Source organism: Setaria viridis, chromosome 8 (assembly GCF_005286985.2).
Source record: "Setaria viridis chromosome 8, Setaria_viridis_v4.0, whole genome shotgun sequence".
NCBI lineage: Eukaryota > Viridiplantae > Streptophyta > Magnoliopsida > Poales > Poaceae > Setaria > Setaria viridis.
Window position 1 is genome coordinate 21,262,453 of NC_048270.2, and position 71,940 is coordinate 21,334,392.

Here is a 71,940-nt window from a genome sequence, read left to right on the forward strand (position 1 = left end):
TAAAAAGCGAAATCTACGAACTAAACAAGGTTCTAAGGACCAACGCGATTAACCGTAGATCGCAGGGGTTAGCAGAGAAGATTACCAAGACACAGAGAACAGAGCCCACGAAAAGCTGAAACCTCGGGGTTAGATCTGCAAAAGGTTAAGGATTGGATTAGATTGAGAGAAACTGAAGAGTTTTAGGGCTTTTCTGAGGCCTTCAGGGGTCAAACTGCAAAACAACCACCTTATCTTCTTCTTCCAGCTTCCTTCTTCCTGACTTCACCTGATTCATTCCGCCGGCGCTTGGGGGCTCGGGTCGACAACGGCAGCCAGGCCAACGGGCGGGGCTCGCGCTGCTGCGGCGGTGGCGGTGTGCCGGTGCAGCAGGCGGCATTGGGGGGCGGAGGCGGTGCTAGGGAAGCTGCGTGTGGCGACTAGAGCAAGTGGAGCAACTCGGCACGCGGCGGCGCAACAGGGAGGCAAACGGCGCAGCCGGGCAAGGCGAGCATCAGTGACATTCGGGGCTTGGGCACTCGATTTATAGGCGGAGGGAGGGAGCTGAGGCGGCGTTGGTGGGAGGGAAAGGAAGCGGCGGCGCCATTTAGGGCGGCGATGGTGGAGCGATCGTTTCTGGTGGGGAGAGGAAATGAGGAGGCGGGTGGCTCTTGTGTGCATGGGGGGCGGACAGGAACAGGGAGCCGAGGAGGCTCGGGAAGCCAGAGCGACGCAGGAGAGCTGAGGGGAGCGATGGCCGGTACAAACCGAGCGGGCGGAGCCAGAGGTAGAGGATGAGCCTGACTTGCGGGGCCCACCGATCAGCGAAGAAAGAGAGAGGGAGAGTTGATGGGCCGGCCTAGCGTGAGTGAGAGAGAAGGAGAGGTGAGGTTGGGCGGACTGAAAGCTTGGGCCAATGGAAAAGAAGACCGGCCAGGCAAGAGAAAAGGTCGGCGGTCTGCTGGAAGAGAGAGGGGAGGGAAACGGGCTGGAGAGGAAGAGGCCGAGGAGGATGGCCTGCTGGGCCGAGGTAGGTTGGGCCCAAGGTTCAGCCCAAGGAAAAGAAAATATTATTCTCAGAAGTTATTTCACGTGGGAATATAAATCCAGAAAATTCTAGATAAATACTTTAAACCATGAAAAATACTCTAAAAATACCAAAAATTCTAGGAGAAATCCTAGAGATAGTTTGGGACACGAGGAACCCAAATAAAATATCTGGAGCTTGTGAAAAAAAGGATTTTAGAACCATCCAAAAAAATTGGATTAAGCTCAAGGAAAACGAGAATAAATTCTAGAAAAACTAGAAATTCTCAAAAGAACTTGAACAACATCTAAACTCGTTTTAAAAACTTTTCACACATGAAACACCAAGATGCATCGGCATGAATGCACGGACACAGAACAACCTTATTTAATTCCGAAAAATAAGCAATTATTTCTCCTATGCTAAATTTCCTGTGAAGAAAAATAAATGTTGGAAAAATTTTATAGAAAATCATTGTTTAATTATTCCTTTAACCACATCCTGAAATTTGAAAATTTCAGGGTGTGACATCGAAGCGGGCTCATGAGGCGGAGTAGAGCGATGAAGGTGAAGTCATCAGCCGGTGATAGGGACCTGGGAAGTCTCTCACGATATCGACAACCAACGAAGTGGTGATGGTGACTTTGCCGCGCTAGCCCACACGAGCCCAGCTGTAAAGTGATGAGTTATAAAGAGTGTGGTAAAAAGTGGTGCAATGTTACTGTAATACCCCCGAATATGCTTCACATAAAGTGTTAAACGAGGGTGAAGGGTTGTAAAGTGTAAAAATTATAGCCCTATAAAATGGGACCGAGAGGAATGCAAACGGGCACGTTCTGGACGGAGGGGGAGTTCTATCAAGCTCTCCTAAAGTCATCCTTAGTTTCTTGTGTTTCTTGTTCTCCTTGTTTGGAGTCTCGTTGGCCCCACTTTGGGGATGGTTTTTACCCCAATAGTTTTGGCGCCCACCGTGCTTTGTTCCTTAACCGCAATGGCACCGAATAAGAAAGCAAAAAATACCAATACACAAAATGTTGTTGATGACCCGAAGGCAGTAGCAGCGAACCCCCTAGACATTGTACCAAGTTGAGGCAGGTGCTAAGTCAAAGTGAAGACGAAGTTGAGGCCGAAGATATCGCCGATGGCCAGTTCAAAGTTGGCTTGACTGATGCTGGAGTGGAAGACGAAGCTGTGGCAGCTCTCAAGCGAATCGAAGCAAGATTGATGAGGATGTCCCAAGCTCCTCACATTCTTCTACTATGGCTGCTGCACCGAATGATCAAGACAATAATTCCAATGCATACAAAGGGCCAATAACACGAGCACGTGCACGGGAAATACAAAATAAGGTGAATCTATTCCTTAGTAATGTACATATTTTTTATGAGGATAGTATACTACCTAATGCATGTACTTTGCTTGTTCTCAGGTTTGAAGGACTAGTATCATTGGAGGTCAAGACCAAGGAACAAAACAAGACGCTTGCTGAAATGAAGTTGTGCCTAACAACACAAGCATATGATGGTGGAATCATGAGGGAGGAGAGGGAGTATGGTTCCAGCACTAGAGGGAAAGTTCAAAGGCTGTGGGAGATGTCCTATTGTGGTCCTACATGGATTCAAGCCGAGCCAATCACGAAGACAAAAGGTTCGGACTCGGTTTGGACTCTCCAAACAGACACGGAGTAAAAATAGCATAACTCCTCCATATTAAGTCGGATTGGGGTGAGTAAATACTCCTTGGAAAGATTATTTCATAACCTTTCCAATGGATCTGGCCGTGCTGTCATATTCCTTCTGAGGCGGCCGCAATCGTCGAAGCAACGCGTCGGTTGTAACTTAGGTTTTCTGTTTTGTAACATAGTCGAGTCCAAGTCGGCCCAAAACTATTGTAGGGTTATATATAACCATGTACACGACTTGAGAGGTCAGACCATGTTTATTATTCATCAAAACTTGCAGCCTATGCTCTTGTTCTCATCTAGGGTTTAGCCTTTTGCAAACCGACAACTAGATAGAAAATTGGGAGTTCCTGCCATAAGATTGTTCTTGCTTTTCCGCTGGGAATTGAGAGAGCAATTCAATTCACTTATGCGTGGTCAAGTGGATTGCTTATCAACTGTGTGGTTTTGTGAATTTGAGGTGAAAGGTGTGTTGCACGGGCAGCGTGTTGTTCACCCAATTCGTTGGATTTCGTGGCATATCCAGATTCTACTTCGAGAAGGTCAGGCATCCCATATCAAAGATTGTTGAAGAAGTTCAGAGATTCACAGTCCATGTCCAACGTCCAAACAAGAGCACAAGCGGAGGCAACCGTAGTGAAGGCAAAAGCGCCGCAGCAAGGTAACTCAGAGGGAAAAAAGCTCAAATATCAAGCTATGTTGAAAGAAGTAGTGAAAAAGAGAAAAGTGCGAGAACAGTTGCAGAAAGAGAAAATGTAGGATACTGTAAGGCAAAGAATAGCGCAGCTACAAGAGCAAATGAATGTATTGCAAGAACAGATCAATTCTTTGAAGGCACAGAATGATAACAGCCCAATTCAAGTTGAAGAGAGTCAAGGTGATAGCGTCTTGAGGCGTTGGCGGAACGTACACCACAGTGGCAACAGAAGGGAATTGCATATCCTTACAAGTCGAAGCCAATTTCACCTCTGACAGTTGAAAGGGAGTTCGCAAGCTAGCCTCCAAGGTTTAGGATGCCAACGTCGATGCTAGAGTACGATGGGGAATCAGACCCAAGGCACTTCATTTTGAGGTACAATGCTGCAATTTCTTCGGGAGGTGGAAATGACTCCGTGAAAGCCAAAGCACTAGTGATGGCGCTCAAAGGCTCAGCTCAGCAATGGTACGCATCGCTGCCAAAAGGGAGTATTTCTTCGTGGGATCAACTTCAGGACAAGTTGTTCGACAATTTTCACAGATTTCGAACTCAAGAGTACACTTCGGGTGATCTCCATAACATTAAGCAAGGAGACAAGGAATCTTTACAAGAGTACATGAGACGGTTTGTAAAGGAGAGAGTGAAAGCACCTCAGGTACCAAAAAAACACATTGATTGATGCTGTTATTGGAGGGCAAAGGTTGGGGCCCTGCGGAGAGTACTTGGATAAACGAAGGCCTAAGTCCGAAACGCAACACTTTGACATAATGCAAGAGTACTGCAAGTCTGATAGAGGGAGATAGATGAGAATAGATGAATACAATGTGCGAAAGAGAAATGACAAACCGAAGCAAAATTGGCAGCTACAGCAGTCAATAGCCAAAAATTCCAAACATACCTAGCGAAGCCAAATTTTCAGCAGTGAGAAAACATTGTCAATAATATTTCTACGCAGCCCAACTTCCAAAATCTTTCGTATCAGTTCTCTGGAATGAGAAGGGAGCTAGGGGTTGGGAGGGTCGTACAAACTCAAGAGGGGATCACTCAGGAAGAGGATCCGAAGTAAACAAAACACTGTAGTGTTGGTTGCACAGGAAAAACAAAGGTCATTGGATAAATGAGTGCAAAGCAGCACTAGAGGCGAGGGAAAAAGAGGCCGCAAAGCAAAGAGAGCTAGAAGAACAGGCAAAGTCAGTGAACCACACTTCGTCCACCTTTCAGTCAGCTTCTTACAGCTCTACGCCAAATTGGCACGCATATCAACAACCAAATTACTTCGCACATGGTTTTTATCCACCTCCTCCACAGTACAATCAAATGAGACCACTTATCCCAGTGCAGCATCAAAATTACAATATGCCACAGCCACCTAAGATAGATCCACGCCAACAAATACCTTCGCAACAACACCCTATGAAGGAACAAGACCATTCAAGCCATAGAGTAAATGTGATTAACGCAATCGGAGGGGGCTGCAACTTCCCGGTGTTTGAAAGTAGAAGGCAGAAGAAAGATCACATACGCGAAGTCATTCACATCTCTTCAGGGCAGGCATTCAATTGAAGTGGTCTCACGTACCAATAATATTCACAAAAGCAAACATGAAGTTGAACAAGTTCCCTCACGAAGATCCACTGGTAATCAGAGCCATCATGGGCAAGAACACAAAACACTTATTGGGAAATGATGTGGGTGAAATCCTGGTAGATAAGGGAGCTCTGCCGATGTCATAACTTGTGACTAATTCAAAAGAATGGGATTTGAAGACAGCCAATTGAAAACAACTACAAAACCGTTATATGGCTTCGGAAACAAAAGAGTGGAAGCTCACGGAACGATCAAAATGAATGTGAGTTTGGGTGAAGGCGCACTAATGAGAATTGAAATGGTGAATTTTGATGTGATTGACATCCCATATTCTTATCTACCTATTTTTGGAAGAGGAGATAGCAATAAATTTGCAGCTGTAATTCACATGCCATTTTTGTGTATGAAAATTCCAATGCACAACGGAGTCCTTTCCGTATATGGAGATCTCTGGATGCTAGGGACAGAGAGTATAACATTGGGATGGATCAAAAACCAATACATCTAATAGATGAGGAAGAAGAGGAAGTTGAGTTCAAAGTACAAGATGAGAAGTCAAAAGATGAAGAAAGAATTCGACCAATTGAACATACCAAAAGAGTACAATTGTGTGAAAATATTTTGAACAAGACAGCCATCATAGCAAGAGACTTGTCCAAAGTAGAAGAACAATGCTTAATAACTTGCCTCAAAAATAACCAAGATGTGTTTGCATGGAGCAAAAAAGATTTGCAAGGTGTCCCACGAAGTGTCGTTGAGCACAAGTTAGAGACGGATCCAAAAATGCCACTGTGAAGATAGAAATTGAGGGTTTTATCCCTGGAAAAAACTCTAGCAGCGCAAAGCGAAGTCCAAAAGCTGTTAGAGGTTGGAGTGATGCGTGAAGTACATTACACTACCTAGCTCTCAAACATTGTCATGGTCCTGAAGAAGAATGGAGATTGGAGAATGTGCATAGATTTTACATTGTTGAACAAGGCGTGTCCTAAAGATGACTACCCCTTGCCAAGAATACATATACTAGTAGACTCTACAGCAGGCTGCAAAATGATGTCTTTACTTGATTGTTTCTCTGGGTATCATCATATTTGGATGAGAAAAATTGACGAAGAAAAAACAAGCTTCATTACACCATTCGGAGTATTCTATTTTGTGAGAATGCCAGAAGGATTTTGCAAGCTAAACCAACATTCAATAGAATGTTTCAAATATTGATGGGGCCTCAATTAAGAAGAAATGACTCTGCGTACGTTGATGATGTTGTTGTGCAAATTAAGAAGAAACAAGACAACATCGCAGACTTGTGTGAGACTTTTGCAAATTTGAGAAAGTATGTTCTCAAGATTAATCCGGAGAAATGTGTCTTCGGGGTAAAGAAAGGAAAGCTGCTGGACTGCATGGTGTCAAAGTTTGGCATACAAGCAAATCCCAAAAAATGGAAGCAATCAGAAAAATGAAGCAGCCAAGAACAAAAAGAGACATACAAAAATTGGCAGGGAAGATCACAGCTTTGGGATGTTTCATATCGAAGTTAGCTAAAAGAAGTTTGTCTCTCTTCAAGCTACTGGCAGCGAAGAACAAGTTTGTTTGGGGGGCCCAAGAGTAGAAAGCATTCGAGGAGTTGAAAGCGCACCTGGAAAATATGGCAGTCCTGACAAGGCCGGGAGATAGGGCAAAGTTGGTATTGTACATTGTAGCATCCAATCTAGCGTTGAGTGCGGTGTTAGTAGAAGAAAGAGAAGTTGATGGACACATGAAGCAGTTACCTGTGTACTTTGTTTCTGAGGCATTAGCAGGTGCGAAGAGGTTTTATTCCAAGATGGAGAAAATGGCTTATGCAGCCGTGATGGCTTCGAGGAAGCTAAAACATTACTTTCAGAGCTGCACAATAACTGTGCCAAGCTCTTTCCCTTTGAGAGACATTTTTGAGAACAAAGAGTCTTCGGGCAGAATTGGCAAGTGGGCAACGGAGTTGTCACAGTATGCAGTAAATTTCACTTCACGGTCTGCGATCAAGTCACAGGTCCTAACTGACTTCATGGCAGATTGGACTCCATACAATGAGTACGAAAAAAATGAGGAACCGCAAGAAAAACCTTGGGAAATGTATTGTGACGGGGCATATTGTGATGATGGAGCAGTGGCATCAACTGTGTTATTATCACCTTTGGTAATCAAATTGAGGTATGCAGTGCGGTTGAACTTCGTAGGACATACAAACAATGTTGTAGAATATGAGGGACTATTACTGGGTCTTCGCAAGGCAAGAGCATTGGGGGCTAGGAGATTGTTAATTAGAACAGACTCTGAGCTTATAGCAAATCAAATTGGCAAAGCATACAAAGCAAAAAACCCAAAGATGGCGAAGTATCTGAAAATAGTGAGATCAATGGAAAAATACTTTTTCGGTTTCACAGTCATAAGGATACCAAGAGAATGAATGGTGAAGCAGATGAGCTAGTGAAGAAGACAACAACAAAAGAGCCATTGCCACTGAACGTGTTCTACGAAGTGGTGAAGTACAAATTGATAGATTGCGATGAAGCCCCTGTAAAGTTTGTGAATGCTATCATGAGCGAAGATTGGCGAGCACCCATAATCACATTTTTGAAAGGCTACTATGAGCCAGAGAATGAATTGGGCAACAAAAGAATGGCCTTGAGGGCAAAAACTTATTTGACAAAGGAGGAAGGTTTATACAAGAGAGGAGTGTGCACACCGTTGTTAAAGTGCATATCCATAGAGGAGGGAAAGAACTTGTTGAAAGAAATACACTCAGGAATGTGTTCTTCGCACATTGGTACAAGAAAATTGGTGAGTAAAGCTTTTCGTCAAGGATTTTACTAGCCAACAGCGATTCTATATGCCGACGAGATAGTGAGAAAGTGTGACAATTGTTAGAAAGATGCCAATTATAGCAAGACTTTGCCATATGAAATACAATTGCTTCCGGCTATTTGGCCTTTTGCAAGATGGGGCATAGACATTGCAGGTCCACTACCTGTTGCGCCAGGAAAGTATAAATACGCAGTTGTTGTAGTAGAGTACTTCTCCAAGTGGATCGAAGCCAAGGAAGTGCAATCAATAACTTCGTGGATCAGAATATGCAGATGTATGCCACACGAAGTCACGGTTGACAATGGAAAGCAGTGTGACAGCTCAAAATTCAGACAATTCTGTTTTCAAGTGGGACCAAAGTTATGTTTTGCCTCTAACTATCACCCACAATCAAACGGTGCAGTAGAAAGAGCCAACGGAATAATATTCACTGGAATCAAGAAGAATATAACTGATATGCCAAGAGGAAAGTGGGCCGAAGAGTTACCAAGGGTAATATGGTCACATAATACAACAGTATCAAGAGCAACGAAGTTCTCTCCTTTCAGGCTGCTTTATGGAGAAGATGCAATGGTCCCGGAGGAAATAAAGCTAGGCTCACTTCACATAGAGTAGCCACCAGTAGGCGAAGAAATCACATCACAATTGACACAAGAGAAGAGGCAAGAGTGCAAGCACTGCATAACCAGTCTGCTTACCAAGATGAAATGAGGAGATGGAAGAACAAAAGAGTACATCCAAGAGAAATCACAACGGGAGATATCGTGTTGCAATCAGTGGGAAAATTGCAATCGAAGTGGGACGAACCGTTTTTGGTCGTAGAGACAAGGCCAGGGGCTTAGAAGCTTCAAACATTGGAAGGCGAAGAGGTGCCATATTCATGGAACAAAGACATGTTGCAAAAGTATTGGGTATGAAAGAGCTAGAGAAGAGTAGTGTAGTATTGTTTCTTATTTTCTTTTTTCTTTTTAAGCTTTTGTAATTTTCAATTTCGCAATCTTTGTAACAAAATCATCAAGCAAAGCCGTACTCTTTTCCTCATGGGGAGAGTCTTCATTAGAATGCAATATCTCAGCGAAGATGTGAGGTTTTTAAAGAGGCATACTTCTTGTATAATATCTCCTTGTGAAATATAAACAAGGGCTCCCAGGAAAAAACCAAAAAAGAGGAGCAAGAAAATTCCGAAGTGACAAACCTCTACAGTTCGAAGAGGAGTCACTTTCACTAAAATAGAGTCAAGGACTCATCATAAGTGAATTAGTGAACAACAGAGTAGATAGCCTTGAAGTCCACAAAACTCACTTAAGCGCACGGAAATGTGCTGCTGCAGCGCGTGAAAATGCAATGCTAGTTTTGCTGGAAATAGCGAAGATAAAAGTCTTTCGAGGAAATGCGAAAGCCCCTCATGAAATGTGAAGAGAGATAAAAGTCAACTCATGAAACGTGAAGTTGCACACACAACCGAAGTCAGGCTGATGAGCCACTTCGTGAATTCTCACATAGGTACAGCAGTACCCAAAAAACTTCTGTTGAAAAATTGAACAGAAAACTAGGGGGAGGCGCTTCGCGAAGTCAATTTTGTCTTCGATTCACAACATAAGATTTCTTTATTAAAAACCATCAAACATCAATCTTCGTTACAGACAACATTACAAGACTCTTCAATCAAACATTTTACAACAACATCAACAATCTCATTTGCAACTGCGCGAAGAAAATTCTCATCAATTACAACACCTGAAAATATAAAGTAAGAAAATTACAACTCGATACATTTACTCCTGGGAACACTTTTGAATAAATTCAAAGGTAGAGTCTTCAGCGAAGTCAATAGGTTCAGGTTTTGGATTAAGCAGGCTCTACTGTCCAACGAAGGGGAGACCCTAGCTAATGCCATCAAGACGGTGAAGTTCTCTTTCAACATAGAGATGGTGAAGAACATAGTCATGCTCATATTGGTTACGGGTGAACTATTGGAAAAAACGACTTCGCGGATGCATTGCGATCATCATATTTACGGGTTTTATAAGACCAAAAATCGTCAAACGATGCAGCTGGAAACTTAGAATGAAATTTGCGCCACAAAGAGCCAAACATAAAATAGTCACCACGGTTAATAGTCATAGGCTACACACCTTCGGTAACCTATGCAGGAACCAACTCTGGGACCTATGCAGGAACCACAACTGTTTTAGTACAAAAGAAGTGAAATTCAGCCATAATGTTTACAAACCATGAGCCAAATAATATCCCTCACACCCCTCCTCTATGACCTACATCAGTAGAAGGTTCCGTAGGAGCAGCGGCGGAGATGGCACCTGGGGCTTCTCGCCAAATAAAAGAAGAACAAGGAATCACAAAACAAAATGAAAGGCTAAAAGAAAAGAAAACCTAATGGAAGAGGCAGCATCCTTCTTCAACAGTGAGAGCATAACGAGCTCTTTGAAAAAAACCCCTCATAAAGTTCTTCGCGATGTACTTTGGGAGGGGAGGAATCTTGTTTGCAGAGACATCGGTAGGCAAAGCATAGTCATGATCGCGAAGATGATGCAAATCTAACTTTGTGACAACCTGGTCGCTGCTGACAGAGGGAGTAGTCATGAGCAAACCGATAGCATGAGCAAGGGTTCACGCAGATACAGCGGTGCCAAGCTCGCCAAAAGCTCGTCCTTGGAGGCCAAGAAAATGAATGCCTTTAGAAATCCACTTAAGAATATCGCCCACAAAGCAGTCATCAAGATTGAGTGGGGGCACGGCTGTCCCAAAGTCAGCAAGCAACTTTGAAAGTTCAGCATGCACATGATGGCAACCAATTTCAACTTCATCAGCATAGTCCCGCTCTTCTTTCTTGAGTTTCTCAAACTCAGACCGCACAGACATCAATTCTTCAACTTCCTTGGATTTAGCTTCAAGAGATAGCTGGAGTTGGTCAGCCCTAACTTTTTCATATTCAGATAGTTGGGTCAGGGTGCGAAGTCTCTGCACTTCAGCTTCAAGCTCAGAATTCTTCTTAGCAAGCGAGTCTCTTTCAGAGGACAGCGAAGAAGTTTTCTTCTTTTCATCAGCTAAAGCTGAAGTCAAATGTTCTTTCTCGCTCTACTGCCCATTAACAATTTCAATTTCCTTCGATAGAGCAGTTTCAGAAGACTTTTGAGACAAGCGAGTCTAGCGCAAATCCTCATGAACGCGTCTTTGAGCTACGCGACAAGCAACAAAAGCCTTCATTGATACGTCTTGCGCATGAGTTAAAATATCTTGATCGTTTTCTGCACCAAGATAGTGGCGGATCCACTTCGGATCTACTTGGTTAAACATGATTTAGCCGCATAATACGCGACACTCATGCCTAAACCGAGTAAACACGAAGTGCCGTCGGATTTCTTCCGATTTAACCACTTGAACAAGACCATTTAGCAAACCCACACGAAGGTGAGCGGTTCCAGCGAATACAACAAGTCCACCGAGTTAACAACTTAACCATTTAGTTAGGTTATGAAATAAACATCAGAGTTTTACAAGGTTTCAAGAAAAACAACAGAAGGTAAAACCACTAGCGGAAGTAAAACGTCGGGGTCGGACATCCCTGGTGAGGCCAGCCGGGACATCACTGATCCCTCTCCTCGCCATCCGAGGAGGGATCCCACTCGACCGTCCAACCCGGAGGGAGCTGGGGCGGCCAAGTGCCAGCGGAAGAAGGCTCGGGAGCAGCAACTTCACCTGAAAACAGGAGCCACAACAAGGCTGAGCTACTAAGCTCAACAAGACTTAACCGACAGGGAGTAAAGCTACTCCACAGAACTAGACATGCAAGACTTTTTGGCTGAGGGTTTCGTTTGCCAAAAGCACTAAATAAAACTCTATTTTCAAGTTTTAGCTCAGGTTCTAAGTTCATTATCCGGTCTAAGTTTGCAAACTATTCTAAACAATCATAGAATCAACCAAGGTATGTATATATCAACAAGACCATGTCATCATCATATATCTTTCTTACTCGGGGTAGCATAGCGATCAAGCAGTCTCAAACTGTGAGAGGCAGACGAATCGATTCGAGTTCTTTAACCATGCATGGTGAACCTAACCTCACGACATCCGCGCACCCGGAGGTCGCTTCCTGTGTCGGCCTTCCCCATCAATCCCCTAACCCGTGTCGGGCCCATTTCCTTTGGTGCAAGGTTCCACAGACCCGGCCTCTGCCGTTCTGTGACCACGCTTGCCACCACGTGCGACATCTAGCAGGGGAAACTCCGTTCCAAGAACAATGGGGCGACCGCTCACGTCTAGGTTCAATCCGGTACTAGGCTTCCTCATCCCATACTAAGTATGAGGTTAGTACTTTCAAACACTTGATCACGAACACCACCACTGTCGGGCCTTAGCAAGTTTCATAGACAGACGGGGCGATCCACCGACCACCAAATAGTTACCCAAAACCCTGCCCCGTCCATCGTCCTTATAGTTATGATAGGAGGAAGACAACCAACTCCTACAACTCGCGAGTGACAGGAAATCACTCGACTTTTACCGCTTCCTATTTGAGCAAGCAGCTACTCGGTCCAACAGCTAGTGTTCAGATCAGGGGAGCTACGTTATGCATCTAGGGTTCCAAACAATTCCTATACGTAAATGCACAAGCATGATAAGGAAGACATGCGCAAGTCTGGTAAACAAGCATAGGGTTTTTATGCAACCGGGGCTTGCCTTCGAGCAAGGAGGAAGAGAACTGCTCGACTTCTGGGGCGGCTTCGGCTTCAGAGGGTAGGAGCTCAGCTACACCGTCATCTTCTGGCGCCGGGTGCAGCTCGTAGAAGCCGTCGGCGAGGCGCAGCTCTACACGAATGCAATGCATTAGTTAGCATAGACGGTTATTTCAACAGCAACACTTGCAAGTCTGAGCCCAGAAACTTGAGACATGATACAGGAGGGTGGGAAAAGTTCAATAGAGTTGATGGAGATCAAGAGATAAGGGTCGGAGGAAAGGAACTTATGATCTGACCCTTAATCTAGAGGATTAGGTGTGCTAGGGGTCCTCAGACTCAACGCTGAAGGGTCCCCAAGTTTTACACATACACCCTCGGTTTGAAGAAAAAGGATATAGCCGAGTCCTCGGACGAGGCGGAGAAAGGGTCGGCGGAAGAGATAGGGTCGGGCTAGACGGAACCGGGGTCGGGCGGATAAGAGGGGTCGGGCGAAGCGGACAAGGGTCGGACGAGGCGGACAAGGGGTCGGCAGCTTACCTTCTTCTTACAAGGAAAGCTTGGGGTCGGGAAGTAGCAGACTTGGGCGGAGGGACTAAGGCTTTGAACAGCGGCCAGGTCCGGCAGTGCTCCGGCGGCGGCGGTGCTTCTTGTGGATCACAAGTAAGCTCTTACGTGGCACAGAGGAGCAAGCGGCTGGGTGGCTTGGGGAAAACGGAGTGGAGTGGAGAGAAGAGTTCCTCAGGGACTTAGTGTGGTGGCGGTGGGAGCTGGAATAGGGAGAAAGAGAAATGGCGGAAAGGCAGCGATGGCGAAGGGAACTCCGGCGGGGCTCGCGCATTCCCTTTTATAGCGGCGCGGGAGTGAGAAGGGGAGCGGCGCGAAGGCCGGGGAAGAAGCAATGGAGTGCTCTGCCTGGGCGGCGATTGAGCGACGAGGGCGGTGGAGCAGGACTTCGGGGATGACGCCAGCGGTCATTGGGCTCTGGCGTCAGGGCGGCGCAGGAGCGGGTATGCCGGTGGTTGAGATTTGGCGGAGGCGGGCGTCGTCGTGCGGTAGAGTTGATGGAAGTGACCGGGATAATGGCGCTAGGAACGAGGGCGCACAGGTGAGAAGACAGGCGGCCGCGGGCGCGCGCGCGAGCGCGGAGCAACAGATTGTCGGGCGGCTTCTGACAGGGCGGGGAAAGGAGCTGTCTCTGCCGTGGTCGGGGTTGGCGGAGGAGGAATCGTCGGGTAGCGAAGACCAGGAGGCGTGACTGTGTCGAAGTGACGGAAAAGACGGGCGACATCGGCTCTGCGGCCGGGATCTGGCGATGTGATGATGGGCGCGGGCAGCGAGGTGCTGCAGAAAGGTTGCAGAGGGGCTTCCGCTGCGATTGGGGAAGGTGGTGCGAGAATCCATTCGGTCGCGGGCCGAAGACGAGGCGGAGCAGCGGACGTCGGAGAGGTTGAGCCACGCGGCGGGGAAACTCTGAAGCGGGCATGCAACTCGAGTGCGCCTGTCGCGGGGGATCTGGGAGAAAAGATCTCGTGGGTTCACTGGTCAGACTGAAGGGAGGTGTTGGGGATAACTTGGAAAGATCCGGCGGTGAGTTGGGGTCGGCGGGGTCGGAACTGGAGGCCAGCGGAGAGGGGTCGGGTCTCAGGGGTCGGGACCGGACTGGAGGTTGATCACTTAGGCTTGGAAAGCTAAGACAGGTGATCAGAGGCTCGGATTAGGATTAACTCGGAAGATTTGGGGTCGGTCGTCACAAAGATCTTTCTCCATGATAAGAAAGCTAAAGTTGTCTTGTATTTTTTGTAAAACGTTTTGCTCAAAATACTCGAAGACCATGTTGCTTCGCGAGCCGTCAAGCCTTTTCACCAATTCATGATACTCCTTAGCGCCTTCAAGACCTAGAATAAGGTTAGCGCTCTCCTCCACATCTTTCACATCAACATCTATGAGCAGGGAACAACAAAGTAAGCAGAACGGCAAATAAAAGATAAAGGGGGCTCAGAATAAAAAATACAGCGTCAAAAGAAAAACCAACCTGTTTTAGACAAGTTAAAGCTCCGGCCCAAGTCCGGGATCTTGATCGAGCTGGAAAAGTCTTTCCAGGCAGCAATAGACCAGCCACCTTTTACAGGAAAAACTTTCACAGCACAGTATTCTTCGACAAGGTCACAGGTGCCGTAAGACTTCGCTAGTTCACGAAAAGCGACCATGAACAGTCGCGATGTGTCCTTGTCTTCAGTGTCGCAAGTCATATCTTTAGGTATGTCTTGAATTCCTTGCAAACAAGTGGGTGAGTACTAGTATCAGCATCCACTTCGATAGTGTGGTAGAACCAGAAACAATTCCAATCATCTTCCCATTTGGTAGAACCAGAAACAATTACAGTCATCTTCCCATTTGTTTTTGTACGAAGTCACTGGAGATGTGACTTCGATTCTGTATCGGAAATTAAGACATCCAAATTGGACTTCTTCCTTAATCAAGGATCCGTCTCTCCGTTCGACATGCTTTGGCTGGTGATGAATAATATGAGCGCGTACAAAGTTTTCGATGGTAGGAGTAACGCCCATACTTTTGCAAACCCACATAAAGAGGCTCAGGCGAAGTACGCCATTGGGAGTTAGCTGGTGCAAGTACATTCCATACTTGCGCAAAATCTCAATAACAACCGGATCCAACGAAAACGAAGTCCAGCCATAAAAATATCGCGGAAAACAACCACTTCGTTGTCGTCATTGGGAATGGGAGTAGTTTCGGAGCCAGGAACTCGACCTCAACCTTCCTCTATCAATCCACACGCAACGAAGTTGCGAATCATTTTCTCAGTCACGCGGCTGTGGCCGAACACCGTGCTGGGAGGAAACTTAGGAGTTTTAGGAGCCATGGTTTAGTCCTGAAAACCCAAAGATACAACAACAAACGAAGTACTTAAAAAACCAAAAATCAGATCCACACAATGATGTAGCGCACGAAGAAAACATAACAACACAAAGACTAGGAACTAAGCGAAGTAAAAAGGAATACAAGAAAGTATGAAACCGCTGAAGTAGCAAGCCGGTGGCGCCCAAGGAGAATGTGTTAAAGCCCTAAAGGGTGCCCGCATATATATAGAACAACGAGGGGGCGCGAAATTCGAAATGGCAGCAACGATTTGCATGAAAGGAGGAGACGTCTTGGCGATAAGGAATATAAAAAAACACACACGAGCCGGAATAGGGAGGCGCTTCGGGGAGTCCAGATGTCCCCTGCTCCAAAGAAGTTGAATCACTAGTTCAGCTCATCGCAGATGACCATTGCTAGCGAGGGGCTATTGTTAGGGAAAAGGACTCCGCTTGGTACCCCTTCCTTATTTCAGGGTGTTGCAGTTGGCTAACGTAATGGGTTTGTGGAGAAGTGTTGTGATCCGTCATTTGCAGGAATGAAGAGATCGTGAGGGAAAAGGACTCCGCATGGGATGAGGCGCTGGCGCGAAGTGATGACATCACGATCTCAATGACCGGTTGAGACGACGAAAGGACTTCGGGCTCGAAGTGGGCTCATGGGCCGGAGCGGACTTCGCCTTGGCCGGTGACGGGGACCTAGGAAGTCTCTCACGATATCGGCAACTAGCGAAGTGGTGATGGTGGCTTCGGCGCACTGGCTCACACGAGCCCAGTTGTAAAGTGATGAGTTGTAAAGAGTGTGGTAAAAAGTGGTGTAATGTTACTGTAATACCCCCGAATATGCTTCGCATAAAGTGTTAAAGGAGGATGAAGGGTTGTAAAGTGTAAAAATTACGATCCTATAAAATGGGACCGAGAGGAATGCAAACGGATACGTTCTGGACGAAGGGGGAGTTCTATCAAGCTCTCCTGAAGTCATCCTTAGTTTCTTGTCTTTCTTGTTCTCTTCGTTTGGAGATTCGTTGGCCCCATTTCGGGGGCGGTTTTCGCCCAACATTGTTCGCTGGATACTATTGGGTTCTGTAACTCATGCTCAGCATGGTACACGTGACATAAATCAAGATTTCAAAACCCGTAGGTAATGCTGATTTTGTCATTAGACGCGTGGCTTCGATCGTCCACAAAAAATAGCATAGTCAAGTCCAGTAGTAGACTTTTCAAAGCCAAATTTTGGCTGAGATCCATTGACAAAATTAAAATCATCGCCCGTTGGATCAGAGCATCTCTGTCTCTCGAGGTGCCATGGCAGCTAATTTTCCATGAGCTATCTCACTCTGAGCTTTTTCCAATGCTGGTCCAACGGCATTGACAGCAACGCAGAAGTAACTACCACACCGAAACCACAGAGCTAGCAGTGCTTGCTTGCAGCTGGACAGCTGATGGCCCATGTCAACGATATGGTTGCCTAGGAGTAATACCTAACAGGCTACCACCAACCATATATTTAATCTCTGGAACACGTTCACCATTGGAATTTTGGGACGACATGCTTGAGTAGTGGACTTGATTAATCAATGGTTTGGCTAATTGAGGGACCGAATACAATGCTGTCCTGATCAGCGTGCTTCGTGACCTTGACACACGTCAGCATAATTATGCGAAGAATTATATAATTCGGACTATCAAGGTAATCGAGGAATGTCTTGGAAGGAAAAAAAAAGAAGCAACCGAGGAATGTATTGTTTCAGTGCTATAGTATAGGTGTACAGGGCACTATATACAACTTGAGATGGATCAATTCCGCATGGTGCTAGAACTGTAGGTACAGTTGGTTCTTATTACAGTGGTATTCCCGCCGTCTCGAAATGTAGATCATTTCAGCTTATCTAAATACATAGTTTTTGTTATGTATATAGACGTAACTCTATATTTAGCTGCATTTTGAAACGGAGGGAGTAGCTTATTCGAAGATACCCGCTACGAGAACATGATGTTTGGGCTTTACTTAAAACCTCTTAAACAACTTAAATTGTAAAAATAGCTCAACATACATAGATTGGAATAAGAAGAATCTGTGCACACCGAAAAAAAATATTGAGTATTCTGGCACTGAGAAAAAAACATTTGTGCTATTCGAGCAAACTGCCAATCAGCTACAATTGGAGCACTCATCCATGAACCCCCAACGCACCCGAAAAACCAATGGACCGACCGGATATTTTTTTTGCTCCTGAAGCTTCCCGATTCGAAGGAAAGTAAGGGCTGTGCTGCTGCCCTGGCATCGCTCACCACGATCATCCCGTGGCATTTTCCTCCGTTCCAGCTTCTCCTACAGTCCCGGTAGCTGCCCTTCTTCCCCGTGGAGCAGCAGATGCACTCAGCCACCCACACGCCTGTCCCCGTCACCGTCTCACCGTCTGCCTCGTGGTTGGTGGTGCTCTGCTCCGTGCGTGTGGCCAGCCCAGTCACTGCTGTGGGCCCCACGTGGGGGTGCAGCACACCGCAGATCTGGCTTTGGCTTTTACCTACAACGGCGACACAAGCGCTGCTGCTGGTCCGCCACCTAATCGGGATAGATGGTGAAAGGGTAACCAATTTTCGGCCGGCCACGTCGCACGGCAATTTCAGTAAATGGGACGTGCCGAACATGCACGCTCCTTTATACTTTTTCTAAATAAAAAAATAAAAAAAGATCTTGCGGGTTAGTGGTTCGTTTTTGGTTTAAAGAGTTAGAGGATGGCATCACACTTCGGTCAGATTAAATTCCTTTTTCTTTTTTGTTTGTTGGAAGAGAGCTGAAAATATGAGCGATTCTTGTGTGGACAGGATGATTTGCTAGATCTGAGCTCGGCCCAACATGGTGCTGGGCCAGTTAGAATTAAGCTTGGCTGCTTAAACTTACCATTTAAGGGTGGGTTTAGTGGAGATTTTTTAAACTGTTTCTATCTATAAAATATAGAGTCCCAAAATGAAAGCCGACTCTAGAGAGAAAGGAAAAACAAGTGTATTTTTCATCTCTCAATATTGCAAACGTGTGACATTCATCCATCATATTTCATTTGGTGCAAATCAACCCCTTAACCAACTGAACTGGTGCATTTATCATCCTCACCTTAGTTTAACAATGATTTAGTACAATCTACTAGCAATTTATGTCACGTAATCATTTCATAAATCAGTAATCCCTGTTTAGTGATGTAATGTGTTGAGTCGAAAATATATAGCCCACAGAAAATTTTAGTAGATCCTTTAAATTGGATACTCCATAAATTCTTTTTGAAAAAATTAATGGAGTTGATTCACACTAAACTATTAATAGGGATTGACTCAACGTAAGATATTGCTAAGCAGCAAGATGATTGTATGGTCCAAACTATTATTATATGATACTAAATCATTCCTAAACTAGTATGGAGATGTTAAATGAACCAGATTAGATAGTTAAAGGGTTGATTTGCACCAAATGAAATATGAGGGGTGAATGTCACACTTTAGCAATATTTGAGGGATGAAAAATACAATTTTTTTTCTACAGAGAAATATAAGAATGTATGACAAACGATCAAGGGATTTAGAGCATTTTTGGATGGACTAAAACTAAAGTTTACTCCCGATAGTTGGCTAAAATTAGCCATGTCTTATTTGAAGCTAGAGGTAATTTTAGCTCATTTATTGGTAAAAGTCAATTCTATCCTTAGAGAGTGTAGGAGAAAAACTAATAAGATTTTAGTGGAAGGGTATTTTTGTCTAAAATTAGCTGGGTTTTTTTAGTGGGAGGGTATTTTTGTCTAAAATTAGTCGGGTTTGGAAGGCTAATGAACTAAAATTTACTTGAGGGATTGGCTAATTTTTAGCCACCTTTATCTTCACTGTTTGGATCACGGAGGCTAACTTTTAGCCGCCTAAAGTTTAGTCCTTGATCAAATATGCTCTTAGAGATAGAACTTGAAACAAAAACATGTTTCTCATAAGAATGATAATCAACTTATACATAGAAACATTTCTTCGAGGAAATCTATGCAGAAAGGGTCTTGTTATTGTTTCTTTCAATAGAAATGATTTATGCATTGTTGTTGAGTTCTTCACTGTTTTATTTGTGTAGATCGCATTAGAAACTTTTTAAAGAAGTCTTAGCAAGTCGACAATATACTTTTTTAATGTCAAATCTTTTCAATTTTAACTAACATAGAGACTTATAACACCAAGTTAGTAGATTTATTCTGAAACTAATTATTATAATATATAACCTTTTGTATATGGAATAAATTATTTTTAGAGATATTGTTGGTTAAAGTTAAAAAGATTTGACTGAAATCCTAAATTTAGCTATATTCTGGGATAGAGGAGTAAGGCCCTGTTTGTTTCCGGGGCAGATTATATAATCTAGATTATATGGGTTAGATTATATAATCCCGATTAAAATAAGCTGGATACAAATAAACTGTGGGATGTTTGGCAACCTAGATTATTGGAGGTCTAGATTATCGGTTTGGACTGTTTATTCTCTTGCTACTATGGTTGTAATGGCAATCAAGGGTAATTTTGTTCAAGTGGTATAGGTAGTATAGTAAAAGTTCAAAAAAAATCTGAAATAAGCATATGTTGAGTAGCTTATGGAATTATAATAATCTAGGGGTATAGATTATATAATCTGATGACTACAATCTGAAACAAACAGGGACCTAAAGCACTCACTTTGGAAATACCCAGGCTAGTTGCTTTCAATTCAGATAATTCATGTCCATGCAAAAGTAGAGCCTACATGGTTTGGATAGAAAAATTAGACTTTGGGAGTGTTTGGATCTTTAGTCCTAACTAAAATTTATGTCGCATTGAATATTTGAAGGCTAATTAGGAGGTGTTGATACGAAAAGACTGATCTGTTGTTTCTACTGCCGGCAAACACGATGGTGTTCTTTATATTTCAAGAGGAGTCGACGTGGCTTTGGATATTGCAATCAGACATTATTAGCTCTGAAGACAAGTATCAGACTTCTATAATTAGTTTCGGAACATGAAGCATTCTCCGAAACTAGAGGGCCTGTGTTGACACCGGATTTTGACCAATCCTATAAATTCGGAGTACGAGATAATTGGAGTCATGTACAACAATAAGAAGCTAGCATGCGCGCACATGGGCATGGAGTCCAAATCGGCTTCATTGGATTGATCGGCAAGGAGAGGCAAGGCTGATATAAAGGAAAGGCCAGCACGTATGGATAAAAATGATTAGAATATACAATATGGATTCTGGTACACTTTGCATGCCATTCATGGGAGGCTACCAGAATAATTATGCATGCGGCCGATCTTTGCATGCACGGGACGTTGTTTTATAGAATAAAATATTTTAGAGATAGAGTTTGGTGAGTTAGAGATAGAGTTTTTTATTAGAAAAGATTGTGTACGTGACTTGCCTTGTACGTAGTTAGATGCCAATTATGTAACGTCCGCCCTATAAATATAAAAGGATGTGGCCATTGTAATTATCATCACACGATCAATAATACAACATATTTACCTTTACCTTTCGGCTTCACACCATTGCCCTAGGAGTAGGAGTAATGTAGCTTCTCGATGAGTTCCTTCTAGCAAGCTGGGCTGCATCGACCTCGATCTCCGGCGAGCTGCAAGTTCCATCACCAGGTGTTCTAGGCTTTAACCACTGGGCGCATCGCTGTGGTTTCGTCTAGTTTCATCTGCCAGTTATCGAGTATCTTGGATCTTTGACATACGGCGCATCGCTTCTGTCTCGATCTACGGTATTCACTTGTTATCCCGCCTTGATTAAGTCTGCATCGGCTGATATTTATCTGTCCTATCATCTTGCCGTTCAATTTGCTTTAATTAGCTTTAGATCGGTTCATCATAGACGACAGGTCGCTTAATAGCCTGTTGCATCTTAATCTTGGTTACCCCTTCAAGTGCTGTTGGGAGTAAGCTCCGTTGTGATTGGATTCATCAGCTGACGGGTTCAGATTAACGTGCTACTAAATATTTCTAGACTGCAACTACCGGGCGCATCGCTGTGGTTTCACCTAAAAATATTGGTGGTGACGTTAGTTTAGATCTCATCAGCTTGTGGCTTTAGCTATGGTGGAGCAACAACTCAACAGCATCCTGTTTTCTATCGGCCGTCTGGCTGATGGTTATTGTAAATTATATTAAATTGGCTGGATGGCCGATGAATCACTCACATTCATCAAGGTACTGGAATCGGCTTCACAGCCGATATATTTGTCATGATTTATTTTGTTGCACCATTATCACTACTGTGCCTGGATTATATCGGCCTGATCGGCCGGTTGCCTCGGACTTCACAATGACTATGATCTCCTTGTCAGTTGAATGGTCAAACTGACTGGCACGCCCACGCACACCACGCGCTGATTTGGATTCTACACTGGAGTTAAGCAGATCTCTCAGGTCCTCATGTGCTGATGTAGGCTCCATCACCGCTAGGATTTTGCGTCAACAGGAGGACTAAACATGAGCTAATTATAAAACTAATTACACAGATTGAGGCTAATTCACGAGACAAATCTATTAAGCCTAATTAATCCATCATTAGCACATGTTTGCTGTAGCATCACATTGTCAAATCATGGACTAATTAGGTTTAATAGATTTGTCTCGCAAATTAGTCTCCATATGTGCAATTAATTTTGTAATTAGCCTATATTTAATACTCCTAATTAATATCTAAACATTCGACGTGACAGGAATTTTAGGAGCCGGTAAAGAAACAAACACCCTTTAATGATGCGTCCATTTCTCTATTTGCTTGAATAGTACTCCTGTTTAGCGTCAGTGGTATAAAAAACAAAACCACATACTACTTTGACAAGATGTTCTTGGAATCAGTAATCTCATTTAAGTAGTACAATCCAGGAGTAGATTTGCTGGGAGAGAATCTTTGCTGGATCTGGAGCTCCGAAGCTACCGTCGCATGGCATTGTTTACAAAGGATCCCTATGCGTCTAAAAAAAGAGAACCCTATGCGCCTAAAAAATATTCCTACGAAGCAATGCGTAGTTCGTTCCTCCATTATATTTTAGCAGCCTGCTGAGGTGTCGAATGAGATATTTCTTTGTGAATTTTTCTGGAGTTTATTTTAAATTAGAATAATGCCACACTTGAGCAGCCGCCTGAATGTGTGATGTGTCTAACGTGATATCTTCGTTTGTGATTTTTCTGAATTTATTTTAAATTAGAATAATACCACATTTGAGAAGCATGCTGCATGTTTGTAACGACTTCTTTCTTTTACAATTCCTCATTTTTTGAGTACATACATGTTTTTTTGCATTGGGTTTCAAATAGAGAAACTAATACTATGTTCGCTTCAGCTTATCAGCTACCGAACAGTATTTTTCTCTCACAACAAATCAGCCGTTTCAGCTTTTCAGCCGGTTTATAAGTCCAGCCGACCAGAGCATTAAGTATAGAGAAGATTATTCAAAGGATATTTGTAACTGTATGTCAGTGACATCAAAATGGAGTATGTTCATCGGTGTTGCTAAGAAGCTTTGACCGGAGATTAAGTCATCTGAAACCCAAAAGGAAATAGGGCACCGCCATTTGAGTAGGGGCACGCATGAGTTTGGATAGTGATCATATGGGGAAGAAAGTTCTAGTGCTCTACAAGAAGGGGGGAAAAAGAATGTCATGCGACTCCTTACACTTTAGATTGTGCAATTGCAGTGATTACACTATTTAGCTTGGTTCAAGGTGGCTGAGTTTAAATATCGACCACACAGGGCCCATATGCACATAACAGAGTACTACACTACTACGTGAAGTTTATAATGGCCTATGCATGCCAAATAATTGCCGTGCAAAGTTGTCACAATAGCACATGCATCTATGATGCAATTAACCGTAAAATAAAAGAACATCTTAAGCTTGAGATTCACCAACTCTTAGCCGGTCGCCCTAACCATAAACTACATGGGACAATATGAACTAACAACCATCTTGATATGAGATGTGGGGAGCATGTCCACGTGACGACATGGTTGCCTCAGGAGGCGAGCAAACCTCACCTACCTCCAATGATGTAAACTTTCTCAACTTCCAAGTCTCTTTCCCTCACCAACCTCAACAACCCTGCAGAGTCCCTTAAAGCGTAAAGTGCATTCTCTCGGCGTTTGGGGAAATGAAACTTCGCTGATCTTTAATTAAAGCTCACTAACTGGGATTATTAGTTGGCTCGATGAAAAGCACAACTGAGCTAACCTCTCCTTTTGCATTAGGAAAACGAGAATGATCGTTACTCCCTCCGTCCTAAATTACTATTCGTTTAGATTTTTTTAAGATACATAGCTTTTAATATGTATCTAGATATAAATTATATTTAACTACATAGCAAAAGTAATATATCTAGAATAGCCAAAATGAATTGTAATTTGGGATGAAGGGAATACTTGTTAGATGGGCTAATATGTTCTTTTGCATTAGGAAAACCGGGCCACTGATCTTTCTTGACACGTGAAAGATATATCACACTTTTTTTAAAACAAAAAGGTATAATGCGCAATACATGCTACTTGCACTCTTGTATACGTATGCTCTAAGCTGAACAGCAACGAAGCCCTGCTTTTCCAAATACTGTGATGTGAAAATAGCATAGCTGCAAAGGACAACTGCTTTGTGTGGTGCCGTTGTGCGCTACCGCATTACCTCGCCTTGGAAATGTTGCACTTGTCTTGGACTTTTTTCACATTTTTTCTGAGCACATACATGATCTAAATGAAGGGTGCTTGTGTGATCAAGATTATTTGTTATGTATTATTAGATATATGAAATGGTCAAATAATAGGGATAACATCATTAATGTGAATAGAAAGATATAACTTAAGATGAGTCGTCAAAACTAAATTATATGTGTAACACCTCATTCGAAAATGTTAGAATATATTAGAGGGCCATATACCCGGCTGGCCCTTTGGGCCGTGTCGTGTGCCACCAGCCTATGGCCACGCGCACACCCCTTGGGTTTCTTGTAGTTAGGCAAGGGTCCGATACTGTTTGTATAAATTAAACCCTAGGACACTTGCCTATATATGTGCATGTGCTATGCACCTCCATAATCAATCTATAATTTCCCTAGCCATATTTGCTTTCATGGTATCACGAGTCTAGGTTTCTACCCTAATCTCGCTTCCGCTCATCTAGCGCGCCTCCACGGCCGCGCAACCACCCCGTGGCGATCTCCTCCTCCGGCGCCACCGCCATGGTAGGTGTCAGTGTTTTAGACCGGCAACCCGCCTAGGGGTACCTTAGGTGGTCTTTTGTGCGGCAAGGGCTGTCGAGAATCAAGGAGTCGATGGTGACGCAAGGGACACGATTTAGACAGGTTCGGGTCGCTAGATCGCGTAATACCCTATGTCCTGTGAGTTGATTGTTTTGAACTTGAGTGTGTTGAAGGAGTTGTCTTTGAGGGGGTCCCTGCCCGCCCTTATATACTCAGGAGGGCAGGGTTACATGTTTGAATCCTAGTCGGGTACGATTACAGAGTTCTACTCGGTGTAGACCGAGTAGTTGCCATATGCACACCTAACTAGTCCGAGTGGGATACGCTTCTTGCCGCGTAGCCCCCTAGTCTTGATTCTATCCGAGTACGCCCCTTAGTGGGTCGCACAGGGCCTACTCGTGGGCCTGGGATGTATGCCCGACAGTCGGGACTCCACCGCCTTCTCCCTCCGCCACCGCCTCCGCAAGGCAGGTGAGCACCCGGCTGCTGAGACCTCCGACGTGTAGCGTAAGGCTGCTGAGGAGCAGCGCCAGGCTGAGGAGGCCAAACGCAAGGTGGATCGCGAGGCTGCCCTCGCGCACGCTGTCGAGGTCGAGAACCAGGCGGCCGCTGCGGCCAAGGACCGCGACGCTGCCGACGCTCGCCTCCGCGACGCCCTAGCCCTCGCCACCAAGGAGCACGCCACCACTGAGGACGCCGATCCGCCTGACGCTCATAGCGACGACAACGACCACAAGACCCATACTGACAGCGACGACCACAAGACCCATGCCGCCCAACCTGACGTCAACGATGCCATGCTGCTGCACGAGGGCGCCGCCATCCTGAACCTGCACGCCCAGATTGTTGCGGTCCAGAACATCTCTAGCCTCATCCCCATCGTCCTCGACGTTGCCTCCACCAAGTATGCCCGGTGGTGTGAGCAGTTCCTGCTCACCGTCGACAAGTTCTCCCTTGACGATCATGTGATTCGTGATCGTCCAGCCCTCGGCTAACCTGATTGGGTGCGGATGGACTGCATGGTCAGGTCTTGGATCTACAACACACTATCAGATAACCTCGTTGACACGGTGATGGCTCACGACGCCTCCGCTTGCTCCGTCTGGCTTGCTGTCGAGTCTCAATTCCTCGGCAACCGCGAGACCGTGCCCTCCTCCTCGATGCTCAGTTCCATACCTTTGTTCAAGGTGATCTCTCCATCACCGATTACTGCAGGCATCTCAAGACCATGGCAGACACTCACGGTGACCTAGGCGAGCACGTCACTGACCGGTCCCTCGTCCTCAGCATCATCCGCAGCCTCAACACCATGCACAATGCAATTGGCCTCCATCTTCGGTGCGGCCACCCATTCTCGACGTTCCTGGAGGCCTGGAATGACCTGTTGCTCGAGGAGCTGACCTCGGGGCAGAAGTCCTCGAAGCTCTAACCACCGCAACATACCTCCTTAATATCCTGCCAACAAAGACCATTGCTCTCTCCACACCGCACGAGGCCCTATACGTCACGTCGCCATCCTACAACCATCTTCGCATCTTCGGTTATAGATGTTGTTATCCTAACATGTCAGCCACAAACTAGCATCCCGGTCCGCCTCGTGCATCATCCTTGGGTACTCTGCTAATCACAAAGGGTACCGCTGTTTTGATCCTCGTTCAAAATGAATCATCATCTCCCAGCACGACACCTTTGACAAGTCTGCCTTCCCTTTTGTTGAGCTTCCACCCCCAACCCCCTCGGCGACTTATGATTTTTTTGGATGATATCACTAATCCTGTGCCAGTTCCCATTGGGCCATCATAGACCATGTTGCCTACAGGTTCTCCGTGTGCCCCGCTAGCTGGGCCGACGCCCAGCTCTTCACCTGGCGCGCCCCTGTCGGAGCCCCTGGAGTCCCTAGGCACCCTATCCCCTGCACTGCAGCACGTGACGTGGCCGGCCTCCTCTACCACATTTCCACGTGTGGCCCCCGATGCTTCGTTCCCCGCGGCACACAACCCTGCGCTGCAGGTTCCTCCAAGCTTCGGCGCGGCGGGTGGGCCTGCTACACCGGAGCTCCGCACCGACACCCCTTGCCTCCGTTCACCAGTACACACACTAGTGTGCACCCTTGCTCCAGGCATTGCTGGTGTTCCGGCCGCTAGCGCCCCTGCTTTAGGTGCCCCTCGTGACATCGCCGGTGCCCCGGGCACCTCTCGTGCTCCTGGTGCCTCTCTAGGTTCCCCTGGTGCTCATGGTGCCCAAAGTGGTGTTGTTCGCGCCCCTGTGCTGCCCAAAGGGGTAGTGGCCGTCCCGCCTGTCATCAACCAGCAACGCATGACGACACGCGCCAAGCTTGTGTTTCGACTACCCACCCTATTCCACATCGTGCCACTATCACCTATCCTGAAGTCCTTTCATAGCGCCCTTGCCGACCCCAATTGGCGAGCGTCTATGAAAGATGAGCATACGGTGCTACTAAGGAACAACACCTGGGATCTCATTCCTTGTCTGTCGCGCGCCAACATTGTCATCAGCAAGTGGATCTTCAAGCATAAGTTTCAGTCAGATGGTTCTCTAGATCAGTACAAGGCACGGTGGGTTCTTTGTGGTTTCACCTGGTGGCCCGGTGTGGAATTTGACGAGACCTTCAGTCCTACCGTGAAGTCGGCCACCATCCGCTTCATGCTGTCCTTGGCTCTCTCTCGTCGCTGGCCGGTCCATCAACTCGACATTAAGGATGCATTCCTTCATGGCACTCTTTCAGAGACAGTCTACTGCGCACAGTCTGCTGGTTTTGAGGACTCCACCCACCCAGATTTTGTCTACCGCCTCAACAAGTCTCTCTATGGTATGGAACAGGCACCCCTTGCTTGGTACAATCGCTTTGCTGCCTATATTCAGTTTGTTAGTTTTGTGGAGGAAAATCCGATCCTTCTCTGTTTGTTTGTCACCGGAAAGCTGAGACAGCTTATCTCTTGCTCTATGTTGATTATATTGTGCTCACGGCCGCCTCGCCTGCTTTGCTTCGTCAAATCATTCAGGCCTTGCAGTAGGAGTTTTCCATGACGGATCTTGGGCTTCTCCATCACTTCCTGGGTATGCATGTTCAGCAGGTTGATGGTGGTGGCTTTCTCGTGTCCCAGCGCTAGTACATGGTGGATATCTTGGATCGTGCTGGTATGGCTGAGTGCAAACCCTACTCTACTCCAGTCGCCACTGATCCAAAGGTTTTAGCGTCCTCCGGTGCTCCAGTCACGAATACTTCAGATTTTCTCAGTCTTGCTGGGGTCTTGCAGTATCTGACTTTCACCAAACCTGATATTGCCTACGCTGTTGAGACCGTGCTGCATTGAAGCGTATCCTTCACTACATCCGAGGCACTCTCCATCTTGGCCTGCTGTTGAGACTGTGCTCTACTCAGGGTTCTCTAGTTGTCTACTCATATGCAGATTGGGAAGGTTGTCCAAACACACGCAAGTCCACCTCCGGATATGTTGTCTTTCTTGGTGACAACCTTGTCTCTTGGTCCTTCAAGGGTCAGCCGATAATCTCCAGGTCCAATGCCGAAGCGGAGTATCGTGCTCTGGCCAATGGCGTCGTCGAAGCCACTTGGCTATGTCAGCTACTCCAGGAGCTCCATGCCTCTCTTCGCCGCACCTCATTGGTTTATTGTGACAACATAAGTGCGGTCTACATGTCCTCCAACCCAGTTCAACATCAACACACCAAACATATTGAGATTGACCTATACTTTGTTCAGGAGCGCGTCGCCATGGGTGATGTTCGTGTGTTGCATGTTCCTACATCCTCATAGTACGCCGACGTCTTCACCAAAGGGTTGCCTTCCGCTGTGTTCATAGAGTTTCAGTCCAGTCTAAATGATTGTGGCACCGACGATTAAACTACGGGGGCGTGTTAGAATATATTAAAGGGCTATATGCCCGGCTGGCCCTTTGGGCCGTGTGGTGTGCCGCCGGCCTATCGCTAGGCGCATATCCCTTGAGTTTCTTGTAGTTTAGGCAAGGGTCTCCTTGATTGGTGATGTTTCTATAAACCAAATCCTAGGACCCTTGCCTATATATGTGTATGTGCTATGCATCTCCATAATCAATTTACAATTTCCCTAACCATATTTGCTTTCAGAAAAACAAACTAAACAATCTTGTTATATGCATTTCTCAAACCCATTATCCTAGTATGGCTAATAACCCTTCGCCGAAATAGGTCGCCCCACTAAAGCATAGGCCAAGTGGATCAACAAAGATGTAAAACTTATCCTGAGCAAAAGAAAGTTTGTCTTACACGAAATTTTTCATTAAAAATGTTCTAAAGAAAGTAAAATATAAAAATGGTCTTACAAGAATTTTTTATTTTTAAAAAAATCTAGAACAAATAAAATATCCGAAGGAAAAAATTGTTTCAAAATAAGAAATAAAAATGTTCCATAAAAATAGAAATTGCTCAAAAAAAAAAAAAATTTTCAAGAATAAAACAAATATTTTGGAAAGAAATTGTTCCAACAAAAATGTTCTAAATAAGAATGTTCCATAATTAATATAAATAGCTATGAGGAAAAAAATCAAGAAGAAAACAAAGTATTTTAGATGTTGACCGCTTTCCGCAAAAAAAGGCGCACAAGCTCCTCCATCTGACAAGTATGCGCAGCAGCCGTGCTAGTGCTGCTCGAGACCATCCAGTCGTTCATGGGAGCGACAAAAAGGAGGACGACGACGGTGACAATTTTTGAGATGGAGCACGAGCTGAGCTTTGGGCAACACGGCATACACGGGCCTCTAATTCATCATCCCACCTCGAATTCATCATCCTCCACTACAAAGGCCTTATTACTCACCACCGCGGTCGCATCTGCATGCCTCACCGCTAGCCGCCTCATCTACATGCCTCGCCGCTCACCCATTCTCTGTTTGTGGCCCTGTGCTTCACCGCGCACTACTGTTGTGCTACGCTCGCACCTTGATGAAGATGCTGAACCTAGATAAGGCTGCGCCTCATGTGTTTGCACTCACCCTAGCACGTAGCAGGTATGAGCGCCTCGAGAAGGTCGGAGGCCTTGGCCGTCGAGGCAAGCGCTGCCGCGCGTGTGGGGGAGCTCGAGCCATTGGAACTACTCATGAGGGGAGAGAGAGATGACGAAGAGAGAGAAGGAAGAAAGCCACCTGGCATGTGGGTCCCACCACCACCAGTTGCCTATGAAAGTGCACCTAGGCCCCTAAGTTGGTTTTGGTGAATTGAATGACAAAATGATTAAAGGACTAACTTGTTTGCTTAAGATTGTAAGCAGGATTTTATTCTCATATTTATGATGTGATATTATCATATAAGTTGAATATGTATTATATGGCTTACAATAAAGAAAAGCAAATGAGTATGTGATCCAGTGATGCAATTATATGATCAATGACAAGTAAGGGTGAACTAAAACTTGGGGATATATTTTATGGCTAATCTGTAAGTCTCCAAATCATGCGATAGCTTGATTGACAAGTAAAGGAATCATTACGAAAAGAATAGTGATATTCACAAATGGATATTGCAAGACTTTATGTGCATATGATAAAATGACATGAACTTATGTGTTATGTGTTACATATTGGTCTTGTTATTTAAAGTTTGCAATTCATGAGATATTTTTTTATCAATCAAGAACAAGCATTTGAAGAGGATTTTAAATGGGATTTCATTATTGGTGTCAAAAGCAAAGCTAAACTCAAAGTGGTAAGAATAGGTGAAGAAATCAAGCGAGGTACTAGCGCGAGAGACTAAGCAATCTTTAGTCAAGCGACGACTTGGACTATGTGCATTTTGCTAAGGTGAAGTGGCTAGTATCCAGGGGGTTTCGAAGTATCATATCTAAGCCTTACCGAGGGAAGCAATGCAATGCATCTAATCTATTCTAATTGATAAAATGGAGTCACTTAAGGATTCAAGTATATCTTATCATGAACAAGGGAAAATATTAAGTCACTAGCTCAGGATGGATGTGCTCAAGATGATAGCTATGTTGATTGCCCTCAAGTGACTATTGATCAAAGTACGGCATGGATGAAGACTTACAAGCTTAAGTGGATGATACAATGTTTATATTTATTCTTGAGTATAGGTATGCCGTACTATCAAGAGGAATGCAACATTAGCTAATTGACAACACCAAAAGTGCTCTTAGTTGACCTATGTGAGATTGGCTTTGGAAAAACCCTTGAGTGAGCTAATTGTCTTGGCTCAACTAACTTAAGTCGGTTCAGCCAATAGGTGGACCGAGTAAGTGTCTCTGGAGGTTTTTGGGACTAAAAACTAGCCGTTAGTGCCCTAATCCCCCAGACTGATCTGCCAAACCAGTCTGACCGGTTTGAGCAACTCTAACGGCTAGTTTCTGTTGTGTGGGGGTATTTATACCTCTTAGTCCCGTCCTTAAGGGGCTGCTGGTTACACACGCATTTGACATCATCTAGTTACTAGAAAAGCTCTCCCCAACCTCTTTTTGTGAGACTTGAGTGATTCTTGAAAAATCTTTGAGTTGGGTTGAGAGTGTGATCTTGTGTGAGCTTTAGTGAGCTAAAAAGAGCAATTTATAGCTTGAGCACTTGTGGTTTGCATCAAAAAAGGCTTTGAAGCATTTGTTACTCTTGGAGGTGTGCCTCCTAGACGGCTAGGCGTCGCTGGCTAGCTCCCAAGGTGTGGTGAGCAGCGGCAAGTTTGTGAGGGCTGCGATCTTACCTCCGCAAGGGAAAAGATCATCTAGTGGAGACGAGAAAAGTGGTTGAAAGAGACCCGGCATGTTGGAAGGGAGTTGAAAGAGACTCGTATTCCAATAGGCTTCTCAACGGAGACGTAGGATTCATTGTGGTGAATCTAAACTTCGGATAAACAAATCCTCGTGTATTCTTTTGGTTTGTCTCACTTATTGGTTTCTAGCAAATTACTTGTGCTTCCGTTTCGATCTACTTGGGTGTGCTTGTCTTGTGTGCAGGGACTACTTTACCCTGCCAGATATCATCTACAAAAGTGACTCTCAAAGTTCAGTTGGTGCTAGAAGTCAAGGAGGGACACGAGCAGAACTTGGTGTGTGTTCTGTCTTGTATCGTCTGACTGATCAGAGCAACCGGTTTGACCTGGCTAGTGCTGCTGAGTGGGTTGAAGTTTTATAAATTGGTCAACTCGCCTATTCACCCTCTCTAGGTGACATCTCGATCCTTTTAACCTAACATATGGGACCCAGCACTACGCCACGCAAAACCATTCTCGTTTTGCCTAACATATGGGACCCAGCACTACGCCACGCAAAACCATTCTCATTTTTTCACAGAAGGGATGAAACTCAGACTATGACAGTACATGAGTATCGTTAAAAGGACTTTGTCTTTCCAAAACCATATCTCAGCATATCTCTCTCCATTCTCCCACCACGGGGCTCCTATCTATAGAACGAAAGATGGATAAGCTTATGATCTTCTAGCCCACGAAGGCCCAGGTACTTCTTCCCCTGAACCTCCGGCGGTCGACGCTGCCCTCCACTGCTGCCCCTGCACTGCCCCATCGCGCCACCTCCCCTCGCAGCAGCTCGCACCTCAGCTAGCACCGCATCTGCCCCTCCGTGCTCTCCCCTCCCCTTCCTCCACCTGCGGTAGCCATCTTATCGCTCTAACTCTCCCTGTCGCTAACCGAGACAAATCGTCACCTCCGCTGCCAATCCTACCCTACCGGATGTCTCCCGTCACCACCGTGGTGCCAGCCGACCGCCCCAAGCACCTTTCTAAGCCGGTGAACAACGAGAACCCCAACCCCAGCCCCAAAATCCTAATCCCTCGAGTTCTCACCGACGTGAGCAAGGACGGTGGCGGCACACATGGCACGCTTAAGTCGCAGAGCGCTAGGGTTAGGTTGAGGGTGAGGTGGGGAAGAAGAAGCCAATCCAACGACCCACGATGGATGCACGAATCTCAAATATTAAAAAATAATTTCATTTTTTTCTTCCGGAAGATGGATAGGATTCCGCTCCCACCCCAGCCCGGTCCATCACGACCCAGCCCGACCCAACAACCCACGTCTCGCAGCCACACCAAACCCCAGTACCCCCACCGCGCGCGCCACCAGGTCCAGCACCACCGCAGGCATTCCGTCGAGCATCTCGCTCGCACTCGCACCCACTCCCACCACCACCAACCTCCCGCATGTGTGTACACGCGCCCTCCTCCCGTCCACCACCGCTATATATCCCCGAACCCCATCCTCCCTCCACCGCTCCCCACTCCGTCCTACCTTCCTCGGCCTCCGCCCTCGTTCCCTCCCAGCCGCCACCGTACCCGTCTCTCCCTCCCCCGCCGCCGCCATGGACCCCGTCGCCACATGGGGTCTGACCCCGCTCGCCGGCGCCGACCCGGAGATCTACGACCTCCTCGAGCGCGAGAAGCGGCGCCAGCGTCGCGGCATCGAGCTCATCGCCTCTGAGAACTTCACCTCCTTCGCCGTCATGGAGGCGCTCGGCTCCGCGCTCACCAACAAGTACTCCGAGGGCATGCCCGGCGCCCGCTACTACGGCGGCAACGACGTCATCGACGAGATCGAGAACCTCTGCCGCTCCCGCGCGCTCGCCGCCTTCCGCCTCGACCCGGCCTCCTGGGGCGTCAACGTGCAGCCCTACTCGGGCTCCCCCGCCAACTTCGCCGCCTACACTGCCCTGCTCAACCCGCACGACCGGATCATGGGCCTCGACCTCCCCTCCGGCGGACACCTCACCCACGGGTACTACACCTCCGGCGGGAAGAAGATCTCCGCCACCTCGATCTACTTCGAGAGTCTGCCGTACAAGGTGAGCGCCACCACCGGCTACATCGACTACGAGAAGCTCGAGGAGAAGGCCCTCGACTTCCGCCCCAAGCTCATCATCTGCGGTGGCAGCGCGTACCCGAGGGACTGGGACTACGCCAGGCTCAGAGCCGTCGCTGACAAGGTCGGGGCGCTGCTGCTCTGCGACATGGCGCACATCAGTGGGCTCGTTGCCGCGCAGGTATAATAATCGTGATGAATTGTTCTCGATTAGCTAGTTGCTTTCATGAAATTTCATCTCGCATTCCCGTTGAAATGGCAATTAGTTGGATCTGAAAGATGTGGTAGTTTGGATTCTACTTGGGATCTAATCGTCCACTGATTTTTAGGATTTTTTATGTGGACGCATGCTGTCTGTCGTTTTGTGCCTTGTCTTGTTTCATATAAATAGTAAAAATGTGGCTTGTAATCGTCGAAATTGAAATTTTGCCTGCTTTAGTTTGTCTGATGAATGTATTCCTTTGATGGTGATAGATCTGATATTCCGTCTATTTTGTTTGGGTGTATTCTTAATGGATGTGGTCCTGCTTAGTGGAAGTGCGCTCAGATACTAACTGAACCAATTGAAACTATTGCTGGAGTCAGTCAAAAGATTGTGATAATTTATTAGAGAACTGTTACATAGTTGTGCTTGTGCAAATCACATAGGGCGTCCTTGTGCACATTACTGGCATGCTAATCAAATGTGTGCTCATACATGTGCATATGTTTTAAGTATTTTCATGCCTTTTGGTCTACTTTTTTTATGCAATAATCATGCATATATAGGTAATGCAAAGTGAATCTCACAGACAATCTGCTATATTATGAGGCACACAAATTTCTAACTCGTTGTACCAGAGGGCTCTTTTCTTTTTGTATAGACTAGCTAATGCACTATTCGAGGGCCAGTGGGCCATAATACTTCTTTGATGTCTTGAAGTTGATATTATTTGTTAGTCCTTTGATATCATTTTTCTTTGAATTCTTGAAGAGGTCCAAAGAGATTATTCACTATGAATATTTAGTTAGTTGAATAATCTGTTTCTATAAAATCTCATTATTTGCCTTCCTCCATTTCAGGAAGCTGCGAATCCTTTTGAGTATTGTGATGTGGTTACCACTACCACACACAAGTCTCTCCGTGGGCCAAGGGCTGGCATGATCTTCTACAGGAAAGGCCCTAAGCCCCCCAAGAAGGGCCAGCCTGAGGGTGCTGTGTATGACTATGAAGACAAGATCAACTTTGCGGTGTTCCCATCTCTACAAGGTGGTCCTCACAACCACCAGATTGCTGCACTTGCTGTTGCTCTGCAGCAAACTATGACACCAGGCTTCAAGGCCTATGCAAAGCAAGTGAAAGCGAATGCTGTTGCCATTGGAAACTATCTCATGAGCAAGGGCTACAAGATGGTGACGGATGGAACTGAGAACCACCTTGTTCTCTGGGATCTCCGCCCTCTTGGCTTAACTGGTATGCAAATTAGCAATCTAATTGCACTTCGTTTTCTAGAGGATGTCATAACTTGTTCTAATGTTGGCTTATGTCTGCAGGAAACAAGGTTGAAAAGCTCTGTGACCTTTGCCACATTACATTGAACAAGAATGCTGTCTTTGGTGACAGCAGTGCATTGTCTCCGGGTGGTGTCCGCATTGGTCAGTATCATTATAATTATTCGTACTTCTGTTATGGTGCAACCCTCAAGCCTCAATAAATTATTACAGCATTGTTATTCATAAAATTTTGGTAGCCCCTCTTCTTAATGAAAAGGTAATATGATTAAAGTTTTTTTAGGTGTGTTTGACCCTAGTGTGCCCATAGTTGGCAAGCCAAAATTTGGCTACTTTGACTAACTTTGTCCACCATTTTGGTTGGGTGCCAAAATTTGGGTATGCAACAGTCTCATTTGGCTGCCTAGTTCATTTTTTTGGCCAATAGGCCAAAATCTTGGCCACCAGATTGATGGCCCTGATTCTGGCTTGCCAATGATTTGTCCTCCCCATTCCCCATAGTAAATTTGTTCATAAACCAAACAGCTCCAAAATGATTTAGGAAAGTGGTATACTTATATTTTTGGACAGATGCCTGATTTACATGCCTTCTTAAATTCTGCATTGCAAGTGTATTGTACTGGACCATTGTACACTGGTAACCGTTGTCCAAAATCCATATGGAGTGTTTGGTACTTGTGCCTTTGCTTGGTCCTTGTTCCATGTGAAGGGTGACTATACTCACCTATGAACCATTCAATCTCTTTAATTATTTCAACTATGTTAATAGTTTTGGTTCCATTTCACTTGACTCGCTGTCACATTTTTCTACACAGAAGTGCTGTACTCTAGCAAATGTTAATGAGTTGGTCATTAGAGATACAAACATCGCTTTGTTTGTGTCATAACCTCCAGGGCTTACATATGTGATCCAAGACTTGTGCTTGGCACTTAAAATCCTGTATCGTCCTACAGAGCTTTACCCTGAAAATGATGTTAACACTTAACACAGCTAAGAACTCTACTGCGAAAGAATGTCAGACAATAAAATATACCGCACCCCATTCTTTCGTGTAGAACATTGGTTCATGCATACATGATGCTACAACTTTACTGGAATGCTTAAACGATATTTCTCATGTACTGTGGGTATGGTTTTCAGGTGCCCCGGCAATGACCTCGAGGGGTCTGGTGGAGAAAGACTTTGAGCAGATTGGCGAGTTCCTCCACCGGGCGGTGACCATCTGCCTGAACATCCAGAAGGAGCATGGCAAGCTCCTCAAGGACTTCAACAAGGGCCTGGTGAACAACAAGGACATCGAGAACCTCAAGGCTGAGGTGGAGAAGTTTGCTGACTCCTTCGACATGCCTGGGTTCACGCTTGAGAGCATGAAGTACAAGGAGTAATGCCTCCTGTGTGGCTAGGCAAGGCCCTCCTGTACTGATGTCATTCTTCGCCACGGCGCAGGGTGCCATGGCACCGTGCTGCCACGCCTCGTGATGATGACGATTCCTTATGGATTTTGTCTACCCCTTAAGCAGGATAGGCTCATAAGCGCCACCTGCATCTCTGGTTTGGTCACCTTCCTCGTTTTTCCGGGTTTTCTGTTTCTAGGAGTTGGTTCGCTGGGAATCACATGGGAATGTGAGTCAGGTGTTTGCCAATAATAATTTGGTGGTCTCTGCCTTCCCTTGCTCTCGTCTTGCTAAATTCTTTTTGGTAGTTCATGGGTGAATTGCTTCATACAAAAGTTTCTGGAAATCTTTGCCCTGGAGGCTTGCACAGAGCTTAACCCAAAAGATGACGTAAAAGAGAACACTGGTAATGAAGTGAGGTATAACAAAACAATGTGGAAAATATTTGACGCGCTTTTGTTGCTGCGTTCGATGCTACTATGATTGCACCTGGCTCTGGGTGTGTAAGTTTGAGCATGGCACGTTCGGCGTGCCATACGCCGGTGGCGTCTCTGCTAGTACCTAGTGCTCGGCAGCTTAATTGAACCGCGATCTCTATCGCGCGGTTGGTGCAGGGTGGCGTCCACCGGACGGGAGCCCATAACGGCGATGGGTCGGTGCTCGGCTGCTCGCTGAAGCATTTCTGGACTCCGGAGCCGTCCACGGATCCGGGGATGAGGGAATCGTGACCAGGGATGACAACCAGAGGCTCAGTGCCTCAGTGGAGCGGGCGTCTGTGATCAGAGTGCAGAACAAATAAGCAAAAAAGAAAACAAACCTTTAGACTGAAACACTACACTCTCTATGACACATGCTAAAACTTGCGGTGATCGGCGAGCCAGTGCGAACATGAATTTGAAGCAGCAGCTATTTGCAAACAAGGTTCTTCTTTGGCGAGAACTGGCCAGTGTCGGCATGCACGAGAATATGTACCTATAGCTGACCTATATTTCGCGGTACAGGCTGCAGACAATACAGTCAATTTCTTGTCAGGGACCTGGACCCAATTGGGCGTGATCTCTGGCAGTTCGAAAAAAAAAGAATTAAAAGAAAACCTGCAGCTTGTCGGTGCATCCATGTGAGCTCTGAATGAAGAAGCAATGGATGGCTGGATAAATGCAGCGTAGCATTTTCAGTCCCAGCTATGCTGAATGCCAGCAAGGCGCTGACAATTTCCTGAGGTGGTTCATTCAACACAGCACATTGGGAAAGTGAAGTCTTGCTTTTAATTAATCAACGCTGAAATTTTGGAAACTTTTTTAGAAGACAGTTAAGCTTCTTATCTGTATGAAAGAAAGAACACTGACATGAGTTGCATATTCTCATAATCTCTTTACGAAACTGTGACATGAGCGGTAAAACGAGGGGAGAAAATTAGCTGCATATTCTCAAACAGATTAGTAGCTTTGTCTTCCTTTTTCTAGTTTACAATCTATAGCATTGTTCATCATCATCATGCAGTGGTACTTGATGAAATTGCCACTGGCTCTTCCGTGTAGCCCCAATCGAATTATATTACACAGTTACATAAACACACACTTTCACCTCCACAGTAAGAGCAAAAGATTTGAGGTGAGGATGAATCTAACGGCATCCTCAATCATGAAACGCATCCATTAATCCTTCCATACCACACTTGCTAATATTCCAGCAAAGGAGGAAGGACCAACAAAAAGAAAACAGAGAGAAAACAGAAAAGATTACACATAATTAGCAACACATCGCAGTTGCCGGAGCCCTCCCTCCCCTTGCTGCCTTGCAAGCAAGAGTTTGTCCATCTAGGGGCCTGCGTCCCTGCACCTGGTGATGCTCTCGCAGCCCCGGGTGTAGGGGTTGGCGGTGGTGGAGACCCTGCAGTTGTAGTACGGCACACCGGTCCTGGAGCACGGCACCACGTCGCCCCTCAGCGCGTCGTAGCTAATGTATCGCCGGCCGCCGGTCGCCTCCCACAGCAGCCGCCGGTGCGCCTCCGAGTCCATCTCCATCTCCGCCGCATCCATGCCCAGGCCGACGCAGTGGCCTCCCCTGCCATGGAGGGCGAGCACCAGCATCAGCAGGAGCGACGCGGTCGCCCATGCCCTGGAGAGCGATATCAGCTTGGTGGTTGCCGGCATTGTGGGAGAGACTGACTGAGATCTCTCTCTCTCTTTCTTGTTCAGAGTGTCATGAAGATCTTCTCTCTCTCTCTCTCTCTCTCTCTCTCTCTCTCTCTCTCTCTCTCTCTCTCTCTCTCTCTCTCTCTCCCTTGTCCTGGATCTTTGCTGTTTTCTTGGAGGGCTGCTGGGCTTTCTCTCTCCCTTGTCCTGTGAGGAGGGACTGAGGGAGGTTATGGAGGAGGGTGGCCTTAAATGCAGTCCCGAATAGCCAGTTGTATGCAACTGCCGCTGTGTCCTCCTGGAAGTATCAAAAGGGAAGAGGATGAGGTTTCCTATGTTTACAGTGGGATAAAGATCAAGAACTTACAAATGCATGGGACAAAAGATCAAGAAATGCTTGGGACAATAATTTCTCTAGTGCAATTATTCATGTAACATTATTCTTGTAAAGTTTCATCTAGAACATCAGGTTATGTATTTTTTTGCTGGAACATTTAATCCAAGTAGAGGTTCTTCATCTGACTTTGCGATAGACAACTGATGAATTCGCCCCCTGTGATCAGGGGCCATCATGAGTTTATTGGCAGCTCATGTGGTCACGAGATGTCAAGTTGCCTGCCTGGCTGCAGGCCTGCAGCAAACTTTGGATGACTGATAGTCCTGGTTATGGCTAGGCATGCAGCAGTTCAGGATGTTCACTACCTAGCCCTGTGAAATCATGTCAGGTGTCCTCAATGTCAACAGGTTTATACTTTTGAAATCTAAACACCATGGAGATTTATGCATGTGAAGCAACTGGAAAAATAGAGGGAATAACTATAGATCAAAACTTCGTACTAGTGTTGATAGATGAAGATATATATACATGTACAAAAAAGCTAGCCATATGTACAAGGTTCCAGGAAAAACTTCTGCAACTCACATCTACAAAGCTGCAGGAGCTTTCTGCAACATTTTTTTCAGTTATCTGACAACTTATAAATCTCATCCACATAATCTTCGACATCCCAAAGGAAGGAACCAAATGCAATGGCTTCAAGCAGTAATCTTTTTAGGGAAGACGGGTCGAGTATAACAGCTTCATCATTCTCTTGGGTGACTTCCATGTTCTCTCCAAAAAGAGCCCAGCTGTGCCTCTCGATGAGATTAGCAGCTTCACAAGAGCGTATCTTTGCACAAAGCTGCAAGGTCTTAGGGTCAAATCCCATCATGTAACCCTTCAAGTCATGCGGGTTGACAACTGAACTTGGTTTCGAAGAAGATGACACCTCCCCAGAGCCTCCAACAGCTTCTTCCTGCTCTTGTTTATTTGTAAATTGAGCATTCAGAAATTGAATTGGAGGAGGAAGTTCTTCTGAGCGAGTGAGAGTCAGCTCCAAATGATGCCTGATGCTGACAGATTTCAGGAAGTATCCATACATTATTGATGCCGAATATATCCGACCAAATTGCAGTCTTTTAATGCGAAGTGTTGAACGATTGATCTTGGGACCATTTCTATGCACCCATCTGATGATGCTGGTCAGGTGTTCCCTAATTAGTTCTAGTACCTCAGGTCCATGAATGGACTCAAGATCTGTCTCCCTCGGTGGCCATAACTGCAATCTTCGGTTGCTGATGAGCTTCGACAAGTTTGGTACCATCGGAACTTCAATCTTGAAAAACTTATAAACAATCAGCATGTACATAATGTCCTCAATAGCTGTTTGACACTCTTGCTCCTTCAGTTCAGCAATCCTCCTATTTGTCAGGGTTCCAACAAATCAGTTAGTTATCCAAAATAAAATACAAGAAAAAAAAGGCATCAGAACCACCAATTTATTAAATACACTAGCATGCGGTTTTCACGATCTGTAGCGTTTGCCAGATTAGGGACAGCTTGATATGATCCTCAATGAATATCTCAAGCTAGATTTCATGGATTTTTGCAATGATACACTTGAACATATAATACACATAACATCAGGTATGCCCCAATCATATATCCACAGTCCACACTCTTCGTTTTGTCTGTTATTCAAGATACTTGATAAGTCCAAAATTCTATAACTTTTCTCGAATATGCAGGAGAGCTGCATATCATTGCATTAAGAGAGGGGGAGTTAGGCCAAAATAGCCATAAATTCTATAACTCAATCACATAAAAGACAACTAGGCAACAAGTTTAAGCCTGATCCAGTTTCCTCGTCACTGAACTTCCAGTAACATGATCTTGATATAAATATGAGTCTCAGTTGCAACATACAGAACCCAGATGCTATATCCTTGTGTTGCCCAACCTCCATTTTAAGCATTTGCTTAATTTATCTGAGTAGTTGCTAATAATGTTTACTGTTTGTCAAAAGACAAGTAGCATACAGATGGAGGGTTTATCTAACAACTGTTCTAGATAAGTGAATAAGCAATACAAAGATAAAGTACCCATTCAAATGGAAGTGTTTACAAGTCTACAAAAGAACATCATTCTTTATTCTCAAAATGACCATCGGCAGTATTCATAGAATGATACCGAAAAAGAAAGATAGCTCCTCAGGTACATGTTTCCTATGTTTAAATTAAATCAGAAAGTATGAACCAACCTGTGAAGGCAGTCCTCTTTAGAACCAATACTGTGTTCCCAGCGGTTCAAGGTGTCTTCTCTTTGGTTAGATAATTCTTGAAGTTGCTTTGCTGCTGCAGCTAGAAAAATGTGTGGAAGGTTCTTTAACAGACCACACAAGAAACTCCCTTCCCATGTTTCGGGCTCAAGTGGTGCATCCACACTTTCAAATTCCGAATCATCAGGCATTGCACCAGCTACTGTACTCAATAACTTCTTAGATGCAAATTTGGATCTCCAATTCAACATATTGCCCTGCATTTTAAAGTTGTTGAGGCATTTCATGTTACTCCATGCACATTAAACAGTCAAAGTTGCAGGTTCCAAATAGAATGGCTCAACCGAAACTACTGTGGAAGACATAAAACAGTTTAAAGTTTACGTATTAGTATGTCCACGTTATGATAAGATCTAATTTGTATTTCAAATCAATTCTCAACGATACAATGAAATGTTCCGGGGATTACAGTTTCCCATAAACATGCATGCTATATCTGTTCTTAGAGCAATTCTATCATTTAACCACACACACACAAATAAAGTCCTGATTACGCTTCAGTCGAAAGAATTTCATATTCACTGCATAAATCAGGTGAAGAGTTTCTTGGTGTTTCAGATGGCTTAGTTTAGAGAAAAACTTTTATTTAGGCAATACTAGAGTATCGGCTTATTTGGGAAAAGGTTGTAAATAGGCACTGGATGTCTGAGCATTTGATGCCTGGAGCTTGGTGCACGAACTCATAAGTAATCCTGTCATTGCATACAGATGTCCCAGACTTTTAGCAATTCAATTGTCTTGAGGAAACGACTTAGACACAACTAAAGGCCAGTAAGTTATCATCGAATCCAACTTGAAGAACATTAATTTTAATGCCTAACCGAAGAGCATATAATTTGAACAGGTAATCCCATGTAAACCGTTAAGTCTACGAACCAATCTATCTAAAAAAACAAAAAAAATTGTTTATCAACCAGCTGCATTTCCAAATGGAGTGGAGTAACTACGATATGCAAGATAATATCTAAAGATACCTAAATTCAATATATCTCTATCTCAAGAAAAAAAAATCAAGTAATGCTCTCCTGCTTGGCTAAATTAAACCCTACTGTGAAAAAAATTCCAGGCTCAAGAACCCCTAATACGTACCAACTACCAAACGCACCAAGCACACAAACAATCCGAAAACAGCGTTCCTAAGCCCCAAGATAGCAACAGCCCCTCCTGACCATACACGAATTCACTAAAACCACTTCCAATTTCAGCGCCTACATAAGCTGTAAAAGAACAGGGGAAATAAGAACAAAGGCGAGTTCAAGAACCTGCAGTTGCCAGCAGGGGTAGTAGCGGAACGCCGCCGCTGACACGCGACATGCGCCTCGCCGGACCGCCGGCCGGAGGTCAGCGGACGCTACGGCGGTGGCGGCGCGTGGGCGGAGGGCGGCCATGCCGGGGGGATGGGGCGAGCAGGTGGTGGGCAGGTGAGGAGGGGTAGGAGTTGGATAACGCCGGGGGGAGTCAGCGCGGCGCTGTGCGGGGTTGCGCTCGCGTCAAACCACGAGCGGCTGCCGTGCTCCGCGCGTGTGGTGACTGGTGAGCGGCGGAGTGGGGTTGGGGCACGTGGCGGTGGGTGCTTGGCTGCCGCACGATGAAGGAAATCTAACATCGTGGGATTTATATTTTCTTTTCAGTGAATTTATTAAAAATGTCAGATATTTTAGGGAAATACGGAGTAGATGACGACGCAATGAAAACGATTGCCAAGAGCGTTCGTTCAATTGGGTGCGAAGTTTAATTTTAGTGTGGGTCCTAGTCTCCTAGATGGAAATTGGATTTTGCTTCAAGCGCTGATTGTTTTCCATATTTTTTGGTCACCTTTGTGGCCTTGTGGCCTTTACTCACGGTCCACGGATGATTAATATGAATATCTCCATCCGGTACGTTCCTCTTCCTTGACTTTACATCGGCGGCTACATGTGTGAATTGATAATATGCTTTACGCTAATTTATCTTTTTCTCTTATTTAGCATTGGGGCTCCTTGTCATGTGTGATGTCAGAAATGTGCATTGCATACAACTGTGTACGTGCACGTATTAATGTGCTTATTACCTGGTATCCGTACTGAACTTTAAAGCACAGCATATACGACCGTTGTGTTTCTGATATTTTCCAGACCAATTCTGCACGTTTACCTGTCATTAATTGATCCACTATAACAGTTTCCTTCAGAAAAAAAAATCAGTTATGATTTGCACATAATCTATGCACCAGGCAATATATTAGCAAACCTGGGGTGATTTCTAGTACCAGTAGATCCTCTTTATTTTCTATCTGTGTTTTATATTTTTTTACTGTTATGGATATATTAGCAAATCAGTTCTGATTTTTACCGTGTTCGTTGGAGTTTTATGCTCTGTTCATGTTTGAGGACTGAAGAAGGGTGTTTTCGGTTTGAGCTCCTCCAAACCCTACTTCTTCACCTTAGGCTAAATTTAGCACCCAAGTATTTGGAATAACAAGCAACATTAATGCATAATTACTCCCTCATATTTGTGATGAACCTAAGAACAGTTTCAACCCGCAGCTTGCAACGGAATAATCAACACACAATATACAAGTGACACAACAATTTACGTGGAAAACCTCCTCCAAACAAGAGGAGTAAAAACTACAGGGCAACCAGCCCACTCCCAATCTCTTCCATTGTATTTCAATAATGGATACAATGAGTCTTCTTTAGAACATCTAGAGGTACATCTAGGCAGCACCAACACCAACAAGGCATTGCAATCTTGATACAACAGCAATAGCAACGACACCAAAGCAAGATTACAACAAGAGGTAACACTTTCTAGCTTTGCTAAAAATAGACTCTATCCCCTTCAGAGTTGTGCTCACACCAAGAAAACCATAGATCCAAATGCCCTCAAATTGGTAAAACTGAAGTTCAACAAGTCCTCCATGATCTAACAAAATTTCAGCTAAATCAGAACCCGTTTGACCCCTCAGATTATACTTCTACCAAAACTGCGCACTGTTGAATCTGCTGCTAATAGAGCTGACGAACCCCCCTCAAATCTGATGTTCCACTAACTAAATCCTCGAACCAACCATATAGATAAGAGAGCTATAAGTGTGGATCAAGCTGACCAAAGGCACCAATCCAACTCCATTTGGACCTCCAATCACGAGCTTGACGATGGTTGCATATGACACACCATCTAGACAACAAGCTTCTTCTCCTCTTTTCTCTCTTGTCTCTCCATTGTTGTTCTATGGGCTGAATGTGGCTGCCGCTCCCTTGACTCTTCAGCACCTCTCTCGCACACCTGAGCAAGGTACATAAGAGGCTAGGGTTTGCCTCAAGCACATCTCCACCATCCATCAAGGTGGCAATCAACGACTCATATGCTGCAAGCCATATTGGACTCTTGTGTTTATTATTTCTTCATGTGGAGGGACATTTAGCCCAACACCAAGGTCAATCTCATTGGGCGCAAAGGCTTCCTCAATAGAATATGACATGCACGCATGCCGTGCACTACTTCTACTTGAGAGGTGATATCGCAGACGATGTGTAGGTAGCCACTGCTTCTAGCCCGACCCTCATTTCCAACCAAAATAATCACTACCATGTCTGAGAACCAAAACCTAACTCGAGAAGTTGGAAGACCGATTGGCATGATCAAAATGGCTACTTCTTAAAAATTAGTTTTGCATGCGTTGTTATTAAAATTTATATTAATAAAAAGGTAAAATTAAGAAGAAAAACTCAAGAGTAAGCCATTGATGCTTATGATGATAGGGTGGAGGTAGAGGCATTCAATTCATTTGGTATTTGTAGTGAAGTGATTAGACTATATGGTAAGGATCAGAAAAATCTAGCTATATACCAGTGTATTGGTAAATGGATCTGGCTTTGTTGGAAAGTATTGGATTTGGATTGGTCATTCATTGTAACCTTTGTGATACATGAAAATAACGTGAGTCTAGGAATACTAGGAATAACGACATGGATGAGATGCTTTCACTATTTGCACCGTAGGACATTAGAAGTGAAGTAGAACAAAGAAGTTAGGAAGGAGATAGTACAATGACACATCAAGCACAAAGCACTCATGATTGTCAAAAGCTGTTCTATGGTATCGAATTAGTTAATTAAACTTGATGAGGACATCACCTGCTCGAATACAACCACATTAGCAACTTTTGATTCAAAGGTGAAACAATTTTTTGTCATGATTATATTTGATACATTTGATGAATTGATGCTGCACCATGATGTGTGTTCATTGTCATTTTCAGATATACATACATGGATAAAAAAAGAGTGTTAAACACACATGGAAGGCATGGAAGACCAAAGAAGTTGATTGGGGACCAAGTCCAATAATTCTCGGTGACCCCACTAGGCCACCATGTCACTTTTGGCCCAAGAAAAAAAAGAGATCAAATCCAACATGTTTCGGAATTGGATTCAGACTGCAGGATAGCACCAACTTGTGACGGTCACTACGGTCGCATATAGATTTGGATCGGGGCGTTCAAGTACTTCATCGAATCCTTATCAAGTATATTTTTATATGGATCTAGACTCATATCCCTATCTTTTCTGAGACAGCCGCAATCATTGATTTGTTCTAGAGACATTTTTTGCCTACGGTACTGCGTCACCCTAAGGCCTGATGGACCTTGCATCAAGTTGGGTCCAATAAGGACGCATCCTAGAGTTCAAGCACAACACCAGGACCCCCCTGATCATCCTCCTAGCTATTAATAAGGATTAAAGCTGCCACAAATAGATTGAGTTTTGTTTAGATGAAAGTTTAGCTAATGCTACTTCCTTGTAAGCGCGTGTGGCGATTAGACCACCCAATTTGCTTGATTCAGAACTCGAAATTTGAGCGTATCAGATTCATCTCTTGGGCGACGTCTGTGCGCTGTTTGCTTGTCCACTTGTTTTTGCTTGTTCTTCGATTTGCTTGCAGGTTCAAGGTTGTTCTTAGCACGGCAAGAATAGCAACAAATTGGAGCCGGTGTAACTGTCGTTAAGGCACAACATCCCCTGTTGGTCGTTGTAGTTGGGCAGCACAATGTCGGATCCACCCCAAATTGAGTTATTCTCCCACTCACCAAAAGATCAAGAACAAACCCTAGCGGGATCATATCGTGTGGTAATCAGAGTGAGGTTCTTTGGTGAGTAATTTACCCATTTTACTTTACCTACAGTCCAAAAATCCCCAAAAATAGGTTAGATCCGAAATTCCAACAACAAGTTTGAGCCTTTGATGTTCTTCTTAATCTTTGCTTGTTGAGTTTTCAGTTGCATCAACGTGTAGGACTGCTGGTCTTAGTGTCTAATCCTTTAGAGTTTTGAATTCTATCACGTTTTGGTCACCACGAGATCCACCACCACCATATACATCTCTGCTGCATTTTTGCCACCACGGATCCGTCTGATGTCTGATTAGGGAGTTTAAATACAATCTGGAAAGCTTATCTTGTGCTCTTTCTAATAGATCTATCCATGCCCCCAAATTCCTTTTGAGAGTTTTACACCTGCGTTGGAGATTTGCGATCTGCTGTTTGAAACTAGAGTTATTAAATTGAATTCAAATGGGCTGTGTGCAGTAAGCCTTTTATTTTGATTTGTCTTGATACTGAGCAAAAGAGTTTAGTCCTCTAGAAAAAAAGAGGGGAAGAAAGAAGGAAAGATAGAAGAAAAGAAGAAGAAGAAAAGAAAGAAAAAGAAGAGAAGAAGAGAAAGAGAAGAAAGAAGGGGCTGAATCTGTTGTTTTCTTAGTAGCGTACTAGCTATTCTTTTTCAGTGACTACCTTGTGCCTAGGCTCACGTCTCTATCACGGGTTTAGCCTAGGACCAGCATAGTACCGTAGTTGAATGATTATTCAGTTTGCTTTGATTAATGTGGTTCTAGTTATTCCTTGATTTTACTTGCAGCCACCTATGGCTCCACAGATTATCTACTACATCATAGGGTTGAGCTTTTGTTACCATTTGTGCTATTCTTGCTGGATGCCAAAACCTTTTGCAAGTGTGGTAAGAATATGTATGAACTTGAATGGACAGGTTTGAGTGAAAAGCAATCTTCCACTACCTATTTTCTACAGTTGGTAGGCAACTTCTTGTGAATTTTTCTACTGTTCACTAACAATGATAGGCCCGACGAGAAACATGGGAGCTGGGAGCCTGCACCATGGATATTTACGACCTTGACAACATATGGGAGCACACCCACTGGAGGTACATGATGATGTTCTAACTGAGGTTAGTAATACTCTACCTTCTTTTGAGGGAAATTTTAACCCTCGTGCATACATTAATTGGGAGCTTAAGATAGATACTAAATTTGATAATTATTACTTGTCTGAACATCAAATGATTTAAGTTGTTGCAAGTGTTTTAACAAAATATGCTTTGACTAAATGGAAATATATTTGTAGGCACAATAAAGTTCCACCAACTTGGAAAGATTTTAAAATGCCTTTTCAAGATGCATATATTCCCTCATATTACGTTGATCATTTGCTTAACAAACTAGAGACTAAAACATGGTAGTAAGACTGTGAAACAATTCTTCCATAATTTTAAAATTTGTATCATGTACGGTGGATTAGATGAATGCATGGAAGATGTTATGAGTAGGTTCATGAGAGGGCTCAATTCTGAAATTCGAACCTTGTTAATTAGCAATTCTTATAGCAATATTGGTCAATTATTTTGTCTTGCTCTCAATGTTGAAAAGGAGATCCTATTATTTGTGAATACTTGCAAGAATGATGTGGCCCATAATCTCCAAAATTTATCCACTCTGCATGCTAATCAAGAGCAACAAATAGTGGAACCCGCTGCTGATTTACCTTTGTCATAAGATGAATTACTTGTTGTTCCTTGTGATAAAGAGGACTTGTGTACTGATGATTCTTTTACTCCTATGCCACAAGTAGTGAATAAGTGTGATACTTTTGGTTTGGAACCGCACAAATGTGCTGAAGAGAAGATTTTTCTATTACTTGTGCACAAGATGAACTGAAATTGTTATCCTCTTTAAATACTTTGGGTTATATTGAATTTGATATTCTATGTAATATACTTTGGGTTATATTGAATTTGATATTCTGTGTAATATAAATTGTCTAAAATAGAAACTTAAATTTGATTCTGGTTTGCCAAGTTTTAGTCATTGTTCGCTTCATGCAATTGGCAAACATGACAGCAATGGAGAATATTTGGTGCATAAAGTTTATATTTGCTATAATATGAAATCTCCTTTTGGGCTACAATACCATGATCAAATAGGGGGCTCCAGTAATACTAATAATGTCTTGCAAAGTTTTCCTGGTTTTTGTCTTATGCAACAGGGTCAGCCCAAAGAAGGGGAGCATTGCTGGTTGTGGCCATGCAACATGGTCATCGCTCCGTGTTCCAACATCAAAGCAAGCACCTTTTGAATGCCGTTGGAGCAATTCGAGGATGACATGCAGCCAAGAAAGAGAGAATGATGAGGATATCACCTGTTTGGATACAATCACATTAGCAACTTTTAATTCAAAGGTGAAACAATTCTTTGTCATGATTGTATTTCGTACATTTGATGAATTGATCCCGCACAACGATGTGTGTTCATTATCATTTTAGAAATGCATACATGGACAAAAAAGAGTGTTAAACACACATGGAAGGTATGGAGGACCAAAGAAGTTGATTGGGGACCAAGTCCAATAATTATCAGCAACCCCCACTAGGCCACCACGTCACTTTTGCCCCAAGGAAAGAAAGAGATTGAATCCAACACGTTTCGGAGTTGGATTCGGACTACAGGACAGCACCAACTTGTGATGATCACTATGGTCGCATATAGATTCAGATTGGGGTGTTCAAGTTTTTTATGGAATTCTTATCAAGTCTATTTCCATATGGATCTGGACTCATGGCCATATCTTTTCTGAGGCGGCCGCAATTGTCGATTTGTTCTAGAGATGTTTTCTGCCTATGGTGATGCATCACCCTATTTTGGCCTGATGGGCCTTGGATCAAGTCGGGTCCACGTGTCCTAGGGTTGGAGCACGACACCAGGACGCCTGGTCGTCCTCCTAGATATTAATAAGGATTAGAGCTGTCACAAACAGATTGAGTTTTGTTTAGATGAAAGTTTAGCTACTGCTACTTCCTTGTAAGTGCGTGTGTCGATTAGAAAACCACTCGATTTGCTTGATTCAGAACCCCAAATTTGAGTGTATCATATTCATCTCTTGGGCAAGGTCTATGCGCTGTTTGCTTATCCACTTGTTCTTCGATTTGCTTGCAGGTTCAAGGTTGTTCTTGGCACAGCAAGAACAGCAACAAATTTGACCCGGTGTAACTATCGCTAAGGTGTAGCATCCCTTGTTAGTCGTTGTAGTCGGGCAGCACAACGTCGGATCCATCCAAAATCAAGTTATTCCCCCACTGACCAAAAGATCGGGAACAAACCCTAGCGGGTTCATATCGAAACTGGAATGGGATGTGCTTATTCAATTTCCAACTATTGTATGTTGACATGCAAGTTGCATTTCACTTTGAATACCTCCATTTAGTAGATGGCCCATCATATCAATAAAATGCATCTTTGCACTGATGGAGTCGTTGCCCCCATCCTTTGTTGATCCCTTTATCTGACCAACAGTCATTTGGGAAGGGAAAATACAGTCGAAGGGAAGGATGCAATGGAAGCATGGTTATCAGTTCTCGCATGGTTGCTAGATAGTGGCATTACTGCTGAATACATGCACTGACAACAAGTGACAAGGATATAATGGATAATTGGATAAAATTTTGAAGAAATGCTTGGTTGTTGGACCAGTATGAAATCTTGGTATGTTCTCACATGGGGCTTACATTTTGACATAATCATGTCTGTCTTTTTGCCCATTTTTAGACAGATAAGTCAGTTAAAAATCAGCAAACATATGTTTTATTTGCATGGTGTGTTGCCATAGTTTACGTCCACATGGTAGGTGCAGGTTTCTCTTCATTTTCTTATTTTGTATTAGATATTGTTCCCCTTTTATTCCGAAAATGATCATTTGTTAGATATTGCCCCTTTGTTACGTGGACCGTTTCTTTTTGTTTGCTCCAATAATGCTTAATGTGAAGGCTTTTAGTTTCTGATTCAAATAGACTCACTTCTGCGGTATAAGTTGACTATATTCTGTTATAAAGTATTTGTCCCACAGATTTATGTATTGCCCCATGAAAATTTTCTTGAGCACCTAGCATGGGATCACCAAATGGTTGGACTTTTATACAATATTCTGTTGTCTTGTTTTCTAAAAGTAATAAGTTAATGCAGTTTCCTCAAATTTTTATCTTCCCTTTTTATGAAGCAAACCAACAACCTGAGAAAATGGAGATAATACTTTCCATTGGATTCTGGAAATGAAACTTGGTTCCCTATAATACCGTTCCCTTTAGGATTTTACTGTACAAATAAAATCTCTACTTCTCTCATGCATGAAAAGAACATTGCCCATATCTTCACATGTTTGGCTTTCCAGACCCCCGTTGAAGCAATCGACAGATGATATTATATTATATTGCCCCCTTTAGGCTTTTAGAATAAACAATGTGGTATATAAGATTGGTTACATAAATGGTTGCAAATTTGATTAGGCACTTGAATTAAAGGTTGAGGCTTATCTGCTCTTACATGAGTTGAAAAATCAAAGTATACTATTGGAATTGTGGCTGCCACCTGAAAAGAAAGTTGGATGATGGTCCAGGGTTTACTTTTCATGTAGCACAGTGGACATAATTACCCTTTTTTTAAACAAAGGTAATAGCTATGTTCTGGTTCGACCTCGAAACATATATGTTTATTATGATCTTATTAAGAATGAATGATAAGTGGCTACACGATCTAAGGAATGCAGTGAGTCAAACAAAGAGTAGATCGATCCTATTTCATATTTTTATAATTCTTTAGCTTTACTATGGTTTTACTTACATAACTGATTCTTTATTACACACATGTGCTTTATTTATGTATTGATACCGTAAAACCTGATTCTTGAATGCTCAGATAACCAAAATAGATGTATGTTTGATCTAAATAAATTTCATTCTAACTCACAGGGGCAATTTCCTTTTGTTGGAGGAATAGGAGCAGGAATATGTGAGATAGAAAGTAGAAACATTGTTGCAAAGGATCAAGATGCAAGAAAGGTAAAAAAAAAAAAAGCCCAAAAGGCTGATATTTTTAGTGCAGTGCGAGCCAGTGACAACGAGGCCACTTGAGTGTTAAATAAGTATTATTGAGACCACGAGCAAAAATTCAGATAAATTTAGAAACTAGAAACAGACAATATTACCATATACTCCCATGACTGTATGATGCGTAAATTCATTAATAATGTCTTTGACGTGATTGCCATTATATAGGGGACTAAGTTGAAAACCTTTCATCCAAGGAACCAGAAATCGGGTATAATTGTTGTAATGTACATTGTGCCATTATGAACATCCAATTCTCATTGGATTGTCATTTTCATCTTGGATTGTAGCTACCTCAACGTAATTGTCTGTGATATATGTGTTTGAGAAGAGACACGGCTATTGTTCTCGGAAGGGATCCTCTTACCACACGCCATGACATGATCACTGACATGGCCCCTAGATATATACATGACAAATCACACCTAAAAATCAAGGTGTGGAGATGTTGACCAGCCATAGTCGTGCCCCTGGGAGAAAGAATGACGGTAATGGTTTTTCAAATGGCAATTGTGTAAATTATGGAGGGGGCCTGTAACATGGTTTTGGTGGGGACACATAGCCATGCTACATAGAGAAAGAATGATGATGATGGCCTTTAAAATAGTGGTAGTGGAACTTTGGACCATATGCGTGTGATAATGCTTAATGTTTCGTGTTATGCTAATTGTTCAATGTCTTTCTCGAAGTTATTATGGCAAGATTAATATACTCGATGCTTATTATTCACAAGTCCTATTGACAATAGATAGGGATAGATTTACGATGATTGGAGTGTCTTCTGATCGCATGCAGCATGAAAGTAGGTCTAAGTTGGTGCTTGGCATAAAAGTTAGATAAGTTACTTCCAAGAGAATTGTGAGCATGACAACATCACATTGCAATTAATAATTAATAGCGAATTTTGTTCTAGCACCTAAACCAATTAAATCGTATTATAGTTCGGATCAACACGAACCATGACAAACCTGAAGTAAACTGTCAATATAGATCTTTCAATAGGATGAATATAGAATTTTTGTGCCCCTAGCAACGTGTACGAGGCACTAGTAGAAAACTCACCTTTAGTCCCGGTTGGTAAGGGACATAGATCCCGAAAAACCAACCGGGACTAACTATTCGGGACAAAAAGTTTCCCCTCTTTAGTCCCGGGTCATTCACCCGAGACTAAAGACCCTCTTTAGTCCCGGTTGGTAGACCGGGACTAAAAAGGTCAAAAAAAAAAGTGTCGGCCGCCCGGCCGCAGCTTGTCGGGCATGCATCCTAGGCCCACGAGTAGGTCCTGTGCGGCCCACTAAGAGGCGTACTCGGACATAATCAAGACTCGGGGGCTACGCAGCAAAGAAGCGTATCCCACTTGAACTCCTGAAGGCTAGTTAGGTATACATATGGAAACTACTCTGTCTACACCGAGTAGAACTCTGTAACCGTACCCGACTAGGATTCTAGCTTGTAACCCTGCTCCCTCGATTATATAAGGGCGGGCAGGGATCCCCTCAAAGACAACTCTCTCAACTCACCCGAGTTCAATACAATCAACACACATGACCTAGGGTGTTACGCGATCGAGGTAGGCGCAACCTTTGTTTTTGGATCTTGGCTCTGCATCGCCGACGGTGCTGGATCGTTTCAGCATCAAATCATCAGCATCCAGGAGAAAAACCTCTCGACGAAAGCTTCCCGCAGACAGAAACGGGAGATTTCGTCAAGAAAAGCCAAATTTTCAAAGTCAGCAACACCGAGTTTGACTACGCTTTGGACTCGACTTCAGATCGGATTAGTCGACACAAGCCGGAGCCCCAGTCATTTCACAAGTTGATTTCGACTCCAAAATGATTCCCATACGGATTCCGCAATACAACCGAAGTCTACCAAAGTCTTCGAACTCAACTCGAACACGGGGAAGACAAGGACGACGACTCCGACTCGAACTACATTCAAGAAATTCCATTATCAGGGCCAACCCAAGGTTTGGTAGTCACTTCAACGCTCCAAGGCAGGTTCGTTCACTGGCCAGAGATAAGGCCATCTCTCCTTACCCACGACTACGAGTCACGCCTTGTCACTCACATAGACAACCTTCTGTACCAAGAAGGCATCTCGCTCACTTCAAGCCGCGAGGAGAGCTCTACAGAAATCATAACGTCAAGCTCTGGAAGCTATTACCCAGACAGAGAAGTCTTTGTCATCACTCAAAATAACAATTTGGGTACTAGTCAACAGAGAACCCCTCGACGGATAGCGCAACTTGACAATGTTTCAGAGGATGAGTCATCGGCTAACGCTCCACAAGACGATTTGACAAAGGCTTTCACCAACAACTACGCGGGCTCCATGACTAGACCAGGCAACAAGATCGACCTAAGTCAAGTGAAACAAAAGGAAGGTGAAACACTACGCGACCACCTACGGCGATTCTTCAAAAAGAAGGCCACTATAGTCGACATTTTAGAAACAGACATCATCGAGTGCTTCCAAAATGGCCTCTATGATCGTAGAACATACCAAGACTTTGGCAGACGACGACCAGTCACCGTCAAAGACCTTAAAATCATGGTGCAACAATGGGTAGATGAAGAAGATAAAGAGCGTGAACGATTCGGCTCTCATCGCAACCATGGGCGCGACAATATCAATGACGAGCAGGATAGGAACCGAAACAACAATACTCAAAATAACTTATCGAGTAACCAAAATCGCAAACGCAAACCCGACAACACCGTTGCTTCCATGACCATCTCAGGAAAGAAGGATCCCGCAAACATGACGACGGACCAAGCTTCACCAAACTACTTAAAAAACAATGCCCATGGCACCCAAATAGCAAACACTCAGCAATAGACTGCTACAACATGCGCCGAGTAATGCAAGATTTACCCGCACCACCGCCTCCCGAAGAGTACAACCAGAAAAAGGATAATGATAAAACCAAAGTCCATAAGGATGAAGGAGAAGGAGACTTCCAGACCGCCTCCAAAACAGTCAACGTCATTTTTGGGGGAATCCCGGGTACCGCATCCAAGCGATCCAACAAGTTGGTACTCAGAGAGGTTATGGCCATCGAACCAACAGATTCAACACCGCTAAAATGGTCTGAGGTACCCATAACCTTCAGCAGAAGGGACCAATGGACAAACTTCTCAAAACTAGGCCGATTTCCCCTGGTACTCAACCCTGTTGTTGCAAGATCAAGACTAACAAAAGTACTCATCGATGGCGGAAGCGGACTCAACGTCATTTTTGCCAAAACACTAAGAAAGATGTGTCTTGACATCACAGACATGCTCACTCCAACAGACTCCCCCTTTTACGGGATTGTACCAGGAAACATAGCCATACCACTAGGACAAGTCGTCCTACCAGTAACTTTCGGCACCAAGGAACATTACCGAACCGAGTACATCAGATTTGAAGTCGCCGACTTTGAGACCTCTTACCACGCCATACTCGGGAGACCAGCTCTGGCTAAATTCATGGCCATACCACACTACATCTACTTGGTACTCAAGATGCCAGGACCCAAGGGAGAATTAACACTACGAGGAGACCTAAGGCGATCTTATGAATGCAACACCGAAGCCGTGGAAATTGCAGCAACCTCTCAAGGACCCAGCCCCATGCAACAAGTTTTTTTAGCTTCAAAGAAAGTTCATCCAACAGAACTTGAAATCCTAGAAAACAAGTCGGAGCCAGCAAAAGTAAAGCCAACAAATGAGACAGACTTCAAAACGGTTGATCTCCAAACTAACGATCCTTCTAAGACAGCTCTGATTGGGACAGGACTAGATCCTAAATAGGAAACTGTGCTCATCAGTTTTCTTCGGGCTAACCATGATATCTTCGCCTGGAAGCTAGCCGACATGCCTGGTGTGCCCATGGAACTGATTGAGCATTCCCTAAATGTTGATCCTAGAGCTACCCCAAAACGACAGCGCCTCCGGAGGTTCGCCCAAGATAGACGAGAAGCAATCAAAAAAGAGTTAGCCAAGCTACTCGCAGCAAGGTTCATTAGAGAAGTCTTTCACCCTGATTGGTTAGCCAACCCTATACTCGTTTGCAAGAAAAACAATGAATGGAGAATGTGCGTCGATTACACGGATCTCAACAAACACTGTCCAAAGGATCCTTTTGGACTACCCAGGATCGACCAGGTAGTCGACTCTACCACCGAGTGCGATTTACTATGCTTTCTCGACTATTACTCAGGTTACCATCAGATAAGCCTTAAAGAAGAAGGTCAACCTAAAACAGCCTTCATCACTCCATTTGGGGGTTTTTGCTACAAAACAATATCATTTGGATTAAAAAACACGGGCGCAACATACCAGTGCGCTATACAGATGTGCTTTGAGAAACAATTGCACCGCAACATAGAAGCTTACGTGGATGATGTAGTCATCAAAACAAGAAACCAGGAGGACCTCATCATCGATTTGGATTAAACCTTCTCAAGCCTACGAGCTTTCCGCTAGAAACTTAACCCTACCAAATGCGTTTTTGGTGTACCTTCCAGCAAACTACTCGGGTTCATCATTAGCCATCGCGGCATTGAAGCCAACCCAGAGAAAATATCTGCCATCACAAATATGCAAGTACTAGCTAGCATCAAGGATGTGCAGAAACTTACGGGCTGCATGGTAGCTCTTAATTGATTCATCTCGAGACTCGGAGATCGAGGACTACCCTTCTTCAAGCTTCTCAAACGACTGGACAAGTTTAAATGGATAGAAGAGGCAGATGAAGCATTGACACAACTCAAAACTTTCTATCAAAACCACCAATCCTCACCGCTCCATCCCTAAATGAAGACTTGCTCCAATACATAGCAGCTACTACTCACGTCATGCAGTAGTAGTCGAACGGTTTGAACCAAGCCACGTTTATAAAGTCCAGAGACCCGTTTACTTCATCAGCGAAGTACTCTCAGACTCTAAAAATCGGTACCCGCCAATACAAAAGCTGCTCTACGCAATTCTGCTCACCTCATGGATGCTGCGATATTATTTTCAAGAACATAGCATTTCAGTCATCACCGACTTCCCGCTCGGCGAAATCCTCCACAATAGGGATGCCACGGGCAGAATTTCCAAATGGGCAGTAGAGTTCGGAGCTCCATCAAATCTCAAGCTTTGGTCGACTTCATGGCTGAATGGACAGAAAACCAAGTACCAACACCGGTCGAGAGGCCAGAGCACTGGGTAATGTACTTTGACGGTTCCCTCAAGATCAAAGGAGCCGGCGCAAGAGTACTCTTAATTTGTCCAAAAGAAGACCAACTCAAATACGTACTTCAAATCTTTTGGGAAGTCTCAAACAATGAAGCCGAGTACGAAGCACTGCTACACGGTCTTCATCTCGCAATCTCCCTCGGAATCAAAAGACTACTAGTATATGGTGACTCGCTAGTCGTTATCAACCAAGTCAATGATGAATGGGATTGAAACAAGGAAAACATTGACTCCTACTGCAAAGAAGTTCGAAAACTAGAAAACAAGTTTTCAGCATTGGAATTTCATCATGTCGCCCACGACAACAACGTAGCCGCTGACGTGTTATCAAAAATGGGCTCGACTCGTGCAGAAGTCCTGTTGGGGGGAAATATTAACGACCTCCTAATGACCCTTAAAATGACAATCATGAAGGCCCAGGCCCACCTGCGGTAATGACGATTGCCGCCAGCCCAGCATGAGCAGGGAACACCCCGCTCCGTCTCGCCCGACCCGGGACCCTGGGGTAGGACACTCCCGACCCCTCGATGGCAGAACTCCGCCTCTCCCGACCCCGGGCGTAGGGGGTCGGACTCGTCCGGGCCCACAAGAAAAGTATCTGCCTCGGGCGAAGATCGGCGGACGAGGGGCGCGGATTTCGTGGGCCCCCCACTGATCTCGCCATAAATGCACCGCCGCTCTAGCGCGCAGAAAGGCGCCCGCGCCTCTCGACGTAACCGCCACAAGTACCCGGACGGAACATTGTAGCCACGACCACATAGGCTACAGTGGCTGCGGCTCCCCCTGATTCGTCATAAGGTACTCATGGCCTGCACCGCCCGGCACAGGAGGGAGCTCCGCCCGTTCTCGTGCCCCGCGTATCCGGTGACAGGGACGCAACACCTGTGTCCCACGGGCCATAAGCAAAACAACAGGGTCAGCCGTCTCCCCCCAACGTGCACAGTTGTCATGACCGAACGCCATCATCATGCTTGGTGGCAGCGGTCGCCAGGGAGATCGTCAACAGGATCCAAAGACAGCCGCCCTCCTTCGGTGGATGCGCTGACAGGAGCCGAAGGCCGAGCAGGAGGCGGCGACCAGGGGACTTGGTCCTTCTCCTTGTATCTTTACTTTACTTAGCTTATCTCTTTTACTTCTCCTCACACCTGGCTCATCTATAACCCTAAGCTCTCCTCGCGCTATAAAAGGAGAACCGGGGGCCCTGAGGCAGGGGGACTCTCAAGCCAACATAACTCTCACACACACTCTCCTCTAGAGCATCAGTGCACACCCAAGAGACTTGGGACCGGCTCCCTCTCTCGCCTGCCTGTAACTCCTACTACAAACCCCGCGTGGGCAACACGAGCAGCTCCTCATACTGGACGTAGGGCTTTCCTTGCCTGAACCAGTCTAAACCCTGTGTCTTCCCATGCCACCATCCGAAGCCTTACACGCATAAAAGAAATTTACTAGCCGTAGTCTTGATCCGCAAATCCTGACAACGACAGTTGGCATGCCAGGTAGGGGACCTTTGCGCGTACATCACCGGCTTCAGATGGCCAGCCACGACGCCAGCTTCGCTCTGGGCTCCCTCGTCTGCTTCGGGAGCTTGGACTTCCTCGCCACGGGGGAGGGGATCGAGCTGATCCCTCTCCTTGTCTTACTGGCTCACCCCATCATCTCTGGCTCCGCCGCCAGGATAGTGGCGAGCGACCAGGCACGTGCCGAGGTGACTCCTTCGGAGGAGCGGCCCTTCAGGCTGCGCAATGCCGCAGCGACCTACGGTTGTCTCCTGGCGTGGTCCATGACCGTGCCGCCCGTGAGCAACGAGCTCGTGGGCATGGCGAGGACAACTTCCGACGCCGGCTCCAACAACAGGAGCCACCACCCCTCGCGCGAGTGCTTCATGGTCGACACTCACTCCGAGGGATCCAAAGATGACGGTGCCGAAGGGAGGCAATGGACTCCCCCACCGCGCACCACGGCTACAACAGGGGCCCTTGCCAGGGCCCCGGTGCGACCATGACAGCCAGAGGTGCGCGTGGTGCCCCGCCAGGAGGTCGAGCGCCCCCGCAACGAAGGCGGGGCACGACAACGGGCGCGCGACGTCTAGCAACGCTTCTGCGTAGACGAAGATCTCCCTCAGCTCTTCGCCCACGCCAGCCAGAATATCACCGCAGCGGCGACCCTGCTCCGACGACTCCCCGAGCCGGCGATGCCCGAGGAGCGTCAGGTGCACCAGGAGGTGCGTAACCTGCTCAAGTGCGCCGTCGTCCAGCAGGCGGAGAGTTCCGCATCCTGGCAACACGGACACAACACCAGCAGGGCAGCGCCCACCGCACCTCCCGAGAGGCGGGGGGAATCTGACCACCAGCTTCCCCCCAGGGCGAACTAGGCCGCGCCCGCTCAGTCCGTCCACCGGCACGTCGGCCCCATCCGCGACGCCCGTGACACCCTGGACGCGCGGAGGCGCTCCCGCGCGGACAGGGAGGAGGGGGTGGACCGCGGCTATCACGTCCACTGTGGTGGCAGCTACAACAGCGAAGAAGATCGTAGCCCGAGCCCCGACCCAGCGGGGCTCAGGGCCTTCTCCGCACACATCCTGAACGCACCATTCCCAGCACGCTTCAGACAGCCCACGAACGTGGCCAAGTACTCCGGGGAGGCGAACCCCAAGCTGTGGCTTAGTGACTACCGGCTTGCATGTCAAGCCGGTGGAGCGGACGATGACCTGTTCATCATTCGCAATCTCCCACTCTTTCTGGCTGACTCGGCGCGAGCCTAGCTGGAACACATCCCTTCGGGTCGGATCCGTAGCTGGAACGACCTGAGGGAGATCTTCGTGGGAACTTCCAGGGCATGTACATGCGCCCTAGCAATTCCTGGGACCTCAGGAGCTGCCGCTAGGGGTCAGACGAGTCCCCCGGGACTACATCCGGCGTTTCTCCAGGAAGCGCACTGAGCTCTCCAACGTCGAGGACGCCGACGTCATAGGAGCTTTCCTAGTAGGAACTTCCTACCGGCCCCTTGTCCATGAGCTGGGATGCCGGGGCCCGCGGACCACAGAGGAGCTCCTCGACATTACCACCAGCTTTGCCTCAAGCGAAGAAGCAGTCGGGGTGATCTTTGACCGCTCCAAGGGCAAGGCAAAGCGGGAGGAGGATGCCGACGAGGGGACCTTCAACCGTCAACAGAAGAAGAAGAATAAGCAGCGGCGCGAGGCTCCCCTCGTGGCCGTTGCTGAACGCAAGCGGGGATAGCCGCCCCCAGAGGGCATCCCCGGTTTCTTCGACAAGCTACTCGAGGGGCCGTGCCCGAACCATGAGTTCCCTGCAAAGCACGCCTACAAAGACTTCAACCTCATGAAGAGGTATTTTGTAGGCAACCTGGTGAAGGACGACCGGAGACGGAAGCCCGACGAGGAGAAGAAGGATGGCGAAGAGAAGGAAGATGGCTTTCCCAAGGTGGACGGCTGCTTCATGATCTTCGGTGGGCCGACGGCTTACGACTCCAAGCGCCGCCGGAAGCTGGAGCGCCGCGAGGTCTATGCGGCCGAGCCTGCTACACCGGCCTTCCTCGAGTGGTCAGGGTCCGCCATCACCTTCGACCGGTCCGACCACCTGGGGCGCGTCCTACAGCCAAGACGCTACCTGCTCGTCGTCGACCCCGTCATCGGCACGACGCACCTCACCAAGGTACTCATGGATGGAGGCAGCGGCCTCAACATCCTCTACGCCGAGACTCTCGACGCCATGGGGATCGACTGCTCCCGCCTCCGCCCCAGCGCAGCGCCGTTCCATGGCATCGTGCTGGGGAAACGGGCGATGCCTCTCGGGCAGATCGACCTACCTCAAGCTCAAGCTGTCGGGGCCCAACGGGGTCATCACCATCGGCACGTCTTTCCATAAGGCATACGAGTGCGACGTAGAGTGCTGCGAGTATGCCGCAGCCATCACCTGCGCGGAAGATCCTGCGATCCAGCTCGCGGAGAGCGCCGAGGACCAGCCCGACTCCAAGCAGTCTGCTACCTCCTTCGAGGCCACCGAAGGCGTCAAGGAGGTCGTCCTCGACCCCAACAGCTCCAACGGCCGGACCGTACGGATCGGCGCTACCCTATCTCCCAAATAGGAAAGCGCACTCGTCGACTTCCTCCGTGCAAACAGCGACGTTTTCACGTCGAAACCCTCAGACATGCCCGGCATCCCAAGGGAAGTCGCCGAGCACTCCTTGAACATCAAGGCCGGTTCCAAATCGGTGAAGCAAGGCTTGCATCGCTTCGATGAGGAGAGGCGCAAGGCCATCGGCGAGGAGCTCCAGAAGCTTTTGGCGGTCGAATTCATTAAGGAAGTGTACCACCCCGAGTGGCTAGCTAACCCTGTTCTTGTACGAAAAAAGAATGGGAAATGGAGGATGTGTGTTGGTTATACTGGTCTCAACAAAGCATGTCCAAAGGATCCGTTTCCTTTGCCACGTATAGATCAAATAGTCGACTCAACCGCTGGGTGCGAAACCCTTAGCTTCCTTGACGTGTATTTCGGCTACCATCAAATCGCGATGAAAGAGTCCGACCAGCTCGCGACCTCTTTTATCACCCCCTTCGGCCCCTATTGATACGTTAAGATGCCATTCGGCCTCAAAAACGCGGGGGCTACGTTCCAGCGATGCATGCTTAAGTGTTTCGGGGACCTTATCGGGCGAACCGTTGAGGCTTACGTCGATGACATCGTAGTCAAGTCCAAGAAGGGCGACCAGCTCATCCCCGACCTCGAACTAGCCTTTGAAAGGCTAAGAGACAAGCGCATCAAGCTCAACCCTGAAAAGTGCGTTTTCGTGGGTCCGAAGGGCATGCTGCTGGGTTTCATTGTCTCCGTGCGCGGCATTGAAGCCAACCCAAAGAAAATAGCGGCCATCAGCGACATGGGGCCGATTCGAAACATAAAGAGAGTTCAGCATGTCATGGGATGCCTAGCAGCCCTGAGCCGCTTCATCTCGCGCCTCGGCGAACGGGGACTCCTCCTCTACCGACTCCTGAAGAAGACCGACCGCTTCGAGTGGACCGTCGAGGCCCAGGAGGCGCTTGACCGGCTCAAGAACCTCCTGACAAAGGCCCCGATCCTGGTCCCGCCAACCAACGGGGAGCCCCTCCTGCTCTACATCACGGCGACCACCCAGGTGGTCAGCGCGGCTCTGGTGGTGGAACGACAAGAAGTGGGACACGCCCTCAAGGTGCAGCGCCCGGTGTACTTCATCAGCGAGGTCTTGTCCGAGTCAAAGGCTCACTACCCATAGATGCAAAAGCTCATCTACGCCGTCCTCATCACGAAGAGGAAGTTGCACCACTAATTCACCTCCCATCCCGTGACGGTTGTCTCGTCATTTCCTCTCGGCGAGGTGATCCGGAATCAAGACGCCACGGGATGGATCGCGAAGTGGGCGCTCGAGCTCATGGACCAGGGCATCACCTACACCCCCTGCACGGCCATCAAGTCCCAAGTGCTCGCCGACTTTGTTGCAGAGTGGACGAAGATCCAGACACCAGGCGTCGGAGAAGCAGGAGTACTGGACGATGTAATTCGACGAGTCGTTGATGAAGGCTCGCGCCGGAGCAGGTCTAGTCTTCATCTCTCCTCTCAGTGTGCGCATGAGGTACATGATCCACCTCCACTTTCCTACATCTAATAATGTGAATACGAGGCTCTCCTCAACGGGCTTCGCATCGCCATCGAGTTGGGCATCCGGCGGCTGGACATCCGAGGCGACTCTCAACTAGTTGTCGAACAAGTCATGAAGGAGTGGAGCTGCCACGACCCCAAGATGGAGGCGTACTGCGACGAGGTCCAAAAACTCGAAGACAAGTTCAACGGACTGGAACTCAACCATGTCGCAAGACGTTTCAATGAAGCGGCTGACGAACTGGCGAAGGCAGCATTCGATCAAAAGCCCATCCCCGACGGCGTCTTCGTCAGTGACCAGTACAAGCCCTCCATCTGCTACAAAGAATCGGGTGGTTTCGGCGACACGCCACCTGTCCCGAACTCGGGCGCCAAACCAGGAGGGGTCGGCGACACGCCACCTGTCCCGGACTCGAGCGCCGACCCAGGAGGGGTCATTGACACGCCACCTGTCCTGGGCTCGGAGGCCGATCCCCTAGACCGTGAGGTCATAGAGATCAACACGGACATAGCGGTGGGGCCCGACCCCCTGCCTGACTGGAGAGCCCCATACCTTGACTACCTCATCCGTGAGACGCTCCCAACAAACAAGATGGAGGCACGCAGGATTGCACGTCGTGCCAAATCCTTCGTCATCATCGACCAGGAGCTCTACAAGCGGAGCCACACCAGCATCCTCCAGCGCTGCATCCCGATCGAGCAGGGGAAGGCATTGATTCAGGACATCCACGCTGGGGCCTGCGGCCACCATGCCGTACCAAGAACCCTCGTTGGGAACGCATTCCGACACGGCTTCTACTGGCCGACGGTAGTAGCCGACGCCACCCACATGGTGCGCACCTGCGAGGGGTGCCAATTCTTCACGCGCCAAACCCATCTGCCCACTCAGGCGCTCCAGACCATCCCCATCACATGGCCCTTCGCGGTCTAGGGTCTAGACGTCATCAGGCCCTTCACGAAGGCGCCCGGGGGCTTCACCCACCTGCTTGTCGCCGTCGACAAGTTCTCCAAGTGGATCGAGGCACGACCAGTCGTGCAAATTAAGTCCGAGCAGGCGGTGCAATTCTTCACCGACGTCATCCATCGCTTCGGAGTTCCCAACTCCATCATCATGGACAATGGCACGCAGTTCACCAGGAAGAAGTTCCTCCAGTTCTGCGACGACCACCACATCCAAGTGGACTGGTCGGCCGTGGCGCATCCCCGCACGAACGGGCAGGTTGAACAGGCCAACGACATGATACTCCAGGGTCTCAAGCCGCGGATCTTCGACTGCCTCAAAAAGTTTGGTGGCTGGTGGGTCGTGGAGCTCCCCACGGCTCTATGGAGTCTAAGGATGACCCCAATAGGGCGACTGGCTTCACACCATTCTTCATGGTCTACGGGTCTAAGGCAATCCTCCCCACCAACCTGGAGTACGGATCGTCGAGGGTCAAGGCGTACGATGAACAAGGGAACCAGGCATCACTCGAGGACGCGCAAGACCAGCTCGACGAAGCGCGCGATATGGCCCTGCTACACTCGGCCAAGTACTAGCAGGCCTTACGATGATACCACAGCCGCAAGGTGCAAGGCCGAGCCTTCAACGTCGGCGACCTAGTGCTTCGCCTCATCCAGGACAACAGAGGCCGGCACAAGCTGACCCCTCCATGGGAAGGTCCCTTCATCATCGCGCAAGTACTACGGCTAGGCACGTACAAGCTGGCAACCCCTGACGGACAGATCTTCAGCAACACTTGGAACATAGAGCAGCTAAGATGCTTCTACCCTTAGTTTCTGTTTCCAAGTTTTGTACATACATACTCCTGTAACTTGTTAATTCACGGAAAAGGGCAGTTTTGAGTCGATTTCATTCAAGTTTCGTACCGAACTCAGGGATATCCGACCCTGGCTCTACCCCAGGGCCGCATATCCCTCGGGGGCTATCAGGGGCTCCGGCCCAAGTCACTTGACGTCTTCTCAAAACACCATTTCTTTCCGAACCGACCCTCTTCCTAAACGTTTGGGCGTAAAAAGGAGAGAGTGCACGAACGACGTTTAGGCAAGACTGATCGGACTGCGAAAAAACCTAGGCCCCAGCGGCTACGGTGCCTTCGCCCATCAACGCTTACTGACGCGCTCGCCCGCGCTCTAAACTTTCCAAACCCAAAAACTAAGAAAGAAGATCGAAAACATTTTTCCGATAAATTATAGAAAAGGCCTCCGCGGCCATCACAGAAACAAGTTCAAGGTTGTCTAACATATTTACATTCTGGGGCGTCTAAGCCCGATACAGCTAACTCGTCCTCGGGTCTTCGGGCGGGATGGCTTCATCCTCCAGAAGCTTCGCTAAGGCCTCCGCTGGGTTGATCACCGACGCATCGATCTCGTCCAACTCAGCCTCGGAGTAGCCGGAGGCGTACCCCCCACTCATCCCGGCGAAGTTGATGCCGAAATAGTGGGAGCCGAAGATGCCAAAGGCCCCCCTCACGCCAACGTGGAGCACCTCTAGAGCAATCTCGCGAGCCCACCGGTACGTCCCAAGGATGTGAGCCGCCAACGAACTTGTCCCCTCCCCCTCGACCACACCGAGGCCGTCGCAGACAATGCGGACCACGTCCTGCAGGTTGCCGTGCTTGGCGCGCTCCACGTCGAGGACCTCCCTCAGCTGGGTGAGTTCGTCTGTGAGGTTCGTCCATAGAAGTCCAAGTCAGAAACCATCACGAAGCCGCAAAAACAAAGGAACAAGAAGAGCCTGACCCTCGGATTGAGCCTTCAGCTCACACTCCCGGTCGAGCCCCTGGGCCACAGCGGTCTGAAGCCCCTGCACTTGCACGTGGAGTTGACTGACCTCCGCCCCGAGCTCAGCCACTATCTTCTCGTTCTCGTCCTTCCGGGTTGCCTCGAAGTCCCGCTCCTGCCAAGCCTTCTGCCGTTCGCGCCAGATCCGCTCGACGGTTTTCTGAAGGTCTTCATGGTCCCCCTTCAGCCGTGCGAGGCCCTTGGCATCAAGGCGGGCCCTCTCAGCAGCAGCCTGGAACTACTCGAGATCAAGGCGAACCTTCTCGATGACGGCCTAGAACTTGTCCTTCGCCCGCCGCGCGTCCTCCCATGCCGCCTGCTCACGCCTGCGCAGGTCGTCGATGACTTGTTGAGCGGTACCGACCTACGCGGTCAGCTCCCCGGTCCGCTTCCTCTCCGCGGAGAAGCGTTCCCAGAGCCCCCGCTCGAGCCGGAGGAAGTCGGACTTCCCCCGGCTGCATTCCTAGAGGGCCTACAAAATAATTTATGCTCAGCAACGGAGAGACAAGAGGAAAACAACCACCGGGAAGAACACCATACCTAGCCACCAGGGACGCCGCCGCCATCCAGCTCCCCCATCGCGGAAGATAGGGCAGCGCGGATATTCGCAAGCCCGCCTTGCACTGTGTGCCACTTGCCCCACTCCTCGGCGTCGTCCAGCACGAAGAGGGATCTCTGCGGGTCATCACGTAACCTCCAGCGCAGGGTAGGCCCACCCTACGCCCTGGGAATGGGATTAAGCGGGACAAGGGTGGGAGCCGCTCTGGCCACCCACGACGTCGCCTCCGGGGTAGGCGCCACCGCCTCTGATGCCACCGGCCTCGACGATGGCCCTGGCACGTGCGTCACCGTCTCCATCGCGACTGCCGGAGCGGGCGTTTCCATCCCTGCCGCCGCTGCGGCCTCCGTCGCGGCCGCTGGGGCAGGCGTCCCCACCCCCTTCGCGGTCTCCGAGGCAAGCGTTCCCGCCCCCGCCACCGCCGGCATCTCCGTCGTGGCCGCTGGGGCAGGCTTCCCCACCCCCATCAACGCCGACGTCTCCGTCGCGGTCGCTGGGGTAGATATCCCCACCTTCGCTGCCACTGCTGACCCCGTCGCGGCCGCAGAGGCGGACGCTATCTCCGTTGCGATCACTGGGGCAACCGTCCCCATCTCCGCCGCTGCCCTCTCAGCCGCCGCCGCCGGGGCCGCAGGCTCTTCCTCCGCCTTGTCATCGAGGTCTATCACTTCGCCGGTCGGAGGGACCCCAGGGGCAACACCTTGTCCCGTAGGGTCGGCCGCAGAGGCAGAAGGCGGAGCAGGGGTCGGACCCTACCCTGTGCCCGGCTGCGGCAGCCTTCCTCCAGTTGCCGTCGTGGAGGCCGCCTCCGCGGTAGGCTCCGTGGTCTCTCCGGCGACACCGCCGCTCGCCGTCGGCGGGGTCGCGGCTTGCCCCGCGGAGGTGGACGACACCCATAGCGCCTTCTTCGGCCCCAACGGCGGGACGAAGCCCCGAGGGGCGGTGCTGTGGAACAACAGCAACATCATCAAAAACGGCTTGACGCCAGGAAAGGAACAAGATGCGCGAGGAATTTTCACTTACACTCCCTCAACGCGAGGACGGCGGGCGTGTTTCGCCTCCGAGCTCGACGCCGACCCTAGGGCATCTGGCAGCGGCCGCTTGCCGCTACCCCTCTGCTCTTGGGACACGGGCAGACGGTCAGGGGTCGGCTCCATTGACTCCCAGGTCGCGCCCCGCGCTGACCCCTAGGGCGCGGCCCCAGAGCTTTGCGGGGTCGAGTCCTGGGCAGGCGGTCCGCTCAGCTTGTCCCCTGTGGCCGTTTGGGGGCGCTGCTCCTGGATGATGAGCGCGCCCGGCCGGGGGGCTAGAACTCCTCCTCCTCCTCCTCCTCCTCCTCCTCCTCCTCCTCCTCCTCCTCCTCGTCTTCCTCCTCTTCCTCTTCATCGTTGTCATCATCGTCGTCCGACACGACATTGCCCCGCCACCGCCATTGGAACTCCTTGGCGGCCTTCTTTTTCTTCCTCGCCGTCTCTTTGTCCTTGCGCCTCTTCTGCTTCTCGGCGAGGAGGCGGTTTTGCTGCCGTCGTTCAGCGTCCTCTGGCACCGGCGGGCGCGAGTCCACGGCCCTGGACATATGGCCCTGTAGACACGAAAACTCTGCGTCAAGAGCTACAAACCAAGAAACGCAAGAAAAGGGAATGAGAGCGCGAAGTCCTTACCAGCTCGTTTAAATTCGCGTCCGGGCGTATTGGAGGATGACCGGGCACCGGGTAATCGGCGTCCTTGTCGTCCAGTGCCTCCCGAACTCGCTGCTGGATCTTGATGTTGGCAAGCGCGCCCGTCGCAAGGATGGTGCCCTCGGTCGGCGCACCGGGAACCATCTCGTCGAGCGGGCGAACCCGGAGCATAAGCGGCACCACCCTCCGAGCGTGGTACGCCCCGATAACTCTAGCCCCGGTCAGGCCTTTTCCCTTCAGGTACTCGATGGCCTGAAGCAAACCGGTGATCTGCTTCTTCTCCTTCTCCACCGGGCTGTACGACCACAACTCCAGCACCGCTTCGATGACGCGGTCGGTGAACTCTGGCAAGGGGGAGTTAGAATAGTTCTTCACATAGAACCACTGCTGATGCCACCCCTTGTGGGATGCCACGGTCTTCATCGCCATGTTTTCCTTGGCGTGGGTATGGCGGAGGTGGATAGCGACGCACCCTATCGGCACCGGGGTCGCCCGCTGCTGGCTCCCCTTCTTCTCGGCCCTCTGGTACAGGCTGACCGCGAAGAAATACTTCCAGAGCGAGAAGTTGGGCTCGATGCCCAGGAACCCCTCGCACAGCGCAACGAATGCTACGATGTGTTGGATCCCGTTGGGATTAAGGTGCTGCAGCTCGAGCCCGTAATAGTGCAGCAGCCCGCGGAAGAAGAGGCTCGGCGGGGTCGCAAACCCTCTCTCGTGGAAGTGGGCGAATGACACGACGTAGCCGGTGGCGGACTCGGCACCTCCTCCATCTCAGGGAACTGCCATTCGCCCCTCTCGGTCCTCTTGCAGAGGAGGCCTGTGGCAAAACAGCTCGGATTAACTTAACTAAAGCACGGTTAAGTCGCTTGACATGCGATACTCATGCCCTAATCAAGTTAACTCGATGTGCTGTCGGATTTCAACCGATTTAACCACTAAACAGGACCGAGTTAGCATAGCTCACACGAAGGTGAGTGGTTCCAGAGAATACAACAGATCCACCATTTGATTAACAATTCATGACACACTGGTTGAAAATCAGAGTTTTACAAGTTATGAAGGAAACAACAGAAGGTAAAAGCATCGCAGAAGCTAGCGTCGGGGTCGGATGTCCCTGGTGAGGCCAGATAGGACATCAATGATCCAATTCCCCACTGTCCGAGGAAGGATCCCACTCGACCGTCCACCCAGGAGGAAGCTGGGGCAGCCAAGTGCCAACAGCAAGCTCGGAAGTTTCAACTTCACTTGAAAAGAGAAGCCACAAACAAGGCTGAGCTGCTAAGCTCAACAAGACTTAACCGACTGGTGAAAAGCTATTTCACCACTTCTAGACATGCATGGCTCTTTGGCTGAGGGGTTTTATTTGCCAAAAGCGACTATGTTAGATCCTTGCTTTCAAAGTTTTAGCTCAGATTCTAAGTTCATTAACCAGTCTATGTTGGCAACTTACACTAAACAATCATAGATCCAACTTTATGTATACAAGCTCAACATTAAGACCATGTCATCATCAGACTCCTTCATTACTCAGTGTAGCATAGCGATCAAGCAGTCTCAAACTGTGAGAGGCAGACGAATCGATTCGAGTTCTTTAACCATGCATGGTGAACCTAACCTCACGATATCCGCGCACCACCGAGGGTCGCTTCCTGTGTCGGCCTTCCCCATCAATCCCCTAACCCGTGTCGAGCCCACTTCCCTTGGCGCAAGGTTCCACAGACTCGGCCTCTGCCGTTCTGTGACCACACTTGGCCACCACGTGTGGCCGCAGGGGAACTTTGTTCCAGAGACAGTGGATCGAACCGCTCACGTCTAGGTTCAATCAGGTACTAGGCTTCCCCATCCCATAATGGGTATGAAATTAGTACTTTCAAACACTTGATCACGAACACCACCACTGTCGGGCCTTAACAGATTCCATAAATAGACAGGGCGATCAGCCGACCACCAAAGAGTTTACCAAAACCCTGCCCTGTCCATTGTCCTTATAGTTGTAAACGGAAAAGAGACAACCAACTCCTATGACTCACGAGTGACAGGAAATCACTCGACTTTTACCGAGTCCTATTAAGCATTGCCACTACTCGACCCAACAGACTAGTGTTCAGATCAAAGGAACTAAGTCATGCATCTATAGTTGCAAACAACTCCTATACGTAAATGCACATTCATGAGAAGGAAGGCATGTGCAAGTTTAGAAAGTTGGGTTCATGCTCCGGGGCTTGCCTTCAAGCGGAGTGGAGGGAAACTAGTCTTCAGCTAGTGCTACTTCGTCTTCTGGGATTGGCGGCTCGGCTACAGCTCCGTCTTCAGGTGCCGGGTGTAGCTCGTAGGTGCCGTCGGCGAGATGTAACTCTACACGAATGCAAATGCAGGAGTTAGCACTTAGACGGTTATTTCAACAACACTTGTAAGTTAAAGCTCGGACACTTGTAGCAAAGCTACAGAAAAGGTGGGGGAGTTCAACTTTAGTTGGTGGAGAACAGGATAAAAGGGTCGGATGGGGATAAACTTATGATCTAACCCTTAAACTTAATGAATAACTGTGCCGGGGTCCTCAGACTTATCACAGAGAAGTCCCCGATATTTTACACAGATACCCTCGGGTCAAGGAAAGGATACAGCTGAGCCCTCGGGCGAGGTGGATATGGGTCGGCAAAACAGACAGGGTCGGGCGAGATGGAAAAAGGGGTCGGGCGAACCGGAAGGGGTCGGCAGCTTACCTTCAGGTCTACTGGTGAAGCTTTGGGGTCAGGAAGGAACAGTCCTGAGCGGAAAGACTAAAGCACTAAGGCTTGGGCGGTGGCGAGGTTTGACGGTGCTCCGGCGGCGGCGGTGCTTCTTGTGGGCAACAAGAAAGCTCTAGCACAGCGCGGAGGAGTAGACGGCTTGGTGGATTGGGGAGAAGCGGGTTTGAGCGGAGAGGGGAACTTCTCAAGAGCTCAGCAGGAGTGCTCAAGTGCGCTCAGAGTAGGGGCGGCGAAACAGCGATGGCGAAGGAACTCCGGTGGGATAAGACTACAAAAGCTTCAGACTACCAAAAATAGTCAGAAAAAACACCACTAGCAATAACATTGGACAACAAGGAGCCAGCGGCAATCACCGGTGATTCTGCCTTCGCAACATCTGCCACCCCAGCAGGTAAACCTAAAACTGTCTGGTCAAGGACTGGCAACTCGGTAGCTGACGGTGTCAGGGCTGCAGGCTCGGGGGCTGCTCCTAAATCTACAAGCGACACCCCCACCGGCAAATCTTCAACAGCCGCAATGCTAACAACATCCTTGGCAGTAGCGACTACCTCACTAGAAGTAGCCTCGTCACCACCAAGAGTCGCATCAACAGCCTTCCTAGTCAACTAAAATCATCAAGGATTATAGGACAACTCTACAAAAAATTACCAAAAACAAACGACTACGTACCTTGGTACTCTGCGACCCTTCAGGGGTCAAACTCGACGTCAAAACAGACTTCACAGAAGCCCTCTTTCGGACTACTCGGTGCCTTTTCGCAGGAGGAGAAGGCTCATCTTCAGAGTCAGTCACAACTAACTCCTCCTCAGAATGCACCAGATAGCCAAAAAGAACCCGGGACTGCAAACGAATTGTTACTCGAAGATATACCAATATCTCGAAAAATACAAGTCAAGCAAAAGAACATACCTCTTGCGGTCCATACCAGCTAACAAATTGACGAAGGACTTTTGGAATAACCGGTACCTCCTGATAATTCCTAAAGAACTTTGCCAGTAACGCCTCCACATCATCATCAGAAATGTCATCAAGAGACATACGCGACGGGTCATCAAAACCTGAGTACTCAGAGCCTGAGCGAGTCCACTGCTGCAAAGGTTGAACTCTCCGCTTGAGAAAACTGGCAGCCACATCGATGCCAGTCAAGCCCAATGACTTCAACTCAGCAATTTGAGACAGCAGGTTGGAAATCTCAAGGGTGTCTTCAGGCTCGCTCACCCAATTCTCCGCGTGCTTTGGAGCATGTCCAGTGACTACCGGCAAAGAAGGGTCATGATTCCCAATATAAAACCATCTTCTCTTCCAGTCACCATGCGAGTTAGTCAGATTGTAGTCAAGATAAGCACCCGAGTTCCTAAGCTGGAACCCGGCACCTCCAAAAACTTCCATCGTAATTGCGCTAGGCTACGGCTTACAGCGAAACAGCTTCCTTAAAAGCTCAAGACTAGGAGGGACACCCAGGTATACTTCACACAAGTGTACGAAAATGGACATATGAAGCAAGCCATTGGGGTTCAAGTGAACCAACTGGAGTTTATAGTACTCGAGAATACCTCTGAAGAAGTCAGAAGTAGGCACTGCCAGTCCTCTCTCGACAAAGTGTGCAAGCATAACAGTCTCATTCGGGTGCTCCTCAAACTGCCACACATTGCCAAAAGCAGGCCTCCACTCGAGTTCAAGCTTTGACTGGAGAAGCTTAGCATCAACCAAAGCCGTTCAAGCTGCCTCCTTCATCACAGAATTCTGCCATGTGATCCCAGGCGGTGGCGGCGCAGTCTGGTTCATCGGACCAACCTTTGGCGTCGGCAGCGCAAGCTCTTTCCTCTTTTTCGATTTAGATCTCACCTTACTGCCTGCCACGGCCTGGCCTTGAGTCTTCTCAGGTTTCTTCCCCATCTTCTTGATGCGCATCAGTCGGCCTCAAGGACAGCAATGA

At 47.1% G+C, this 71,940-nt stretch overlaps 3 protein-coding genes across 3 annotated transcripts; 1 reads left to right on the forward strand and 2 right to left on the reverse strand.

Moving 5' to 3' along the window:
• Nucleotides 1–32,803: 32,803 nt before the first annotated feature.
• LOC117866155 (serine hydroxymethyltransferase 4) lies at nt 32,804–36,628 on the forward strand. The gene is made up of 4 exons (XM_034750303.2): nt 32,804–33,648; nt 34,530–34,920; nt 35,001–35,102; nt 36,100–36,628. Exons 1-4 carry the CDS (start codon nt 32,971–32,973, stop codon nt 36,342–36,344), a joined length of 1,416 nt encoding a protein of 471 aa, XP_034606194.1. The 5' UTR covers nt 32,804–32,970; the 3' UTR covers nt 36,345–36,628.
• A 1,231-nt stretch (nt 36,629–37,859) lies between these two features.
• Nucleotides 37,860–39,136, reverse strand: LOC117866157 (rapid alkalinization factor 23). The gene has a single exon (XM_034750306.2). It carries the CDS (start codon nt 38,504–38,506, stop codon nt 38,171–38,173), a length of 336 nt encoding a protein of 111 aa, XP_034606197.1. The 5' UTR covers nt 38,507–39,136; the 3' UTR covers nt 37,860–38,170.
• A 139-nt stretch (nt 39,137–39,275) lies between these two features.
• Nucleotides 39,276–42,594, reverse strand: LOC117866156 (UV-B-induced protein At3g17800, chloroplastic). Its single transcript, XM_034750305.2, has 3 exons — nt 42,408–42,594; nt 41,068–41,342; nt 39,276–40,228 (listed from the first exon to the last, which is right to left on the reverse strand). Exons 1-3 carry the CDS (start codon nt 42,531–42,533, stop codon nt 39,448–39,450), a joined length of 1,182 nt encoding a protein of 393 aa, XP_034606196.1. The 5' UTR covers nt 42,534–42,594; the 3' UTR covers nt 39,276–39,447.
• Nucleotides 42,595–71,940: the final 29,346 nt, after the last annotated feature.

Coding starts and splice junctions, on each gene's coding strand:
- LOC117866155 (XM_034750303.2), top strand. CDS start 32,971: ATGGACCCCGTCGCCACATGGGGTCTGACCCCGCTCGCCGGCGCCGAC. Junction 34,921..35,000: donor CCGCCCTCTTGGCTTAACTG/GTATGCAAATTA, acceptor TTATGTCTGCAG/GAAACAAGGTTGAAAAGCTC. Junction 35,103..36,099: donor TCCGGGTGGTGTCCGCATTG/GTCAGTATCATT, acceptor TATGGTTTTCAG/GTGCCCCGGCAATGACCTCG.
- LOC117866157 (XM_034750306.2), bottom strand. CDS start 38,506: ATGCCGGCAACCACCAAGCTGATATCGCTCTCCAGGGCATGGGCGACC.
- LOC117866156 (XM_034750305.2), bottom strand. CDS start 42,533: ATGGCCGCCCTCCGCCCACGCGCCGCCACCGCCGTAGCGTCCGCTGAC. Junction 41,343..42,407: donor ACCCCTGCTGGCAACTGCAG/GTTCTTGAACTC, acceptor TTTAAAATGCAG/GGCAATATGTTGAATTGGAG. Junction 40,229..41,067: donor AAAGAGGACTGCCTTCACAG/GTTGGTTCATAC, acceptor CCTGACAAATAG/GAGGATTGCTGAACTGAAGG.